This window comes from Sycon ciliatum, chromosome 8 (assembly GCF_964019385.1).
Source record: "Sycon ciliatum chromosome 8, ocSycCili1.1, whole genome shotgun sequence".
In the NCBI taxonomy this organism is placed as follows: domain Eukaryota; kingdom Metazoa; phylum Porifera; class Calcarea; order Leucosolenida; family Sycettidae; genus Sycon; species Sycon ciliatum.
Genome location: NC_088650.1, coordinates 26442166 through 26503265, shown reverse-complemented (window position 1 = coordinate 26503265; position 61100 = coordinate 26442166). Strand labels below are relative to the sequence as shown.

Genomic DNA, 61100 nt, shown 5'->3' with positions numbered 1-61100 from the left:
ATTCCTTAGATCAACATCTGAATGTGGCGAGCACTCGATTTGATAGCACCTTCTGCTCAGGATTATGCCTCTCTCTCTTTCTCTCTCTCTCTCTCTCTCTCTCTCTCTCTCTCTCTCTCTCTCTCTCTCTCTCTCTCTCTCTCTCTCTCTCTCTCTCTCTCTCTCTCTCTCTCTCTCTCTCTCTCTCTCTCTCTCTCTCTCTCTCTCTCTCTCTCTCTCTCTCTCTCTCTCTCTCTCTCTCTCTCTCTCTCTCTCTCTCTCTCTCTCTCTCTCTCTCTCTCTCTCTCTCTCTCTCTCTCTCTCTCTCTCTCTCTCTCTCTCTCTCTCTCTCTCTCTCTCTGAAATCTTGCATAGAACACTGTACATGCATGCTGTACACACCGTATTTCCCCGAATAGAAGTCGCACCTTTTTACACTAAAATTCAAGGGTAAAAAGGGGGGGGGGCGACTTTTAATCGAGCATGAATTTCTACTGAAGTCAATGTATCAAATTAATATTGCTCAAACCTGAAAATGGGGGTGCGACTTATAATCGTGGAAATACGGTACTCCTGCCTGACTGACTTGTGTGTTGTGCTCATGCCATGTATGCATTCAGCGGTCTTCATCACGTCCATCGCGTAGAGCATCCAGCCAGGGCGCTGCCAAGCGACGCAAGACGGTGATCGCGTCGGACTCAGACGACTCTGGTGAGTGGCTCGACGCTTGCTATTACTGAGCCGGACATGAGAATATCATGGCCGCTGTGACAGCTTGTCTGTTTCTTCTTCTCCGGGTTAAATCCGTGGCAGAAAATCTCCGTCTTGTTTGATCATTTTGTGTTGTCCATATGTGCGAGTCTCTTCAGTGATCTAACAGGTGTATCATTCTTGTTTCTGTCTTTCGTTTTGTTGACATTTCGTTGTTCAGATGGGTACGTCCCAGACAAAAAAGAAGACAGCGACGACGACGATGAAGAATTGAGTTGTGCTGAGGAGGATGACACCTTGGATGGTATTGATCCCGATGACCTCTTCGATGAAGATGATGAGGTACATGTGGTGATGCAATTTCTAACTCAGCTGTGCATGCGGACATGATGTGGCACAGCCATAGTACGCGTGTGCAGTGTAATGAAAATTTATCTTTGCAAACCAGTTGGTTTTTGAGAAATCATGGCCGCAATTGGTAGTTGTTTTGCAGGTTCAGAGTTGGCAATATAATCCCAAGAAGTTGCCATGCTCTAGGCATTCAATACGAGTCTCCTATCGACCACCACATGCGAATAAGGATTTTTTACTCTGTTTATTTGTGCAAGTTTTTTGCCGCAAGCTCTTACGAATACTATCTTGCTCCTTGTTTTTTGTTTAATACTCATTCTCGAACCTTGAACCGTTAAAAATACAGGTGGATTTCGTTGTACATGACGTTTCTTCTATCTTGTCCGTGTCCTTTTTACAGCCAACGCCCTCCCGGAAGCGCAAACATCCATCAACAGGTGCCGGGAGTCGTTCCAAGTCAACCAGCAAAGCGGCTACAGCAGGAAAGACACCTGTGACACCGCGCAGAGCCTGTTCTCTTTCTCAGGGTATGCACGATTGCGTTTGCTTTGTGTGTCCTGGGGAGGGGGAGTGGTTGTTTGCGGGTTCCATTTCCCCAGGGTTTGAGACACAACTGCAGCCGCTTTGACAAAGCGAAAACAGTACTTCACAAGAGGTTAGTGCTAAACCTTTTACTGTCCTGTCACCTTGCCACTCACAAGCATTCAACACGATATCATACAGCCATGACCATAACCATAGCAATACCGTGCGCGGCCCTTATGCCCAGGCTTCATATGACAAATGGGTCAAATTAATAACAGGCGCTCCAAAACTAATTTATGTCTGGCCAGTGTCTACAGCGGCGATAGCCGAACAGTCGTGTCCTACCTCTATTGTGGCTTGTGTCTGCTTTTGGGATGTGTTAGGGTTGACAACTCCAAGCTCCTCCACGCAGTTGAAGAGCCCATCATCAAGCTCGTCAATGAATGCATTCTCTGCTATGGCGGCTGCATCCTCACTTTCAAAGTTCCAGAGTCCTGCCGTAAGTACAGTGCTCTCCTGTAACAGTACACTTCAAGCAAGTTGTGGCAGAGAGAGAGACAGACAGACAGACAGACAGGCAGAAGCAGACAGAGGTAGAGGTAGAGGCAGAGGTAGACAGGAGAGGGAGACAGAAAAAGAGAGACAGCTAGACAGATCACTACACTGCGGTGCAGAGGCCTATACACATGGATTGAAAACTTTACAGCTGTGACTTAATTTCATGCATAAGTGATCATCGGACAGCGCAGTTGATCTTGTTTTCCTCCGTATGCTTACTGTCAGGTAGTAAGTCCTGTCTCGTTCTGAACACTCTTTCTGAAAATACAAACCTGATGATGTGTGAGAAAGACGGATGACAGATGTTCGGCACACAGCATGCTATATTATGCATTGGCAACTTGTCATGCGTAGAACTATCCGATTTGAATACACGTCTTGCCCTCACATCGACTTGATTGGGCTTGATGCATGCATGCAGCAGCTACAGCAGCGACACGGCCGGCGTATTGATTGAGCCACTTGCCTCGTTCCACTGCAAATGCTGCAGAGACTATCATACGATATGGTACCGCTTCAAGTGAGCTTGTCACGAGCTTTGCAAAGCTGGTTGTTTTTCTTTTGCATGGCAATTCCGTTTATTTCTTCTGATGATACCCTCCCCTTCAGCACTATCGGCGTGCCTTATGTGTTTGTGTGTAGGTGGTGTCGTCTCCCGCTCCGACCTCTGCTGCTGATTCCACAGAGCTGGGTACTGTGTACATACATGAGACACTGGACTGGATCAAGGACGAGAAAGTCAAGTAAGACCATCCGTTCTGGTTTCAGTGAACACACGGACACACACACACGCGCGCACGCACACACACACACACACACACACACACACACACATACATACACACGCCGTGTTTATAATAAGAAGTTTTTTTATTCTAGTGTGGGCTTGCAGGCCGCTCGCTGCCTGTGAGTGTCTGTTTAGCTCTTACATGCCTCGAGACTATTTGGCCCCCGTCCCTTTGTTCTTCTCCTCTTTGCAGAGATGCCAAAGGACACTTGAAGTCTCATCCGGATTACGACCCTCGCACTCTCTATGTGAGTTGTATTGCTTATCCTGGCCTACTATGACTATGTTTAATTTAATTTATTTTATACAAAAACACTCACCATTTGACGGCACGAAGCAGCAAGGCAGCGATGAGACATGGAGTGGCAGGAGTGGGAGCGAGGCAGGAGCAGCTTTGCCGACCATACGGTCTCGGCTTCATTTCGACCCAAGCGCTCCAGGTGGCATGTACTGCAGCACTGCTACGCGCTGCGTGTTCGCTTCTTGTAGTGCTGATACTGGTTTTCATTGTTGTGCAATGCTGTGTTTGTGGCGTCAGGTCCCACGTGACTTCCTCAGCAAACAATCACCGGCAATGCAACAGTGGTGGAAGATGAAGATTGACAACTACGATGCGATTCTCTTCTTCAAGGTAACATTGGTGTCGTTGTTGTTGTTGTTGTCGTTGTTGTTGTTGTTGTTGTTGTTGTTGTTGTTGTTGTTGTTGTTGTTGTTGTTGTTGTTGTTGTTGGTACTGTGTTGTGTCTTGACGTGGCATTCTTGCCTTTTTGACCTGGCATGAGAAAATTGTCGTTATTCATGATGTTGAAAGTATACAGTCAAATGGTCAGTAGGTCTGAAGATTGTGATTGTGTCGTTATTCGTGAGTTGCTGTGTTCTACCTGAGGTTGCTATTCACGAGACTGACTGTAGTACAGTGTTCCAGGATAGAGATTCCAGTATGTTACGGTGTCACGGTATTGCCAACTAGGTCTGTGATCTCTGGGCCCAATCGTACTGTCTGCGCTGGATGCAGAACAGACTAGTGCATAGCACTCTTGGCGCTGCAGCTTTTCATTCTGTTCTCCAGTTCTGCCTGGCATTCTCCACCGTGTGAACTAGTTTTCTGATTCGCGACATCGCAACGGATCCATAGATCCCAATAGTTTCAGTGTGATCAAGTTCTAGGGTCGTTGCTTTCTCTCTGCCTGGCTGGTGATGACTGTTGATAAGGTTCCTAGTTCTTTGTTTCTTACCTACTTGCACCTCCATGTTCTCCTGGCAGGTTGGTAAGTTCTATGAGCTCTACCACATGGACGCCGCCGTAGGGATCAAGGAGCTCGGCCTCTTAGCCATGAAGGTATGTACGTGCATTTCTACGAGAACTGGTACGGTCAAGATACTGCATTTCTCGCCGTCCTTTTTGCTCATCATACGTGTTTTGACTGCAGGCTCGTCGCACATTATGCATTTGTAACTGTGTTCCAATGACAGGAGGCCAGTAAGAATTTGAGCTTCACCCCCACTACCTTACGCTAGTGACCGGCTCTCATATGTCTTGCATACACCACCACTTTGATGATGACACGCTCGCCAGCGATACTTGCTTATTTGTTACCATCCTTGGGACTACATTTCGCTCGTTTGTAGCTTGTCGGCGGAGGTTAGGATAGGTTACGGCAAGAGTACATAAACCAGAGTGTGCAACTGTGCATATCAGATCTGAAACAGCGCAGTTCGTGCACTACGTCACCCTGGTGAGGTCAGCCAAGCCGCGACAAATTTTCGTGTTTCACAGACCGGAAATCAACCAAGTTTACATGATTTAAGTCGTCTTGTTTTAGGATTTCGGTGTTTTTGTGTGACTGCGTATGCTGCGTACATCCGCTGACAAGTAAATTCACCAGGCCATCCGTTTCAAAAAACCGAAATCAGGACAAACTTAGTGACCTGCACCACCGTGACTGGTTACGCAACCTTTCACCGTACCTGTGGCTTACCATGCCGTCAGAAATGACGTACTGCACGAATTACGCTCCCACAGGAAACATCTCGAGGTGCACACTCTGATTTATGTACTCTTGGTTACGGTCCTTTCGTCCACAACTAAGTTAGCTCCCTAACGTTTTGATGCCTCACACCTAGTGATATACCGTATTTCCCCGTAAGTTAGTTCTCCCCAATGACTTAGTACCCCCCTATAAAAAATACACTTTCCACTGCCGAGGTTATCACCCCGAAAGACAGTTCCCCCCGAAAGATAGTAAGTTCGTACCCGTCCTACATGTACAGACACCGTACAGTACATATACATCATGTGCACGGACACTAGAGTTGCGCAGGCTTCCCACTGCGTGTCATTTACCCCCGAAAGATAGTACCACCCCCGAAAGTTAGTACTCATGTGGCTGCTAAGTTCGAAAGTTAGTACGTACTAACTTACGGGGAAATACGGTAGTAATGTAGTGAAATCAATGGTACTTTGTGTGACCCGTGCAATTCTTTCTGGACACGTTCGAGGCTGAGAAAGTCCCGATATTGGGAGTTCAAAATTCGGTCAGGTTTTACCACATCCGGATGGGTATACCATTGCATAATGTGCGGAGAATCCCAAAACTAGATTTTCGACTTTATAATGGGGTTTGAGCCTTCATTCTGAAAAATCAGGCTTTCTTAACCCAAAGGGGATGAATAGAGTGTGTATGTCACATTGTGGTGCCATAGGCATGCTGGGATATGCACATATGCCCATTTGTCTCTCAATAGGTATTGTAACTACAGTCCATTCACAAAAAGATGGGCTCTGGCGAGCTCCCGTGTTAGGCGATTTTTGAAGATTTTATCGTACACAGTGCAGTGCTGTGAAATTTGAAATTTGAAAAAGGGTCCAAAAAGGGTACCTGAACTGGTGTTCGAACCGTACAATGCACTGTTACAGGCAGGGTCAAACGGCGTGGATTTTGATGGGTTTTCCCAATTCAGTGCTCTTGGGGCAAAACCTGGCCGAAATCCTATTCTTGCTATGGCTTGCTTTTTGGAGAAATAGACTTCAGAAACGTAATTGGAAGAGGATTCCATAGAGGATTGCAGAAATTTAAAAAAAAAAAAACTCAACGTTTGACCCATTTATGGGCGAAAGCTAGAAGTCCATCTTTTTCTGAATGGACTGTAGTATTGTTGTATTCACACATTGTCACATGTCCGACATCATGTCCGTGATTTTTGTGTGGATGCGCGCGTGCTCGTTTTAGGGTGCATACTGTCATTCTGGCTTTCCAGAAATTGGATTCGGTCGCTACTCAGACCAGCTAGTGCAGAAAGGATACAGGTAAGTTGTTGTTGTGTTGTGTTTCAGCACAGCACTATACGCCCCTTGCGCATTGCCAAATATGGACGGTATGAGTAATGCATGTGAGTACACTGGGATCAGGAGTGCACTGCTCAACGCCCCAGACGACCATGCCCAGGTGGCTGTCCGGGGGTGTTTATGGTACAAATTATGTCATTGCGCAATGGGTTTATTGGGGGGCGTTCGGTGACACACAATTCCGTCCGTTCTAGAATTCCCTTATTTACATCACCCAGATTCCAGTGCTTTGCCTTAAAACTGTGTTGTCGGAGTTGCTTGCCTGGTATTGGCTGTTTTAACCCTTTATGTACCAGCCATCTAATGTATGTAAGGGGCTATCGCAGCCAAAGAAGCAACCATGGTATGAAATCTAGACGACTTTTGTATATGCAAGTTGTGTTTTCCTGACTCCATATGTATCACTGCACCCAGGTAAGCATGGATATTGGTACAGCATGCAGTAGTATATGAAGGCCATAGGTGGAATACCAAAGATACGCGCCAATTGTGCATATTTCTGACCAGCCAGGGTATCACAAAAAAATAGACTGAGAATTAGCTTGTGCTCATGTACTAGGAACATAGGGACAAAACAACCTCATAAGCGTTGTCTCAGTGCATGAATAGCAACAACATACCAGGGATATGGTCATATTGTCACACATTTGAGGTAAAACAATTGGTTCAAAATTGCAAATTTTGAATTCTTGTGTCAGATTCGAAATCTATATTTTTCTTCATCTACTCACATCCAGCGTAAGGTAAGTGAAAGAGAAGACAAGAAGCAGTCGCTGGCTGGTGAATTACGCCTGCCTTGACGATTTTAGGCCATCGCTGCCCTCCCTCTCGCTCCTGTTTTGAGAGCGAATACTGCGATGGGATCAGCGATACAAATTTTCAATTTCGAGTCGCATTCCGCGATGATATCGCCACAGCCGATCTCTCCAATCGTCCACCACATCTAGAAGACGTCAACATGACCTGGAACAAGCTACATCTTCGCTACAAGCAGAGAAACTGAGCGAGAACACGATCGAAACAGCGACAATTGTTTGCGCTGAAAAGCATACTTTTGAACGCGTTCGTTCTCCATACTTTCAAATGGCAACCTACCCATATCATACATCAAAATTTTCAGTGGGATCTCAGCTGTCGAGCGCAAAAAACCGCGGCTTGATCGGAGCTACGGCGGCGGGGAACGGCGCGCTTGATTGGAGTGCAGCGAACCGTACCATATGGTACGGTTCGAGATGGGGCTGGTACACAAAGGGTTAACCGCCACATAGAATGCAATCAGAGTGTTGGACCTGCTCTTACACACACACATAGAATGCAATCAGAGTCTTGGACCTGCTCTTCAGCATAATACGTGTCATGTAACTAGTAATCTCTGGTGCGATTGTGGATGTGCACAGGGTTGCGAGAGTGGAGCAAACGGAAACGCCGCAGATGCTGGAGGAGCGGAATAAGAAAAGTGAGTGAACAACAAAGAAAAGGACCAAGGAACTACAAGTACTCTACAATGTCCACTAACACCATCAGTTACCTACACACAAGTACTTCACAGTCAGCTCATGCGATAGCATTGCACGACACTGACCGAGTTCTTTGGTCCTTTTCTTTACTATGAATGAATCTTTGGCTCTCCATCCGAGTCTATCCTTTCCTTGAACAACAGAGGGCCAGGGTTTAGCAAACACTTCCTTTCAGTGTTGACATTGCTCATCTTTTCCAGCCAACGACGGGGCAGTACCGTAGACAATTTTACGGATGTTCCGTTTTGAACTGTGAACTGACAAGTAATCGACGTATTGAAGTACACACGAGTGCAGTAGAGTGCAGCAGCGCCTATATTTGTTTTCAGCATGCTGCTGTGGCAAATGTCGGCATCACCAATGTTACCGGAAATCCTGTGTTATGTATGAAACTTTCACACAATAGTAGTGTTGTATAGGTAGGCCTTGTTTGGTTGTTTAACGTGTTGATTGGTTGACGGCATGTTACAAGGTGGCTCTGCCAACCGATGATGGTGGTAGTCAGGGGCAGTGTTTTCAACACAGCGCGTCCTAACTCCTTGCTGTCAACCAATCACTAGTAGTGTTGTACCGTACAGATAGTGTCTGTAGTCGCGTACTTTCCAGGCATGTAATGCTGGTGCGTATTCAGTATGCCAGGTAGACTCGTACCACTAGCGATCTCTTATCGAACACAATCAGTCTTCAATACGATCCTTTATTCCCCAGTTTCTTATGCTCTCGTCCTTTTCTTGTCTTTCAGCTATTGGCAAGGGCGACAAAACAGTTCGCCGTGAGATTTGTTCTATTGTCACGCGCGGCACCAAGACCTACAACTTCATGGATGCCGACACGTCGTCCGAGTCTGCCAACGCGTACCTGCTGGCCATTACGGAGAAGGTGAGAGCCTGCCATCTGGCTGTTTGTATTCTTTTGTACACAGGACCGAAGGGTGCCCGTTTGAGCTTTCAAATTGTTTGTCAGCCATGTGTCCGTAGCTCGTTCACAATTACACTACATCGTAATTTCCCCCTGTGCATGTCTGGTGTATTCACTGATAGCTCTACTATAATCGGATTCATGAGACATTCTTGGTGTCCTCCGTTCCATCCGAAGGGAATGCTTTGCCCTTTTTCCCTTTTATGGCAATTGTAAACTGTCTCTCGTGTGGCAATCGTAGTGTATGTCCCCCCCCCCCCCCTCGCACACACTCATGCATACACGCGCACGCACACACACGCATACACTGATATTGATTTTTCGGCTGCGTGTGTTCTGTTTTCAGGCATCTAGTGAGTGTGCTGGTGTTCCGCAGTATGGCGTTTGCTTCATCGACACCACTATCGGTGAGTGACATTTCCACACTGAGTCAATATGCCGAGGCACCTTCGGAAGCGCGACACCGGATGCGGCATTGTTATTCTACTGGAGTTCTTTGCTGGTAGGAAAACTCCAGGTAGGGATATCAGCGAACGCACTGCGCAGATGATCACTTGCATATCTAGACGCGGCCAACAAGCCGTGACCATCCAAACCGAAAAAAAACTCGTAAATAAATCGGGATGGAAAAGAAGGACGGAATGGCGAAGAAGTGTCTGAGGAAGAAGACCAGCTAGAGTCGAGTTACTTCATAGCTTGCCTCTACGACGCTGGGTGATGGCTACAGAGGTTACTACGAATACGTTCATCATTACACTGTTCTCGACTTCGCACACAGGTTTTGCGAGGCACTTTCTTCCAGCTCAAAAATGGACTATCGTCAGCTGGACATCGTACTATATCGGCTGGTACCTGGCAAGATCTAACCAGGGAAATCCTCTTTTGAAGACATTGATTTGGCCAGACCATGTGGACTACGCGTGCCAAGATAGGAGGAAATCTACGGAGGCGTTTTCACACGGAAATTGAAACAAAAACTTGGTCACCACACGTGTTGGTTCTCTACGGCAGTGAGCACTTAGTAATTTCGAGGACCTTTGCTAGTTGTTTCAAGGCTGGTCATAGCTGTCTAGACTAGGGGCCCAAGTCTTCGAAAGGACCTGCCTGGCATGGCTAAAGCAAAATCAGCAAGTTTCAGACGCACCCAAAGAAGGTCAACAGGTGGCCTGTTTGCAAGGAAGTGCTGCAATAAGTGGCATGCTATTTGGAAATCCTCAGATACCAGCACACTTAGCAAATGCCCTGATAAATTATCGGCAGTTATCAAGAAAATTAGGGCTGAAACGATCATTCAATAACTCCTGACGATCAACCAATATCATTAACGATCGACATATTGGTTTTATCGATTCTTGTCGGCTCTACTCGTGTACCTCGCACACCAGTGTATGAAGAAATTCCATGATACCTTTGGTACCTTAGAAATTTGTGGCACCGCACTGTTGACATCTGTGGAAATCTGGCTGATTTTATCAACATGAACTAGAGAATTTAATGTTGTTTCTAGAGCAAAGAATCTTGTCATCACCCTCTGGCAACTGCTCTTATCTCCAACCTCTCACACAAATGAACCAAAAAGACAAAGTCTTCTCTCCCGACCTCTTTCAAAGCCACAAATCAATTTTACCGCGCTTGGAAGTACATGATTGTACTCGTATTCACTATTGGATGGAGTGCAAGGGCTAGAATACTGTCACTGATATGCATGCATAATAAATCGTTAGCACTCGTTTCGAATACTAACGATTATCGATTGCACTCTTAACGATCGATATGCGAGTTATCGGTATAATTGTTTCAGCCCTAAAGAAAATTCCAGGTAATATTTTCATAGAACTCATCCCGGGAATTAAAAATATTCTCAAAAGTTGCTAATGGAGTCTTCCTCTTCAATGAACACGCTTACACAGGTTCCGGTCAGGGAACTGAAATATGTGAAGATTGCCTGTACAAGGCGCCAGCGCGACAAGATTTGAAACAACTTGCGCCTGAAGGCTTTACATTTGAACAGGTGAAACTGTGATGAAGGCAGACACTGCACATGCAGAACACATACTAACCCATCCACAACACGTCCTTCTGTCCATGCAGACCTGGTTCAACAGCCGCGCATTGGGAAGACAAGCAGAACCAAGAACAGTTGAGCACCGTTCCAATGAAGATTTGCAAGAGTTACTGAAAAAATCCCATGACAGAAAACGCCATGTGGTGAAGCAGTTGGTACGTCTGAAGAAGAAAAAAATCAAGTAAAAACCAAATAGAGGAGCTGAACAATCGGTTATCAGGCCTGACGAAGCGGCTCGCGAATCCAGGATCAAGATAGTGTAGATGACAAAGCATCGCTCAGTCAGTCTACAAAACCAGGTTTTGCGGGCAAAGATGAGGAAGCTACACGCAGAGCTTGACCACGCAAAGCCGCAGATAACACTCCTCAGCTCCCAGTTGAAGCGACCGCAAGCACAGTCCGCACGTCAACAAATACGCACTTTGGAGGGTAAACCACCACGCTACAATGACAATGTTAGACTCTGCTGTATCCAGCTGCTAGCACACAACCTCGGTATCAACCATGTATCTCCCGTCATCAAAGCTGTGATCAACACATTAGCGCCGTTCAGCATTGACCGACTACCAAGCTTAGCCAAGATGTCAGCATTTCTGGCAGAATCCAAACACATTGTGCTAGCCCAAATCGGCGAAGTGTTAGCCAGTGAGGGAAGTTTGACACTTCACCGAGACGGCACTAGCAAGCAGGGGAAAAAGTCCTACGCCGCCCAAGTTGCATGTGGTAAAGACCAGAACGTCCTGAACATTGGCCTCTCCACCATGAAGTCCGGAACGGCCGAGCAAAGTTTCGAGGTACTGACGGATATGGTCAGTGGCATTCAAACTGCATGCGCCAACGCAGGCACAGCCTCACCAGTTGCCAACCAGATTATAAATAGGGCTGAAACGCTTACACCAATTACTCGGTAAGCGATCGATAATTCCTTATCAATAAAGTAATCGTTACGTTAAAGATTACTCTATAAAAAGTGAAAAAGGACCAAGGAACTACAAGTTACACTATAATGTCCACTAGCACCACCAGTTACTAAACAATCAGTTCCTTGGTTCCTTTTTACTTTTTATAAATTAATCCTTGGCTCTCCATCCGAGTTCATAAAGATTACTCGTTAGAGATTTTGTCCAAAAAGTACTGAAAACCCTCGTTTTTGTGAAGTTTGAATCAGTTTTACTGTGAGTATGCAGTTGCCAGGGGCATGGTGCATGTTCTGAGGTTAAATCGACTTTATAACTGCCATGTTTCTGAGCTACCCTGTCACAAATGCAAATTTTTGGTATTACGAAGGCCTAGCTTTTGGAAACAGAGTAATGTTTGTACAACATTCTGACACTATTTGCTAACGGTTATAATCGATTAATCGATCGGTAAGCTAAAGAGTAATCGATAGGTGAAAATCCACGATCGTTTCAGCACTAATTTATAAAGAACATTAAAAACACAATGACTGACCGCTGTATAGTGGAGAAGAATGTCAACACTCAGTCTCTGCTAGAACAGTACAGGAGCAACATACCGCCGTCGGTCACTGCTGGTTGGTGCGACTTGTGTGACGAGGCAAAGGTGAGCCTGGGCCGAATGAACAATTTCTACTGCGGGCTCCACTATCTCGTCGGCCTTGCCGATCAGGCCTAGAAATGCCTTGCAGCCTAGAGAGAGAGAGAGAGAGAGAGAGAGAGAGAGAGAGAGAGAGAGAGAGAGAGAGAGAGAGAGAGAGAGAGAGAGAGAGAGAGAGAGAGAGAGAGAGAGAGAGAGAGAGAGAGAGAGGGAGAGGGAGAGGGAGAGGGAGAGGGAGAGACATACAGACACAGGAATTATTCTTCATTAATACACTGGTAACAGCTACGGATGGTGATGGTGTGTGTGTGTGTGTGTGTATTTGAGTACCGTCTTTCTGTACCGGATCTAGCTCTTCAAAGCACGGATTTTCGCGGCAGAAGCAGGGAGGGTAGCCAGCTTAGGGTGACCTCATCTTGGCTTGCCCAGAGACCCATCCTCCCTACCTCGTCAGTGAGCTGCTGTTTGAGCTGCAGATCCTGCTTTTCTTTCTCTTGCTTCTTCCGTTTCTTTTCTTGGATCTGCTGCTGGTGGTGTGCAGTGATGGCTTTGCAGCGCTGGTGGTAGAGCTGTCGATGCTGCTCTGCTCCATGATGGTGCTGGCGAAGAGAGCCTTCTGCTTTTCCGGGGACTGCTGCTGGAGCCATTCGCTGGTGTTGTTCGCACTGAACAGTATGATGCCTTCGATGGCCACTAATGATGCGTTTGGCTTTTCCCGCATAAGCCTTTTGAGCTGGGCGAATGCACGCTCACTGCAGACGTTTGTTGTGGCCACACTCGATGATGTTGCTGCTGCTTCAGCGCTCATGGCGTGGTACATGCCACGTGGTAGATTATCTTGCAGCAACCTGTTTGAGTAGGTGCTGAAAGCAGCGCAAATGATCTGGAGAACAGCCAGCGTGGTGGTATCATTGGCTTGGGACTCAAGGAACAGCTCACTATGGACATCATCCACAGCCACTGACGATACACGGAACGGTCGAGCACAGCCACCCAGCAAGCCGCTCGCATCCTGCTGCCAGCTCTCCAGGCACTTGCACAACTGAGTGTACGTGCTGCTGATGTCTGACATCGTTGCTCTCGTCAGCTCTCACCAAAGGGGCCCAGTGATCAGCTTATCGATAATGCCGAGTGCGCGGCAGTCAACTAAATAACAGTTCTGTCCCAGGTCGCTACGCACAGCAGCATGCAGGCGGTTCGGCGTGCCAAATGCCGTGTCATAGAACGCAAGCATGTGGTGCTTCAGATAGTACACTCCGCCCGCATTGTGGAACAAGATATTAAACCGGTTGCCCACAAAGCGAGCCAGAGGTACACCGTCCACGCCAGTGTGCTTGCAGGAAGGCCTTGAACGCGGTATGGTTACCAGACTGCTCATGGCAATGCGCCTCCAGTGCTTTGCAAGCCGTGCGCATGAGGCGCACTGTGCCGGCTTCACTGTTTGCATCGCTGCTGTTGCTGGTCTGAACACGAAGCTTCGTGTGTGTGGGTGTGGGGGTGTGTTTGGCCATGTGTGTGTGTGTGTGTGTGTTTGGCCTTGTGGGTCGGCGTGCATATGCACTAGTTGACATGCTACGTCTGTTGCGCTATTCTGTGTGCTGCCAGGTTGTTTTCACATTGGGCAGTTCACGGACGATCGTCAGTGCTCACGCCTGCGTACTCTGGTTGCTCACTACCCTCCAGTTCAGGTATGCTGTTTGTGTACGGGCATTGTTAGTGTAGTGTGTTTTTGTTTTATATTCAACTATTTGATTTCGCAAGTGCAAACGTGTTACAGGCGCGGATTACACACAGTGACTACGAGAAGTGGTATGTGGTGGTGTGTTAGGTGGTATTTGTGATGCTGTTTCTGTCAACTAATCGTGATTCTTCCTCCAGGCCAAGAGTGAGGAGTAGTTAGAGCACTCTGATGTTGATGCTTTGAAAGCATGTTTTTTTGTTCATTAGACTTCATTGCGATAAGTTTGGCCAGTACCTCTCAGCTGCGCTGACTAGAGCTTAGCAAGATCGAATCAGCTAGCTGTCCAGAGATTAAGTAATGTAATTCTCTGCATTCCGATTTATACCATTCCATCGCGAGTTGCTACCACTGTACCCCCAGCAATTGCCATCGTCCTCACCGTCACCACCACTGCTGTTATCTGTTGTGTGTGTGTGTTGCCACTCAGGTGTTGTATCCCCGGCACGCTCTCAGCCAGGCTACTCTGCACATCCTGAGCAGCTGCCTGGCCAACGCCATGACCGATTGCATTGCACCAGGTACGCGGGTACTCCGCATTGTCAGCCATGCGGCCACACAGCCAGTCAGCCAGCCGTGTGTTGCGGTGTGCACGCCCTTCGGCTCTGAAAACAATCATCGCCTGCACATTTTCTTAGTTGAAAGAAAATCTGGGGCTAAATTTGATGTTTGCCTGCACACTTTCTTAAAAGAAAATCTTGGGACTGATGTAAATTTTGCAGCAAAGGATACTGCTACCTACCACGTGAAAAAATAGATATCCCTGTCACCGAGCCATGCTTTTTCTGGATGGAAAATGTACCAACTGCGTGTCTTCTCTCTGTCTCCCCTGTGCACTCACACACGTATGAGTATGCATGCACAATGGGAAGGTACTGTAAAACATATCATTTTCAGTGTAACTTTAATTTCGGTGATTTCGGTGGAGAAAACATGCACCTAAATTTAAATTACACCTGAAAGGCACTAGGGTATGCACTGTATGTGACGGTAACGCTGGTCACCTAATTCTAGATTACACCTGAAACCTGGCCGGTCCGTAACACCGAAATTTAAATGCACCTAAATTTACACGTTTTACAGTATTATGCTGTAGAGTACACTGTCGTCCACTTAAGTCTTAAGTCTATGCCGCTAGCTTGACCGCAGTGCCGTCACATTCATTTCCAAATCATTCCTGGATACTGATTGATGACTGAGTGGGTATTCTTTGGCTGATCTGTTCTCTGCTTTCAGGAACGGAGTTTTGGTCGGCAACAAAGACTCTAAAAACCCTGTCAGAGAAGTCGTATTTCCGCTCGTCGGCGGATCAGTCGGCACCAGCCGAGGACGAAGAGGCTGGCGGAGAAGAGAGCAGTGGTCAGCAGAAGTCTTCATCCAAGGTACATTTATGATGCAAAAACAAGTCTTGCATGTCTATACCAGAATATGCATTGCTATCGAATCCGCCTTATATGGGAGCTTGGTGAATGTGACGGGTATTGCACAAGAACAGGGTGATCTTGCAACCGTTTTCCATTCCAGACAGAGGTGACCGCGTGGCCTAACGGATAAGGCGTCTGACTTCGAATCAGAAGATTGTGGGTTCGAGTCCCATCGTGGTCGGCGTACCAATTTTTTTCTTTTGGTGCTGAAAGTATTTCTGAATCTGCACAAAAAAAGAACAAGAGTTAGCAACTCTGCTGCAAGAGCGCGTCCACGGCAGAATTTTTGTTGACGTCACCTTTTTCAGGACGCATGTCGTACACCGTATGAGCAAAGCATGCGCTGGGCGCCGACTTTTTTTATCTCATGAAAAACACGAAATCGGAAAATGAGTAGGGGCACTTTTTCACAGGGGGCCGCAAATAGAGGGGGGGGGGGGGGCTGCCCCCTTTTGGCTAGAACCCTGCATTACGTAATGAAGGCAACTTGCCGCGCAGGGCACCCATAGCTTGGAGATCAGTAGAGTTGCACACTCCTGGGGGTTATAGGGGCTACTAACATGTAGTAGCCCCTGCTATTCACGATCTCCTTGTCCTTAGCAAAGAGCTCTCACACATGTACAATGACTTTTGCCAGCATTGTCTTTCTGTCTCTGTTCCTGTTACAGTGGCCATCAGCATTGCAGAAGCTTGTGTCATCAAGTAAGTGCACTCTGACATCTGCTGTGGGTACTTCCAACTTGCACCATTGTACTTTGTCAAGGTTGTCTGACAGCTGCAGTGTGTGATCGTGCGCCTGAATTGGTCGTGTGCGGGCAAAGTCCTTCCGGGGAATCTTGGCCGTGTGGCATAAGGGTGACTCAGGTCTGAGGAGAGAGAGAGAGAGAGAGAGAGAGAGAGAGAGAGAGAGAGAGAGAGAGAGAGAGAGAGAGAGAGAGAGAGAGCATAATCCTGAGCAGATCAAACTCTACGAGGTGCTATCAAATTGAGTGCTCGCCACTTTCAGCAATTTCTTCTACAGGCACACCAGGCTCTGGGCTTGCACAATCAAGTTCTACTGTCTTATGAGGCTTCTTTCACTGAGCAATAACGTCTGTTATTTCTTGTCCTCTTCCTCTCCTTTTCTCTATGTGCTAGCCGATGCTCTGGGCTTGTCTGCCGACAGCAGCTCTGAGTTGGCTGTCAGCTCGCTTGGCGCACTCGTTTGGTAAGCTATCGTGATACGTTTTGGATGTCGCCCCAAATCTCTATTCGCCTTCTGCTTCTGCTGTTCTGTTTTTCAGTGCTGCACGTCTTTTTCTTCTTCTCTAACTCGCCACTTTTTGTGCCGGGTTGGAGTTCGGAGTGCAGTGAACATTTAGCTTCATGTGACACATACATCATGTACATGTGTACATGTGTATGTTGTAAAGCAACCTGCAACTGCTTATGTTTGCATAGCTGCACTGCACTGGCTAGGTATAACTGTTAGGAGTCCGGTGGGAGAATGTTTGTTTAGGTGACTGGTTTTGGCCACTTTACCAACTTGCCTTGCCAATGTTGGTGACTTTGAACCCAGTTATCTTTGGGCATGATCGATTGGGCGAATCCCGAGCAAGCGCACTCTGAGTGAGCGTGATCGTTTGGCCAAATCCGGAGTAGGTGTACTTGGAGTGGGGATCCGACCACACTGCCCCCACACTGCCCCCACACTGCCCCCACATCGGGAGTGGCTGGAGTGGAAATGGACTTTGACGTTTTTTTCACAGCGGTCACAGAATTTTTGTGCGATATGCCTACCATTGGCGTACTGCACCCTTGCTTTGTTCTATTGGGCCAGCATTGCTCGGACCACACCACCTGCTCACACTCAATCCAGATTCTTTAATCAATTACACCCTTTGTGTGAGTATGAATGTGTTGGCTGTTTGTGAGTCTGGTGTTGCTGCTTTCTGCTTTCTGCTTGCTCTGTGTGTGTAGGTACCTCACCAAGTGCGGTATTGCAGGTGACATGCTGTCCATGCAGCAGATGCAGGTAATTGACTGCCACCTGAAATGTGTGTGTACAGTACAGTGTGTGTGTGCCCACAACAATACGTTTTGTTTCCTTCTCTATACATGTGTAAAGCTCTGCGCCTGGGTGCATTGCGCTCGCTCTCTCTCTCTCTCTCTCTCTCTCTCTCTCTCTCTCTCTCTCTCTCTCTCTCTCTCTCTCTCTCTCTCTCCCTCTCTCGAGCTGCCGCAACTCTCCTTGAGCGAGGCTGCGTATTATCATGTATTGTAGTCCGGTATTGGTTCCCCATGTGCACACTATGGATTAGTCTCTTGTCAACACTGTTCCACTGGCTTTGTGGTGTTGCTCGTTGTGCTACAGGAGTATATACCCGAGGACTGCATAGCGAAGGAGCGTCTGAATGAGACCATTGGCAGCACTAGCAGTAGTCAGTCCGGCAGCAGCCCGCCGTCATTCCTGACCACCCAACGGCACATGGTCCTCGACGGTGTCACGCTGCTCAATCTGGAGGTGCTGCAGAACGCTACGGACGGTTCCGTGCAGGGCTCGCTGTACCAGCGATTGGACCATTGCGCAACACCATTTGGTAAGAGCACTGCAGTAGACTGTGCTCTCTGTTGATAGTATCTCTGCAGGGTATTGTCTGCGTTCACTTACGCCGTGGTTTCTCACAGGGTTCACTCTCCGAACTGTGCTGTTCCTTTTGGGAAAGGTGACTTTTGACTCTCGCGGAATCTCTGGTGTTGGAAGCTAGCAGTAAGGATGGCGTAGGGATTGTTGTCAAGAACAGACGTCTGTTTGATTGTTTCCCTCGATTCGCACTTTTAATAGTATTTGCGTGTTTGTGTTGCTGGAATGGCAGGTCGCCGGTTGCTGAAGCAATGGCTATGCTCCCCTCTCTGCCACCCAGATGCCATCAATTCCAGGTATGCTCTCTCTCTGTGTCTCTATCTCCTTCTCTATCTATGTACATGTATCCATCTGTCTCTCTCTCTCTCTCTCCCTATCTTGCTCTCTCTCTATCTATCTCTCTCTATCTCTCTCTTGCTCTCTCTTGCTCTCTCTTGCTCTCTCTTGCTCTCTCTTGCTCTCTCTCTCTCGCTCCTACCACTACCTCTCTCCATCGATCTATCTTCCTTACACCCACTCACTCATTCACACCACTTTCCAATGTATGACGGTGCAACTGTTGTAAGATATCATGGCTCAGCCCAGATTGGCGGATAGGTCAAACCCTCATATTACGTGTCCACAAAGATAATAAAGGAAAGGACATCGTGCAGTACCATATGCATAAATAGGCCTTGTTCTCGGTGGGTAATCTCTCCTCCTGTCTGGGATGTGTGAAGGGGGAGCGGTGATGCTGATGACATTTCACGTGTATGTATATTATACTACATGTATGTGTGGATTTGCTATTGCGTGGCAGGTTGGATGCCGTGGAAGCCTTGATGGACCTCCCAGCGGCTGTCACAGATGCAAGGGACATCTTGAGGCAGCTGCCCGACTTGCAGCGACTTCTCGGAAAGTAAGGTGTTTCGGACGGGTCTATCTCTCTGTCTGTCTGTCTGTTAGAGTACAGGCTAAATTTGACTGATTCGTGTCTATGTCTTCTCTTGTGTGAATAGAATTCACCTCCTTGGATCAGTGCATAGGACGAGTGATGACCATCCCGACAGTCGAGCTATCTTCTACGAGGAGACAACATACGGGTGTGTGTACAGGGTGTAGGAGTGTGCGTGCGGGTTCATGTTGGTTTTATAGCACTTTCAAAAATTGTTTTTTTATTCGTGTTTCGTTTGTTGACTTGTTGCTTATGAATCCTTATGAAAAATACTGATCATCCATCAAAGTGTTCTTTTGGGGTGGTTGGTTCTGGTGCTGCAGCAAGCGCAAGATCCAGGACTTCCTGACTACGCTATCTGGCTTTGTACAGGCGGACCAAGCGGTGTGTAGTTTGGCCAAGCACCTTGATGCTGACTGCAAGTAAGTAGTGTGCGGTATTTCTTCTAACGTCTGCTTTCTCTCTCTCTCTCTCTCTCTCTCTCTCTCTCTCTCTCTCTCTCTCTCTCTCTCTCTCTCTCTCCAACCAACCAACCAACCAACCTTCACCAAAAAATCAATGTCCTACCTCCTAAGTCAGTTCCTTTATCTTTGCTACAGCCTCTAGATTCTGACTTGCAGATTTTTTTGATTTGTTGATATCATTCAATGTAATTGATTCCTAAGCTGTGGCTGCATTTGCTCCATCGAAGCACGCAGTGCAACTGTCGTGAAAATCAGTTCTAATCCAGAGCTGCTGTGATTGGGTGCTTTGTGCCCATGCCTCCAGATCTGCTCTTCTCCGAAACACGGTCTGCCAAGGTGACATTGGCAAGTATCCTGCTTTGGACGAACTCATCAACTTCTTTCAGGTGTGTTTCTTCTCTGCAATTTACGTTTGGTTACTCGTACATTCATCAATGCAGGCTCAGCTCTGGATAGTCGCTGGTGCAGGATTCAGGTTACCCCCAAATAGGATATGTATCGACTCTACTATCGAGTGTTGTGCGAGTGTAATTTTTTTCTGATCCATTTGAAAACGTTTTATCTTTGTATACTTCTTCTTCTTTCAGAACGCATTTGACCATGAGAAAGCAAAGCGCGACGGAGTCATTCTTCCCAGGCCTGGTATGTGGAGTGGATCTATATTTTCTAGAACAAATTGGAAGCGTCTCGAATTCTTCACTGTAGTACATGTATCTGCGCAATCCACACCAGACCGAAAGAACACTAGGAAATTTTAGTACCGGACGTTCTCGTTCCCTTCTCTTCATGGTCTCTTACAGGGAATACATGTAAAACAAAAATGACTAAGACAGCAATTATATAGGGCAAAGAATTGAGAGAGATAATTATAGCGCTACAAGTGTGAAAAGTCAGCAAGTCAAAAACAGCATGAACATCAAATAATAATAATAATACTAACACATTGAACGTTTGGACTGGTGTGGATTGTGCAGATGCATAAGCTACATTGAAGGATCTATTTTTGCCTGGCATATTTTCTTCCCTTTGATTTGGTGGTCCTTCTCTCAAACACAGATGCACACACATCTGCTAGACACACGGGCATTGACACAACTCGGTTATCTACATGTGCCTATCGTGAATCCTTGGCTTCGGCTGCTTTGCAGTCTCTCAGTCTCTTTATCAGTTCTTTTCTGCTGTCGAATACATGAACCTTTATGTTTTTCAGGTGTAAACAAGGCCTACGATGCTGCTTTGCGTGATGTGAAGGCTGTTGAGGATGCGCTGCAGACTTACCTTGAGCAGCAGCGCAAACGTCTCGGCTCCAGGGTATGTCCTATCTACTCCAGACCCGTACTGTGGAACATTGTATAGCACACTGTATGCCAATCGGACCAGGGCTCCAGGCAAGGGGGGTGGGTGGGTAGGAGGGTGCACCACACTTCAGCCATGCACCCTCCTCGGAATGGGGGGGTACTCTCATACTGTGGAGTGTGCTGCAGTGACACTTCATTATTAACTTTACCCTGGATATGGTACACACTCATACCTTGTTTATCCAGGCAGTCCGGGACCAGGCACTGCCCGTAGGTTCGCAGTATGTAGCTCCGAATGACATACATTGGTAGGGTCAGAAGTGTGGGATATCGTTTCGTCATCATCATTTTGACAATGATGTGATACCAAGCTGTTTTATAGTACATGTGTCTACTGAAACTCATCTGAAGCAGTGAGGGGTAGACTGAAGTGGTCGTAACTTTGGCGTGCGGAGATGATCTCTACGGCCCGCTTTCACTGTTCACAGAGGTGATCTCTATAGCCCGCTTTCACTGTACACAGAGGTGATCTCTATAGCCAGCTTTCACTGTACATCCTGTTCTCTTTATTTTGACTCTGTGATACATAGCACGTTGGAGTACACGTAGATCATGTTTGATTTGTCAAATTCCGTTAAAGACTTGTGAGATTGCTTGGATTTGTGCGTGTCAAATCAGAGCAATCCACCTCCTGATCCAGGATATGTCAGATAGCTCGGATTGTTTTTCGCTGTCGATCACTTCATTATGGACAGGAGCAGATATGTTCGTGACACGTGGAATGTTTTGCAGTGTTGTGTTCCTCCACGCTTTGAGCGATTATCCACTAAGAGCCATGAACACAGTGTCTGTTGTAGCTACCTCCGTCATGCCAAGCAAGGAATACCCGCCAGCCGTATCTGGCGATGTGTATACTTTATGTGCTGCTCACCAAAACCTTACTTCAACACTGTAGCCTTGTGAGGAGGTAGTGCCATAAAGTGCCATGAAAGCGCCCCACCACCTCGAACCCATTCGTGGTAGTGTTTTAGAGGTTGGGCGGATGAGGTTGTGATTACCGTTGCTGTTGTGATGTTTGCTATTCCTTTGTTTGCGTGGCAGAATGTCAATTACTGGGGCACGGGTAAGAATCGCTTCCAGCTGGAAGTACCTGATGCAGTGCTGTCTCGCTATACACCCGACGATTACAACCTAGCATCTCAGAAGAAGGTGAGCAATGGTGTGCCCTACAGCAGCCACAATGTATACCGGTCACACAGAGGAGCAATGTAGTGACTGTTGGTTACTGATGGCATTGCGGCACTATTGTATCGATGTGACTATGTGCGTGAGAGGATGTGCACTTGTGCTCAGCAATGTACGTTTTCGTGTGTGCGTGTGTGTGCATGCATGTCTGCTGCTGACAGGGATTCCACCGCTATCGCACTGAAAAAATCGAAGCATGGCTGGAGGATCTCGTGAGAGCAGAGGAGCTGCGAGATGAAGCACTGCGAGACACAATGCGCAGTGTGTTTGCCAGCTTTGATGAGCAGTAAGGCTGTTGTTTTCTCTCATCGCGGTTTCTTCTGAGGACATTTGTCGAATATTGTCTCATCGTTGGTCTTCTCTCATCTTTTTTGCACATTTCTCTCTCTCTCTCTCTCTCTCTCTCTCTCTCTCTCTCTCTCTCTCTCTCTCTCTCTCTCTCTCTCTCTCTCTCTCTCTCTCTCTCTCTCTCTCTCTCTCTCTCTCTCTCTTGTACCTCACCTGTGCTGCCATCAGAAATACTATGGAGAAGTGTTCAGTGTCTAATTCTCTCTGTGTTCTGTACTTTTGTTCCTTTGCGTGTGTGTGTGTGTGTATATGTGTGTGTATATGTGTGTGTCTGTGTGTGTGTGTGTGTGTGTGTGTGTGTGTCAGTTTCTCAGTGTGGGACCGGGCTGTACAGTGCGTGGCTGTGTTGGACGTGCTGATGAGTCTAGCACACTTCAGGTAAGCAACACACATCTAGCAGTGTGCTTTAGTGATCATCGTCAATGTTTTATTGGGACCCGTAAGAGGCCACAATGATGTCGCGGAGCTCTGATCTTCTACCCTGAGTGCACTATGCAGTTGGACAGTGTGAGCTGTGCAAAACTGCACTTGAGGTGACAACTGTAGAGTTACTGGTGTAATGTTTGTGTTGAGTGTTAACCTGAAGTGAAGTCCACACACTGACACCATGGCCTGCTGATATGTACATGACCGTGCTCGTCGTGTCCATGTACATGTACCCTTTATGGGCCGGGGTCATGACATTCTGGCATTGAATTTGACCATGGGTTAAGAGTTTGGCTTACACCTGGGAAGCCAATGTGCAATGTTTACACTGACTGTGTCAGCTGTCAAGCTATAACTGGTGACTGGCAAATGTTGTTCGGACAGACTCTCCTGTTTGGTGTTGATTGTTTCTCATCTGCTTGTGTGCAAGCATGGAGCTATTTCACACTGAACTTCACACTGATGGCAAGCGCCATCCTTTCACACACCATGTGTGTACTGTTCTCCCTTCTGTTTGCACAGCGTGTTAAAATATGCTGTTCTTCTTCTCATAGTGTCATTTGTCCCCATTGCCATTCATTCCAAGCTCTCTGATGGGAATGCTTTGAAAGCCAAGCTGATCACTCCTTTAGAGCTCCCAGAGTGGCTCAGTTGTAGCTTTTTTTCACTGTGCTCTTCTGTTGATGTGTTCCTTTACTGGAGAGAGTCACGGTGATACATTTGAATAAAACTTATGTATCATCGAAATGTAGCCGTCGCTGTATTCTTGCGCTGTGTATGGACTCTCTTGCCTGGCTTGACCACTGCTCTCCAAACTGGGCGAATGGATGTGACTATCAATGATGATCACGTACGCGTATACTGTACTTTGCCCGTGTGTTATTTGCTGCTTGTAGTCTTCACGGTGATGGGCCTATGTGCCGGCCTCGCGTGCAATTCTCGTCGGATGGCCACCCGTTCCTGAACGTCCGCGACGCCCGTCATCCATGCATCGCGCAGACTTTCAGCGGCGACGAGTTCATCTCGAACGACACCGTGATTGGTGTTGTCGACGGCGAGGACGATAGCAGTAACGGCGCATGTGCAGTCTCTGCTAGCAAGCAGCACAGCTCGTGTCTGCTCGTTACCGGCCCGAATATGGGCGGCAAATCGACGCTGATGCGACAGACGGGAATCATCGTCATCCTTGCACAGTTGGTGAGTCTTCCTCCTTTCTTGTGTGGAATTTTATGTCTGGCTGTGAAGGACAATCCAGCACTGCACCACCTTCCGTTGTATCTGTGCATGTATGTTCAGATCTTGTTGTTTGTGTGTTGTGTATTGTGTTCATACCCAGGGTTGCTATGTGCCTGCTGAGACTTGCCATCTGTCCCCCGTCGATCGCTTATTCACACGTCTAGGTGCCAGCGATCACATCATGGCCGGTATGTATGCTGTTCAGGTCTTTGGTGTTCTGTCTGCTGCTGCTGCTGCTGCTGCTGCCTCCACCGCTGCTGCTGCCTCTGCCTCTGCCTCTGCCGGTGACTGGTCGTGCTTGTCACATTTCTAACTTTTCACTGGTTCTGATTTTCTAAACAAATACAAATCTTGCTGAATGAATGAGTTTCAGCTTTCAAGGCAGTCTCTCTTTATTGCAATCGCTGTACCTGTATAGTCTACATCTCTCTCTCTCTCTCTCTCTCTCTCTCTCTCTCTCTCTCACTCTCTCACTCTCTTTCTCTCTCTCTCTCTCTCTCTCTTTCTCTCTCTCTTTCTCTCTCTCTCTCTCTCTCTCTCTCTCTCTCTCTCTCTCTCTCTCTCCCTCTCTCTCTCTCTCTCTCTCTCTCTCTCTCTCTCTCTCTCTCTCTCTCTCTCTCTCCCTCTCTCCCTCTCTCCCTCTCTCTCTCTCTCTCTCTCTCTCTCTCTCTCTCTCTCTCTCTCTCTCTCTCTCTCTCCTCTCCCTCCCTCTCTTTCCTTCCTTCCTTGCTGTGCTGAAGGTGAGAGTACGTTCTTTGTGGAGCTGAGCGAGACATCCACTATACTCCAACACTCCACCAAGCATTCTCTAGTGCTGCTGGATGAATTAGGTAAGTGGCAAGAAAGCGGAACACCAAGCTGAAATGGAGACTGAGAAGAGAAAGAGGGCTTGTTCCTTGAATGACATGATTGGAGTGGACATTTCTAACGTGCCCTTTCCCCTCTGGTCAGAGCCAACTTTGCGTCACCTTGACCTTTACACAACCCAGGCTGTCCATCTTTCAAGTTTGGCATGCACACCATCATACTCGTGCAAGTTGTATTGATGTGGACAGTAGGGAGGTTTAGTCCCACGTAATCCGTGGGTACTTTACGTGTGTGTACCACGTGATACTCAGTGACCCACGTACAGACGTTTTCAGGTTCACAACATACCGTGTATGGAGGCTCACCCACGTTCCGCCAGAACGTGGGTGAAAATCAGAATGGAGCGCATTGTGCGAGCTGTGAGGGTGCTCAGCTGAAGAAGTTTCCGAAGCACGAAATCAAAATATTGGAGGAGCTTCTTAGGCCCGGGTAGCTTCGTCTTTGACCAGGTTTGGGCCTTTCGGTTCATGCTTTTGTTTGTTCCGTGTGACTAAACACAACATTGCAACGTGGGTGTCCTTCATCAACTTTACGTGGATCACCCACGTACGCATTTCCGTTATGTGGGAACTAAACCTCACTAGTATATGGGTCAAAGGCTTGCACCTGTAAGCACAATGTCAGAAGCACAGGCGATATTTCTATTTGTTCTAGCATATCTGTCTAATGCGTATGTGTTTATCTGCGCATTGCGTTTAGGCCGCGGCACAGCCACATTTGATGGAACTGCGATAGCCTCGGCTGTGGTTCATGAGCTGACCAAGAATATTGGCTGTCGCACGCTGTTCTCCACACATTATCACTCACTTGTGGACGAACTGGCTTCCAACCCTGCTGTCCGACTTGGTCACATGGTAAGTCTAACAGTTTTGGAATTTCGGAACCCCGGCACAACACACTTTCTAATTCTTCAAAAACAGTTCTAAGTTTTGAAATTCATTTTATCTAACCGGTTTCTGCTCTGTAGAGCTTCATCAGAGATATGAATGTGAATAAAATTAGAACTGTGGTTTTGTACCAGTAACAAAGCAAAAATGAAACTATGCAATGCAGTTGATACAATGTAAACTTTGTACAAGTGCAGCTGAGTACGGCGTAATATTGCAAAAAAAGGGGGGGGGGGTCGATTTTTGCAAGGGGGTACTGTGGTGCAGCGATATTGCATGCGGGTACGTACAGCAGTGCAGCACTATTGCAGGTGTGTACAGAAGTGCAATAATGTTGCAAGTGGAAACAGCAGTACGTTGGTACTATATTCTATAGGTCAGTAATATAGTGTGTTGCACTATGAAGGTCATTATTGCAAGCGGGAAACAAGAGATTTTTGGTGGGAAATGAAATTTCATTTCCCACCAAAATGCAGAGCATATTGAGCTCTGCCAAGAGAACAAACAAGTTAGTAGAAAAGCTGTTTTGTCTTTCTAAAGACAATCTTTCCGTCTTTGAAAAAACATTGTTTGATTAAATTTCTATATTGCTTGCTATTATGTACAAAGTGAGGGTGAAATGCTGTAGAGAAAACAATGCTATCATCACAACTAGGAGAAGTTTTTGGTTTGATAGTTTTGCACACAGCAGGCTGAACGTCACAGAAAACACTCATCAGGAAGTTGGGTGGGTATCCTCTTCGGCAGAGGCGTGTCCAGAACAGACTTCTTATGGCTAGTACATCAGCCATGTTGGTGTTTGTGCGATTATAGCGTAGAAGTTCAGCTTTGATAAATGCTCTGAGGTTTGCTTTCGGGTGGTCCGAAGCAAACGGTATGTAAAGATAAGCGTTCCGTGGTTTCTGGAAAGTTCGAAACTTAAACATACAGAGCTTATCATCAGTAGTAAGTTCCTTGAAAATGTCAAGGTCTAGAAAAATACAAAAGGAGGCAGGAGGTGTCCAATTTAGCTTAATCGTAGGGAGCTCGCTATAAAAGGACTGTTGAGGCTGCTTAAAGCCTACTGATGCATCAATTACAAGTATTAAAATTAATCATCAATGAATCGACTGAAGAAATGAATGGATGTACTGAACATAGCAATGGTTTTTCTTTCATGAACAAAAAGGAAAACGTTCAAGTCTCCGAAGTTGGTGTCGTTTAGCTATGACATGTGTATTTTGGTGTTGTGAACAGTGATACAGTCCCTGTTTACTGATTCACTGGTTGGTCATCCCTGCTCTGCACCTGTATTCCGTGCTTTGTGACTTTCATCTTTCCTGGAGATTCACTTGTACCGGTATCACGTGTTGTTATGCAAGTTCTACATTCACACCGTGATGCACTCTCCACTATGGTGTTTTGGTGCTGGTGCTACTGCTGCTAATTTTCAGGCATGTATGGTGGAGAATGAAGATGAAGAAGACACCAGTAAGGAAACAATCACATTCCTCTACAAGTTCATCGCCGGCGCCTGCCCGAAAAGCTACGGTTTCAACGCAGCTCGCCTGGCTGGACTGTCTGACGAGGTAAGAAAATGCTGCTGTGTGCTGTGTTGTGTGGAAAGGAATGTTATTCATGTAGTTATGCTGAATCTAACAACTGTCGTGGTACTGTAGCAGGGTACGTGTTTGTGTAATATGTACATACGGAATTTCTCCGAAGAACCTGGGGTGCGAATTTCAAAAACGGAAAGAACAGACTAATTAAAAGTGGGGAGGCTTCCTGCAGTTTCATAAACAGTTAACCCTTTAAGGACCATATGACGGATATATCCGTCATGACTTTGCAGTGCACTCAAATTTTCGTAACTCGGCTTTCCCTTGACGGAACCGGGCAATCGAAAGGTCTATTTGCATTACAAAGTTCTCAGCTATCTGCTCGAACAAGTCCGAAGTCGATCCGAGGTCAACTGGTGGAGTTATGTCACTCGCAAGGTATTTTACGTCCTGCAGCAAATTTTCACTGCCGCGCGCTGTGCCGGTCAGGGGATTTCCCCTTTTTGCGTGACACGCCAGGCAGGCCCAGAGCAGTGTGACGTCAGGCACGGATCTGGACCTGTCAGCGCCAAAAAAAATCAGCGCTCTACTGTGAATATTACGAAAATACCAGGAATTCTAACAAATCGGCTCAAAGTGCCGTTTCGTATGTCTGCCGAGCACTATAGCGCCATTGTAGTGGCACTGTAGCGAGTGATGTTTACACCAGTGTGCTCCTCTGGCCAAGAGCTTTCCAGGAAGCCCAAGATTATCAAAATTGATAAAGGGAAACGCAAGTTATGATCCAAACTCCTTCTACACATAGTGTATGTGGCAATTTGGCTGAATAAAGTCGGTCCTGAAAGGGTTAAGAGTAGAGCCCACACGCTCTCTTCCATTAACACTGCAATAATTCAGCTCATTTCACGATATTACTTCCTCCGCGTCATCGAAATTGTCGCAGTTTGACTTTTGATGTAAAACGCGGTATTTACTCACCAGCACTCGTACCAGAGGCAAGGAATCGGACATAGGCGATAGTCATCAGTATAGGGTGACGGCAAAGTTCTATTTTCTGTTATTGGAAGCTGGAATTTTTGAACTAAACGCAATTTCTTCGCTGATGTCGCTGCGCTGGTAATTTCGACTCGCTGAGATCAGTCAGGCGTTGCAGCCTGCACATTTCTCGTGCGCATGGCCATTCACTCAAGCCCCATCACTGTTTTACCTTAGCTGGGGTGAGAATGACTTCGTGGAACAAGTGGCAGCGCTTGGAGAAACATCAAGGGGTCGGCAAACTAAATGCCTGCAACAGCGATAAAATTTGTCGCTCTGGCTGAGACACTCAGTACTAGTACATGATTGTACCTGCAAGAGCCGTGTAGACTCTACACGTAGTGCTAGTGATGCACGCGCAGCTGCCGTACCATGGTATACCAGTGATGCTGAAAAAGAGGGCGTGCTGGACGTGATACTACACTTACCTGCATGAGCTGTGGGCATGCCGCGGCTAAAAAAAGTTCATTTCAAGATCGAGGTGATTCCGCCGACGGTAATCAACCGACCTCGCAACAATCGTGTATTCTTACTAGGCTTCGTTGGTGGTGAAGTAGAAATCATCCAGAGCTAGCAGACGACAAGCATAGCAGCTCTTGTCCTGTGGAGAAATTCAAAGCGTTTGAAATGAGGCGCGACCAACTTTCAACCTTCCTTGAAATATTTCGGAACGATATTTTTGCGTCCATTGACATCAGCGACGATGAGGACTTCATCTCTGCATGACAACTCTCAGTCCACTTGTCCTGGAACGTTACTCTAGTCTTCAGACTATCATACTGTGTAACAAGTTTTGAATGGCTTAGTTTATGGAGTTGTCAGTAACAAGTGACAAGTCACTAGTCAAACTGCGACAATTCCGATGACGCGGAGGAAGTACAACGTTTCGGCAAATTGCCTTCATCAGGTTCACAATGATGTGCAAGAAAGAACAGGATACAAGAAACCCACTGAAAACCAGCAATGAACACATTCATGAAAAGCTGCTCTCTATTGCTATGTGTCCACTATAGATAATAGATATTGGACACCAGAAGGCGAAGGACTTTGCACGCGCTGCTGAGCGTGGTCGCTTATTCCGGTAAGACTGTGTTGTCTGCACTGTGCTGAACACGCATGGGAGGTTATACAGAGTACATGTACTGCAGTGTGCCAGGTGTTTTGCCGTCATGACTGCTGAATATGCATGTGAGATTAGAGTGCTGCAGTGTGCCAGGTGTTTTGCCGTCTTGACTGTTCTGTACGTGCATGGGAGATTAGACAGTGCTGCAGTGTGCCATGGTTTTGCCGACACCATTGGGACATGACTTGACCGCTTTCTAACTCGTGATCGCCTGTGCTTGCACCGGTCATTTGGGACATGCTTTTTCCACTCTCCTATGCACTACTGAACGGCTTGTCCTGTTTGACTCTCACACGTGTCACCTCACGTCTTGCCACGGTGGCATGATATCTTTGTTTATGTGTGTACTTTGGTGTTCAGGTCCCTAATGCAATCGCCAATGGATAACGTCCACTCGAGCATCTCCGGCTATTGCAAAGACCTGCAGCACTTCAACCAGCAGGCAAGTGTGAGTGTCAACTCGTAGGACACACTGTAGTATCGTCTGCAACATTAGCTCATCCCAACCGGATCACTTCCATCCGTCAGGATAGTTTCTCGAAATCCATCTCCGTGTGCTCTTTTTTACTCTTTTGAACTCTTTTTCAAAAACTGAATTGTGTGTGCATGGTGTAGGTAATGTAATTAGACCTTTCCCACACATTTAGTACTCATTCCAGTTTTACTTTCTTGCTAATGTTCTGCACATAGTATGCGTCACTGGTGGTGACAAGCAACCGACAGACACTTCCATCAATGCTCCACATAACTACTTAGTACTTACTGCTCTAAACAAATTGTATATAGCCAGACTATTGTTCTGTGCTGTTCGGATAGGTGCCAAGTAGGAGGATAGGATGAAATGAGAATGTAGGGCTAAATTTTAAAAATTTCTAATCTTTGGATATGACGGCCTAACTTAGTGCTAAAAATAATAGTGATAATGATGGAAATATAATTGATGTGGCCAAATGCTGGCCATATTGCTACAGGATAAAAATTAAAAATGTTTTGAAAAAATATTAGCAAAGGAAGAAAGAAAAGAATTCCAGATAAAATATTTCCTAAATTTGAATGGAGAGACTTTTAAATATCCGCCTCGCCCTTTCGCTAACAGTAATAGTACATTGACTGCATCTGGAGGCTCTCTGCAAAGAGAGGAGAGACTACAGCTTTGCTCGGCCAGCAAAGGTACTGTTCTTCAGCGTCTGTTCGTACGACCAGAACTCGTCGTTGCTGTCACCTACGCAAGCAACACAGCAGACGAGGAATGACAGTGAAGAGACGCACAGACATATTTCATTTCATGCCAACTTGCTACATATTCATAGGGGAGTCAGCTTGTGGCATGCTAGTACAGGTGAATACTGACTGGCTTGATGCTCCTGTCCGGAATCCTTTTGTAATGGCAGCTTGGACACAGCAATGTCTTTGCTCTTTTTAAGTGTAATAGAAGGCGTTTGAGCTAGCAAAGTCATTGCCCTCAAATATTAAATGAAACGGCAAGAAGTGCCTCACTCGCCATTTCTTTAGCACTGGAAACCCCTCACCCGGTAACAAAGCATTAATTAACACCTGTAGACGAGTCACACTTCTATTTCAATTACATCATGCACGTCATCTGAGGGCCGCAGGGGCCGTCGTATGAAACCTTTCACCTCAAGGTATACGGTAGGGTAGAGTGCGCGCGTATGTCCATGTTTCATGCTACACAGGCATGCCTCTCTACCAACACGCAAACTCACACGTCACACATGCTGAATTTTAGATCCTCATGCAGAAACAACAACCATCAGCAAGCCAAGAGGATAAACACTTGCTGAACTCTGATTGGCCGAGGCCGGTTGACCAATCATTTCAGGTGTGAAGTTCACAGCCAGCATAGGCTATAAAAGTAATCATTGCAGGAGGGGACGGTGGTCGGGGTTTGGGATGGCCAGAATTTTAGATTTTCTTCTCCGTACCCTACACAGGCAGGGCCGACCTAATAACTTGCTATGAAAGAGGAGGCAGAAATTGTTCCTGATATACCTACAGTTGCGCTCACTGAAATCCGACCCAACGTGCAAAACTGGCGCACCCTAGACCAGTTAGGATTACATCACTGTGGATGTTTTCGATTTCGACAGCATGTTACAAGGCGAGGACGCATAGTGCTCCTGACTACAACTATAACCCGGTTGGCAGAGTCCTGGTCTTGCAACATGCTGTCGAAATCGAACAACTTTCAAGCAAGGCTTCTATATACCATCACCGTACACGTACTTGTGCATGTGTACGTCCGTCCGCATTCGTACCACTTCCAGGGTGTCCTGGATCGTGCAAATTGAGGGTGCACACTTTGGGCCGGATTTCACCAAGCACAACTAACTGTACAATCATGTATGCAGTGACTAGTGACTGCTGGGTCACACGGCACAGGAATTGCTATGTGCCTGGCTGATGTGCCTGGCTGATGTATTGTGGAAATGGTCTAGATATTTAGCGTATGCAATAGTGACATGCATGCCGCGCACTTACGGACTAGCGCAATGGGTCCTAGGAAGCTGTCCGGCACGCACAGGCCATCCACTAAGCATCGGCAGTGTACACGCACCTATAAGCACAGGCATGGAGAATATAAGACTTACTTAGTAGTGATGACATCCATTCTACCTACACCAGCATCATACAGATAACCATGCTGTTCGGCCAAAATATGCAGCCAGGAATGAAGATGGTGGTGGTGGGTGGTGGTGGGTGGTTATGGTGTGTTTGAGGGATGATTACTACGGTAGTACATAAGCCAGGCGCTGTATTATACCGGACAAGAGGGTACATGTACATTGTTTGCTATAGTCAATTCATCCAAAGTATTCCCGCTGGCTTATAGAAGTCCGGTTTTGACTGAATTGAGACTAAAAATCCTCTTTAAATTCAAAAGATCTGGGTTTGGGATGTGCAACTCCACACCTGTCCTTATTTTGTAAAACCGGGCTGATTTTTAATTCCCTATCTTTGGACTTTTTCCGGCCTCGAATGTGGCTTGTCTTAACGATATCTACATTTAAACGTGGAGGACACCAACAAGTCAGAGTGCTAGTTTAGGATGAATGGAGTGTACAATTGTAGTGAGCTCTCCCCAGACTCAACTGTCACTGCAGTACTGTTCGCCAGGCATGTGTCAGACAGCATGTTGATGTGTCCTGAACTGTGTCAACATACCTCGGCCAGCAGGGCATCGAACTCCTGCCGCATCTCGTCCTGTATGCCAACACTGAGCGAAGACGTTCCACAAAACCTGTGGAGGACCACACCGATCACCAGAATTTTGTTAATGCAAAACCTCTGCATCCTTGCCTTCTAGAACAAACAGTAGATGCACAATTCGTGAAAGGGTGTGACCGAAGGTACCAAACTACATTGCATTTCAAAAATATAGACGCATGATTTCCAAAAGCCACATAAAATCTGTGATTGTTTTGTGCATAAAATTTTTCGAAATTGGGCGTTTGTTATCTGGTCGCTTATGAGAGTAATTGGGAGAAGGACCTGAGCAATATTCGGGGAAAAATTCTCAGAAAGCTCCAGCCAAAATATTTCAAAACTGCCAGGCGTCTATATTTTTGAAATGCACTGTAATTAGTAAGTACCGCATCCTGGTGGGCATGGTTCTGTGACTGGAGATTCCGGGATGTTGGGCGAGTACGCTGTATGTCCTCTGTCACACTCGTGACGCATTCGTTTCACCCTTGCGGAACAAATGGATCGGATCGATATCATTCGGTTTTGTTCAAATGTTGGGCCTGTATTGCGGACATACTAACTTAGTACGACCCGTTACAGTAATGCCGCTGTTTGGGCAAGCTGACTCACCTGGCATCGGCAAGCACCAACCACAATCCGTACAGACTGGCAAGTTTGCTGAGCAGAGTATGGGCTGTCTTGCTCTTCACCGTGCCAATGTCTTCGATAAACCATTGCAGAATTTGTCTGTATTGGCAGTAACGGAATGCAAAAACAGTGACAACAAGAACAGCAGCAGCAGCAACAACAATGAAATACCCACTAGTCAGTCTCGGCAGTCACACCACATGGTCTCCTTGCCGCAAACATCTCTCTATCGTCACCAATCTGTTGGGTATGCATGGCCCATCCTCAGGGTGAAACAATAAAACTATGGACAAACAAGCAAGAAAATATGTTTTCATCAACCACCACACCATAACTGCCCGTTAACGAAGAAAATAGAGTAGACAAACCGTGCTGTGCAGCAGCACAGTGAGAAGAAAATTATGAACAATGATGCATTATGTGAGAAGTAAGAACTCACAGTGCTTCAGCTAATGCTGACACACAATTCTCTTTTTAACTTACCTCTCAAAGAAAGCTTTGCCGCAGTCCACCGCGAGAGAGCCACACGCGTTCCATATCCTGTCATCGACTGAAATAGATGACCAATACAGCGTGCAAGACATACAACGTATGTTAGTCTGTCGTGAACGAACACATCTGGTTGTATGAGCAGTGAGCACAAAACGCCGGCCATGGTGACTGATCAATGTGCTTCCCGCAAACTGGGGCTGAAATTACAAATTAATTTCCAATCAATTTTAAAATCGCTATGGATTGCCAATATCTAGACAAACTTTGCCCAGGTTAGCTAGGGAAACGAGGTCAAAGGTTGCGGACTGACTGTGATAGTAGTCTGTACACAGGACAACGGTTAGAAGAAATACGAAACTAAAAGGCACGCCAATTAAAAAATAATAAATACTACTACTACTACTACCAATTGCAAAACAACCAGAGGCTACGCGCTTGGATAGCCTACCCAGGACGGTGCTAGACCATCAGCTAACAATCACAAGGTAAGTTACATTCACTAACCTTCACTGGCAGGCACATGCTTCACCTTGTCTTGCTCCACTTGTAACTGTTTGGACAGCAGGTCCATGTAGAGTTTCTCCCGCACTTCCAGACAGTTGAGTAGAAACACTGAGAGTGTGCCACAGACAGAACAGAGGTAGTAGCTAAGAACGACAAAGAAAACACCAACACCTACAGGTGCCCGAAAAGTGTAGAGTGATGCCGAAACCTGTCAAAGCCGACCGATCACGGAACCCCCGAATACGGCCCTTGTAGCAGTACAGGTGGTTCCCTTGTCTAGGGTCATGTGAGTGGAAATCACACTTCAGTCCTGCTTGTACTGGTCTGCTGGGACAGGTGGTCGCCGCTTGGCAGGTTCTATTTAAATGTAGATCTCAACCATAATATTATTGTATTGCCAGAGTACCTTTCTTGTTTTCCACCATGTCACACTACATTAGTGAAGAGCCATACCGAGTACATGTGGGTGCAATGGAAGTACTTGATAATTGGCAGCAGCAACAGCAACAACAGCAGCATCAGCTTACCAGGATGCCGTCGAAGAGGTACATCAAAGAGATTGCCCGCATTCACCACCCTGCCAGCGTCGGTGTCACCATCGCTTGCTTGCCACATGACCGGATATCTGAGAGACTGCAAGTCGAGCTGGTCCTGCAGCATGCTATTCTGGTGTGACATCATGCTGTCGGCGGGGAATCCCCTCTTTGCCACGCCCTATGCAGCAAGATAGGGAGAACAAACGCAAGAGAATGTGTGCTTGTTAAACACCTACATTAGGCATAGTACGTTGCTACCTTGCTATACGACCTCTCGGCGGACAAAAGTAGCGGCATCTCGCGTTACTTTAGTGATTGAAGATACAATAGATTCATTCCCATGGACGTGACCCGGTACGCTAGACACATCCATGCTTCTACATCACCGCCACATACCATGCAGCCGTAGCATCAAGGCAGACAACACACTGCAACAGGCAACTAGCCACAGCGGATCATCCCATACCTAGAGCTAGTACAATCCGCGCACCAGCATACAGCCCTTCAACATGAGAACGGCCTGGCCTGTGCCTGATGTAATTTGGTCACCATCCAAGAGTTGTACAGCAGCGAAGAGACCATTGAGTATGATTGTTTGGCTCGTAACTGGCGGCGGCGGAGTTTGAAGAAGCTCTTGGAATTAAGGCGTGTTGTATGGATAATGGTGCACAGCTGGTGTGTGCGTGTGGGGGCCGGGGGGTTAGGTGTGTGTTTGGGGGGTATGATGTTCGGTGGCTCATGTACGAGTACCAAGTAATACTGATACAAGTGTTAACATTCCTGTACATTGTGATAAAGTGAGATGAACGGCATGTATGCATACCTTGCGGTACATCTTCATTAGCTGGCGAGTCGTCAGTGCTAGGAGAACGCAATTATCACCTGCGGGAGCGGAAACAAGATGGAACAGAGCGTAGTGTTGAAGAGCTGGACACATGTACTGTAGGACATTTGAATGTAACATGGCTTGGCATTTACAATAGGAACTGATCATCACAGGAGAATCTTAGTAATCACGGAGACCACACTAGATCATAATGCCCGAAAGTAGGTCAATCTTGACCCCAGGTTAGGAAGTTGTACATGATCCATGGTCTCTACAACAAGCGATCGGGGTGGCGACCTACTGCTGTAAAACACATTCCAATCCAGCAATAGCATACAGCATGTGCACGCATCAACCCCGACTCCCCGCACGTCAAAGCTCGGGCTGCAATCTCTTATAGAATGAAGCGAAGCCCAACGATGTACGGAAACCTTCACAAGTCTGCCCGGCACTGGCTGCCAATATCTCTCTTCATCTCTCCACTTCCTAATTCGTGTACACCCGATGACAGTACATTGTACACAGTGCACTATACATAGTATCGCAAGAGTGCACAAATGAACACGGTACACTTGTACAAGAATGGCTCACCTTCATACGTCAAAGAAGCATCAAAGTCGGCTTTGAGTCGACCTATGTGATTCCAGGATGCATAACCTACGAGCAGCCAGACACGCATACATACACTATAGTCAAGAATCAAAATATTACAACTCCGGTACACTCACAGGGTTGCACGGCAACAGCACGCAGAGCATGTGATGTAAATATTGCCACGGCAACCATTCAAAACGATCTCGAGTAGTGCATCAGTCTCCATGGAAGTATCGATGCAGCACCAGCTACCCAGTACACTGGAGGGACTGATTGCAACCGGGCAAACAGTCTGATGCACAGCATAGGGCTAACACATCAACTGACCAGAGACAGTGCACAATCATACAGGTGCTTCGATGTACAATGAGTTAACATTCAAGCGGGGCTGGGTAAAGGCAGAAATTCCTGCATACGCTGGAGACGTCACCATGTACCAGTACGCTGTTTAAACCACCATACCTAGGCCGCCACAGGCCTCTCTGGACGATTGAATGGCGTCACGAGCAAACCAGCCACCCACCGCCTACAGAAGAGACAGAAAACACAAGCACCCATGCAAACACGCACCTCTGTATCATCTGGTGCTGGAGGCGGAGATATTAGAAATACATATACAATTACTTGTCAGCACACGAAGCACAGACGCTATATCATTTCGACCAGGCCTTTTGTACCATTACTTTTCAAGTTGAATACAAAGGTAGCAAGCAAGTCCTTCTAAGTTATAACCGGCGCTTTGGCGGTCAGAGCACTGACAAAATAGCACTTTAAAAGATAGCGCTAGTGGCGCCAACTACATATTTGGCGGTCAGAGCATTGACCAAATAGCATTTTGAAAGGTAGCGCTAGTGGCGCCAACTACATATTTGGCGGTCAGAGCATTGACCAAATAGCACTTTGAAAGGTAGCGCTAGTGGCGCCAACTACATATTTGGCGGTCAGAGCATTGGCCAAATAGCACTTTGAAAGGTAGCGCTAGTGGCGCCAACTACATAGTGAAACAATGAATATCAAACAACAGTGGGGACCATGGTACTACAATGTCAAAACAGTGACAACTTTCGCACATACATGTACTTCTTTTGCACACAAAAGTTCAGTTAATCACCATTGTATTCGACTTGAAAAGTAATGGTACGAAAGGCCTAGTCGAAACGATAATTATGACTTCTGTGCTTCGTGTGCTGATTTGCTTTCCTCCAACCAAGAATCTATACAATTACTTGTCCAAGCAGTACCCCAAGCAGTACCGTAAGCAGAAATTCGGGATACAAGGCACAGTACCTTGTATCCCGACGTCAGTATGTGAATGGTCTTCATCTGCTGCATGCGCTCCGTGATGTCCTCGCTGCGCTCATTCCACTGCACCTGCACACGATGTGAGGCACACTGCAGTGCGTACCTACACAGTGAACCCAACACCAGCCAGGCAGAAGACATAGACACAGACACAATCATAAGGACACGCAAACAAACAAACACACAAGCGCATGCACGCACACACACGCACACATGCACACACACACATGTCCCTATGTCACTGTAAGAGTCACCGTAAAACAAACACACGCACAGATATCCAAGAGAGCACTGGAAAACTGATAACAGCACCGACACATACACAATCGCTTGAACTTGGCGTGCAGTGATAACACACACACAGCATAGTCATGCACGTATGAACCATGCAACTGCAGTGCAAGATGGTGCGCTTAGCTCAATAGCCCGGGATGCGCTTGGCTTGCTTTGCATTCGCTAGTGGAGAAAACAACCAGTGTTTTAATAGGATTTTCACGGGCTATTCCGGTTAGTGTTGTTACTCACGCCATGGCCAGGTAGGGGAGGAGACGTCGCTGGTGCATGGGGTAGTCCATCAGCAGTATCTCCTCACCATTACCGACTCTGCACAGAGGGTGACATGTACAGAGCATTCAGCACACAAAGACAACATCAAGTTCCCAATGCAAAGCCATGTTGTGATCTGCCGGTCTTCTCGCAAAAGGGGAAAACCATACAGCAAATCGACAGAGAGGGAGGGAAGCAAGGGACGGGAGAAGAGACTTGAATTTCTCTGTTTGTAGACCCAAGCGTTCTGTACACGAGAAAGACGAACATTCGGACAAGAAAGTAGGATAGACACGTTCAAGACCAAGCAATTGACTACAGCACGCATCTTGAATACACATCCACACATGGGACGGTGCTCACCTTCACCCATCAACTTATGCATGTATTTCCACCCCTCTTTCTTGCAAACAGTATTCACACGGGCGAATCTACTAATGCAATATATTACACACTATACATATCTCTTCCCAGGCAACAGTTTCCGCATACACTGCGTACCTGAACTGCCGTCGTGACAAGCCGTATCGAATAGCAGTGCCGACAGTCACTTTGCTAATACTCACGGCCGCACAGATCTGCGTGGAAAGCAAGAAGAAGACTGCTTTGCTTTGCAGTACAGCGACATTTCAACCTGCTGGCTAGCAGTGTTTCTGATGATATTTCCTGATATTTTCATGTCACACACATGATTGTAAGCGTGCATGCCCCACCCCGCATCTAGATAAAACCAGAAAGGGATAGTTCCATGAATGCGCCCAGACCCAAAGTTTCCAACAGCCGCGACGGCCTGTACGTTACACATGGCCTGTACGTTACACATGGCCTGTGCGTTACACATCACGCAACACAAACCGCTGGCCTACTGTAGACGCCGCACAAATCACTGACCTAATCCCTATCCACACCATCACATGCACAAATCACTGACCTAATCCCTATCCACACCATCACATGCACAAATCACTGACCTAATCCCTATCCACACCATCACATGCACAAATCACTGACCTAATCCCCATCCACACCATGACATGCACGGCCAAAACGCTATCGTGGCAAACCCAGACCAGTTCGTCCAGGCACGGGACTAAAACACTCCGTCCAGCAAGCAACAAACAGCACCACGCTACCCTACCAATCACAAAGTACAATAACGGTGGCGAGCGCTATCCGGATCGGCGTACACATGCAGTGCCAAGTACTCATTTCAATTACGGTGTGTATGGGTGCAGGACCACGTTCACTTCAGCTCCGTATGCGCACGTCCGACATTCGCAGTGCCGACTCTCGACTGCAGAGTACCCATTTCAACTACAGTGTGTACGGGCGCTTGGCCTCCAGCACCGTAAGCGAACGTCTGCCCGGACTTCACTTGCCCCAGCTGCGTACCAGTATGCGTATGTACTACTTACAATTGCAATGCGCCCTCGCAGTAACTCAGCCAGACACATGGCAAAACGCAGGTTTCTGTCCTCTGTAATGGCACAGAGGAAATACAACGCACGCAGGACACACATCCATGACTACAGTAGAGAAAACACGCTCTGAGGTGATATGGCTTGGCTCTTCGTAGGGACAGAAAGAAAGCATGGGGCTATTCTAAAAAAGTAGGTCACTAGCCTTCAACTTGCTCCCACAATTTTCAAAATCCTGTTGTCAAAGTTACCCTGCAAAACCAGATTGGTTCTCTTTGCCTTCGATTGCCTTAGTTAAATAAGTCGATGTTCAACCGCATGGAAGTAGTTCTGTTGTCAAGAATTGCTGATGAATGACTGAGCGATCTAAAAGTCATGCACACCCAAGCCACATCCAGGCCATATCCAGTAGCAAGAAACTTTTCGTGTGACATGTGTTCGAAGAGGATAACCTGGCACATTACCATCGCGCAATAGGCCCATTGCGCATTGCCAAATACGGAAGGTATGAGTAAATCATGTGAGTACGCTGGGATAAGTAGATCACTGTTCAACACCCCAGACGACCATGCCCAGGTGGCTGTGTGGGGTGTTTATGGTACAAATTAAGTCATTGCACAATGGACTGATTGGCCTGGTGATGATAGCGGACACGGTCTTACCTATGAAGGATGAGTATGCACCGTCAGCATCAACACCGCCATAGCGACTCAGTAGAGAACCAAGCGGCACACGCACCTTGTCGAACCAAAAGCGGGCGTTGGAAACACCTAACACACACACACAAACACGCATACGCATGGACGCATGCACACACGCGTGCGCACACACACACACACACACACACACACACACACACACACACACACATACAATAGAACAGAATGCAAGCAGACAACAGTGGTGCAATACTCTCTGCTCAGGCCTCAGCCAGATTAGGGTCGACAAATAGAATGAACATATCAAAGTCAAAATTGGTATTACCAGTATGTTGCTAGTAGTTAACACAGTAAACCATGATGCTCACAAACTGTAAGCTGTTCATTCGAAGTTGCTTCGGCTTTTGCAACATTCATAGCACATCATTTTTAACACAGGTATTAAAATGAAACAGCTCCCATCGTACCATTCAAGCCGATCTTGTGGCCTACGTCGGCCACCCTGACACCCGGTCTCAGCTGGCCGGTGTCGTCGCGCAGCCGTACTGTAAAGCCGTGCACTCCGCAAGACTGTCCCTGCGTGTAGAGCTGTGCCATCACCACTGCTATGTGTGCATCAACTGGAGTTGTTAAAAACCAGAACAAAAACGGCATGCGCGGTGAGATCTCGCCTCGCTTCGCCGCACAAGTTCCCATGGATACCTAGAGTACTCGGTAAGAAAATAAATTGCCTGCGAGACTAGCTGCTAGCGAAACATGAACAAATCGCAATGCCCATGTCCTAGACAAGGGGAGCTGGATATACTGGGAAACAGTGGAAATGGAGACATGTATTGTATTGTATGTGACGTGCTCACTGAACGACGGGCCCGCGTGCCAAGCAGTTTCTGAATTGCACGTATTCACAGTTGGCGCCAGAGTCAGCCAGACTGACATTTGGCGCCTTGCAACCTTACCTCCACCGCCGATCCAGAATTTCTGTGCCGAGTTGCTAGGGGTGTGGATGACAAACTCCTTCGTGCTTGGATCAAACGTTGCCATGGTCTCCAGATCTGGACGTGGTGGCGTGCGGGGATAAAAAGATAGTTAAAAAAAGAACGGTAATGAGATGGTGCTTACAAAAGATGTGAGATGGGCTTGCAGTCCGAATCAGCAGCCCAGGTTACTGATCTGCCTAAAAGTGTCACTGCTCATTCGCAATCTCCGGTACATAATTGAGCTCCTTGTGTCGGCCAAGGTGTTCTTCTTCACTTGATAAGACGAAAGCACATGTGCTGCACAAAGTGGCTGATCTTGCAAAGGTAAATGATGCCTAACGTCATCGAGGGAAGTTTGTAAATAGAAAAGGACCTATAAGTTACTAGTTACTGTATGGCTAACAGTCCACCAAGGTCCACTTATAGGTCCTTTTCTATTTACAATCATATTACTATTGGCTCAACATCCGAGGGAAGTTTGATCAAGAATATACCAAGAGAAAAGAAAAGAGCGGTGGCATGTGGAAGAGTTACAATGTACAGTTGTGCTTGGTGAAATCTGACCCAAGGGAAAGGTGGTGCCCTGGACCAGTTCACATGACATCACTGCATTTATACATGTGTATGCTCCCGCAGCAACACCCATCCCACGTCTAGGCCGTCACAGGCTGTGCAAGCTAACGTTAGGGGCGTCAAATACGCAATCTGGGTCGGATTTCAGCGAGCACAACTGAACATGTCTGACTGTACATGTATTGTAACGGCCATGAGCCTCTCTACACGCACCCTCCAATACACAGCACTCGTTACACTGACCTCGTACATTCGAGCCATGGCCAAGCTCCGTCATAGCAAAGCATCCGCGATGCTTGCAGGAAACGAGACCAGGTATCAGCTCCTCTGCAAATACAACAGCATGCATGCACAGTGCATGTATAGTACACGTGGAACACATAAGAAGACAAAAATCCCCTGGCATAGGAAAATCCCCTCGGCTAGGGAGATCACGTGGGATAGGGAAATCCCCTGGAATAGGGAAATCTCCTCGGCTTAGGATATAATATCACCCAGGATAGGGAAATCCCCAGGGATAAGCTTGCTATTCTGAACGGTGAGCTTCAGCTCCTCAGAGTTGCATTCATGAACCTAGCTAAGCAGTGCACAGTAGCAGGCATGGAGATGCACAAAGCAAACATGACCCCGGCAACGCACAGCCCACCAATAGAACTTCAAGCAGTAAGGCGGGTGAGGATCACACACATGACTCGGACTCTTCAATACGGCCACACACACAGCATATGCACGTGCCCATGAAACAAATCTATGCAAGCATCACACCATGAAAACTGAACACGCATCCTATGCTAATGCATAGAAAGAGCAGAAAGAAAGCCGCAACGCTCACCCCGCTGCTCGTCCGTTCCCATGGTAATGATGGCTCCAACACACAGGCCCTGTGCAAAGACAAAGGCAAAGAGCAGGAAACACACACATGGGTTCGGGCCGGGCTGGGCTGTTGGTTCCAGCTGAGTTGGTTGTGAGTGGGCTGTTGGGTCCAGTTGGGTTGGTTGTGGGTGGGTTGTCGGTTCTGCTTGCTCAGTGAGGCGTAGGTCATTTCTAGGTGGCTCGGGTTACTCGATTTTTTTCTGACAATTGGCTATGTGGCCAGGTGTGGCTCTGCGGCTCGTGGTTGCAGCTTTACTGGAAACTTGTGGAAAACCCACGTCTTCATCCACAAACTGCTGCCACACTCTGGCATTTTCCGTCTCTGCAGATGTGGTGAAGGTGGGGCCTTCAGTCGAAGAACTACGTGTACATGTATGCCAACCAGCTGTGTTTGTGTGTTTGAAGGTAGACCAGCTGAAAGCCTGAAACGTATCCCATCAGGCTAGCATACCTACTGTACGCGTGGCAGCCATACCAATTAAATGCAGTAGCGAAGAGATGAGCTCATTGGGATCTCCTGGAGATATGGCTGCCAGGTGGCCTGAGGCAGTGAGGCAGGAGTTAGCAAGTCTGGACGAAGCCACTACAAATGTGGTTTGGGTTGTGGCGTGAGCTCCGCTTCTATAAAAAGAGTACTGGTAAGGGGCCATCCAGCATTTATGGATAATTTTCACGGAACGAAAATTTTAGTTATGCCACTAATAGTACAAGCTGCATGACACAATGTATGCAGCAACTCTTACCAGCTGTGCACCAAGCATAGTGGCTAGTGACATGTCGTGCATGCTCAGCGACTCTAGCCAGGCCCACAGGTTCATGTTCTGCTCCTTGCTGGGCCTGCACAAGAGACAAGAGGCCATAGCACAGACACTGTTAAATACAGTCAACTTCGCTAATAACGACTACTGCGGATATAACGACAATTCGCGAAAAACGACAGAATCTCCATGCCCAGAGCAAAGTCCCATCCAACTGTAATACATATAATGAGACTTCGGGTATAACGACACTTCGCGAATAAGGACACTTTTCTGATGCCCCGCTGAGTGTCGTTATAAGCAAAGTTGACTGTATATTCATAAACAACCAATTAACTACAGTAGTGCCGGGTGCCGAAGAACTGGGCGATCAGCCTCCTAGCCCAGGCTGCTCTTATTTGCGCGCACAGCAGTCTATGCGCAGTGGAGAACCTGTGTATATAACGGTATACTGTGCTTGGTGAAATGCTAGCTAGTTCGTTCTTTGGCAGCTGGCAGTCCCTGTAGAGCACTGGAGTGTAGTGAGGATGCATGGTTACCATGAACTAGAGCCCATGTCAAATGATCAAAACGCTTCCATTGCTGGCACACGTTTACAAAACATTTCCGTGCACTTTCATCATCAGTGGTAGACAGCTACCTGTACTACTTATGAAGACAAGGCAGGCTATGACCATGGCAGTTTGTGTATTGATCCAACGCAAATGAATGTCAAAGGGCGATGCATCTGAAAGCACATACATACATACATACATACATACATACATACATACATACATACATGCGGGTAGACACACACACACACACACCACACACACATACACACACATACACACACACACACAGTCACACACATACACGCACACACGCGTGCACACACACACCTACACACATACACACACTACGTACCACGGAACGCGCATTAGATCCATCATGCCCAGCTCAGCCACACGCTCCATGCGTCGCCACGCATTGTCACGCTGGACATGCATGTGAAGATCAGGCTGTAGGGGACTGAACGGTGGCTGCAGCAGAAGCTTGAACACACGCTGGCGCTCATCCTGATTATGACGTTCTGCAGCCAGCCAGCCAGCCAGCCACAGCCAAGAACACAACGAGAAAAAGGGAAATACGACGCGCGCACAACGCACATGATAGTGGTATGAAGAAGCACAGCATGCCAAGAAGAAAGTTCCGCAATAATTCGTTACACAGCATCCTGTTCCGATGCAAACAAGTCCTTCAGTATACTTTGAGATGATGTCCTAATTGGGACATGATGGTAAATGCATAACCATGTGCACTGAAGACAGCAAAAGCACGGGAGGTCGACGAAGGCATTGTACTTTTAGAATAGGGTGCTCTCCAACTGGTGTGTGTGTACGCATGTACGCACGTGCACGCACACACATGCACATATGCACGCACGCACATAGAGAATCTGATGATTGTTTCGTACACGAAACTTGAAATCATAGCCAAACAGGTGCCCGTCTTGTGCGCGCAAGTGTGTGTGTGTGTGTGTGTGTGTGTGTGTGTGCGTATGTGTGTGCGCGTACGTGCGTGTGTGCGCGCGAGCGTGTGTGTGTGTGAATGTGTCTATGGCATATACATTACTCTGCACTCTAGTGAAATTAGCACTCCATTCGAGCTGCCTCGACCGTGTGAATACCGAGAGAGTAGGCATATTGGACTTTGGGTTCCGATCCGCAGCTTATATCGACCATTGTTAGCAAACACAGAAAGCATCAAGCATACCCACTGACAAACCGCTATCTTCAGATAATCCTACTCCTCTGTTTGTTCCCCCAGGTTCCACTACTGTAAAGTGAGAAACTTTCGCTAGAGATTAAATTTCGCTATTTTCGCGACCATCACACATTCGCGAATATAAATCTTCGTAAACCTCTCCGTACACTGATTGTAGACAGCACAAGATCCGATTGAAAAGATACCGTAGAATCGCAAACGTTTCTCATCGTGAACCAGCCCGATTTATGAAAACGCTAAATTTGCACGCCGCGAAAGTTTGTCGCTTTACAGTATTCAGGGGAGAGCACAACCGTGGACCAACTGGTCAGTCAAGTCACTTACCAATAAACTGCTGCAGCTCGGCGACTACTCCTGGCATACCACCACCCACTTGAGATGTAAACAAAACGGAAAGAAAACAAACCACAGCATAAGGTATTCGGCTACCAGTAGTACATCTACCATCACAATCGCATTGAATCTACAGCATGTATACCCAAAGAGCACGACAAGAAGCACACGGAAGGAAGGATGGCAGTCAGTTAGTGTTGTAGAGCAAGGTTGCAAATTTTGCGTGTGTCTCCCCGTGTAGTGTCCAGGCTATCCCCACCCAGACAAGCCTCTGTCGCTGCGAGATGGCAAATACGACAAGCATCTCTCCATTGGCTGACGCCCAGATGATCAAACTGCTTTGTACGCTTCCGGGCATTGAACGGAATGTCTTGGACATTGTCAAATGTGCTCGCGAACCTGTCAAGTGCAGCCCAATTTTTCTTTCTTTTCTGTAGTCTTTCGTTCCTGCGGAGCACTGAAGCCGAGAACCTATTGTCGGCAAAGCTGCCCCTGCCTCTACCCCACTCCTGCCATTCCATTTGCCCCATCTCTGCCTTGCTGCTTTCGCCGTCCAAAGGTGTGCGAGGTTATCTGTAAAAAAAGTCCCGCCGTGTAAAGTCCAGTCCTGGAATCCAAGCAGACATTCATGCATGCCAAAACTCGGCCAGGGAAAGAGGCGGAGAGTTTTCGCCCTCAAAAACCTCTGTTTTAATTAAGCTTCCGTTATAAGCCAGCGGCAGCATCGTCACCAGCACCAACATCTGCCACCTACACTATGGAGGGTCTACCTCTTCCTAATATTGACATCCTCAAACATCTGGGAGTTCGCTTCAATGCAGACCTAAACTTCCATCAACACTACCTAGACATCAGCCGCAAATTCAAGCAAAGAGTAAGCCTACTTTGTCACATGGCACATCGTCTTACACCGCAGGCCATGATGCTCCTCTACAAGTGCTATGTTAGACCTGTGATTGAGTATGGTGTCGTAGTGTGGTCCTTTCGTCTTCGTTCAAGCGACTTGACTGAGCTGGATAGAGTCCAGGCCAGGTTTGCAAGATCCTACCTTAGGAAACGCAAAATCCGAATCGACACACCCAAGCAGGATCTTAATAAAAAAGCTAACATTGAATCTCTTCTTTACCGCAGGCAGTTTATAAGCTTAGTTACCATGCACAAATTTATTTTCAGGTATAGACGTTTGTGAGAGCATGCATGGTATTCGTTGCTCTAACTTCTGTCTTACATTCCTTGTTGCACCCGCCGGCTACCATGGCTCATTGATGGTCTCCCGACATGTAATACATTCCCTTTGACTGTGTGTCACCGCCAGATCCTTTTACTTCTGGTGTCCGTTTCATGTTCATCTATTGCTTCGATCCCAGTGCCATTTCTTGGGCATGGGACAGCGCTGCCAAGCGTTTGTGTCCGGATGCAGCAGCTGTCAAGCCACCAACCCACGCCGCGGAGAGGCGACCGAGCCCACTCGTCCGGTATCAGCCAACGGTCCCTGGACTCGTCCGGTATCAGCCAACGGCCCCTGGGATGTGGGGCACATCGATACCCTCGAGCTCGGCGTTAACCGGTCCGGGCGTTACCACTGCGTGTTGGTATGCGTGGATGCATTCACCAAGTGGGTCGAGGTGGTTCCCCTCAAGCGTCATGACGGCATCTGTGTGGCTAGAGCTTTCGTCGACGTGTGCTCTCGGTGGGGTCCTCCTCGCGTGGTTCGATCCGACAACGGCACAGAGTTCAAGAACGCTGTCATGTCTTCCGTCTACGAGGCGTTCGGCGTTCATGTCTGCTACGGCGCAGCACGTCATCCCCAGTCGCAAGGCGTGGCCGAGAGGTTCAACCAAACCCTGTTGACCCTCGTGCGGAAGGTTCTGGATGAGGCGCACGACTGGGAACAGGAGCTGGCGATGCTCCTGTACTACTATCGGATCCGGCCGCACAGCGCCACCAACGTCTCCCCGATAGAGGCCATGGTTGGTTGGCATCCCCGTGGCTTGGTCGTGGATCGGCCTCAGCACTCGTATTCGGCTGGCTCATGGGTAGACGACCTCCAGCAGCGGCGATGCGAGACTACATCGAGTCTGCGCTCGGCCGCTTCGACTTCATCGACGAGCCGACACCGAGCCGCTTGACTGTTGGCGATGCGGTCATGCTTCGCCGGCCTCAGCGCTGCCAGAAGCGCCTAACCCCGTACGAGCCTGGTTGGCAAGTTATGTCGATCGTGGGCCCCTCGACGGTGGTGGTTCATCGGGTCGACGGCACCGGCCGTGACAAGATCGTGAATGTCGACTTGTTAAGGCGTGCCGCCGAGGACGATCTGCCGCCGCCGCCGCCCGTCGCTCCGGGTGCCAGCGATGAAGCCGAGTCGGGCCCTGTTCCGTCTCTGGTATTGAGCGTTGACCCGGTCACGCCACCGCCGCCTGCTGCAGGCCCATCATTGCGCGCCCGGTCTACGCTCGTGCGACCTGCTCGATATTCATGATTATGTTGTAGCTATTCGGTAGTGACATGAGTCACTAAGGGGTGATGTGAGAGCATGCATGGTATTCGTTGCTCTAACTTCTGTCTTACATTCCTTGTTGCACCCGCCGGCTACCATAGATCATTGATGGTCTCCCGACATGTAATACATTCCCTTTGACTGTGTGTCACCGCCAGATCCTTTTACTTCTGGTGTCCGTTTCATGTTCATCTATTGCTCGCTTGCGCGCTGGCATGCAACTGGCGTGCTCTCATGCGTACAGTGCGTACAACAAAGAACTACGTCAGTTCCAGTTAGTTTTTTAGAGTTGGCCGTGGAACAAACTTGTGTTTTTCGCTCTCCCACATTCTCTGCTTCTTCTCCAATAATTATATGAACACTGTTCGCCAAAGAACTCGTTGTGGACGTTGTTGCGAGTGCGTGTCCGGGAGTGAGTTGGGGCGGTCGTGATTATCTAACACGTTGCCTAGCTTCATTCCATTTCAATATCACGCAGAGTGCGAGACGCCCAAACAAAATTATTCTCCCTAAAGCAAAGACCACATCAAAATCGTTGTTTCTCTTCCAAACCTCCCTCTTATGGAACTGCCTCCCACCAAGACTAACCGCAGAACCATCCATTATTGTTTTCAAGAATAAGCTTCGCAAACTCACTTGCATACATAGTACTTCGCTCTCCGGTATGCCCACACCATGTACATACCCCCCCCCCCCCCTTTGGTCGGTGTACGAGATGCACGAACAGTTTTCGTAGGGTGAGTACTTTTTCATGTAGTACTGAATGCGGCAAGTAGGACTCGCCCATCCGCCCCTCCCCACCTGAAGCGTCGAGGAGGTAGGGGTGCTCTGGCGGGATTTTACGGTATTATTAAAGCGGCCCTATGCCAAAGCGGCTGTCCGTAACAATTTTACTTTTTAAAACAAAATATTGTAATGGCGGTGTGGTGGTGGTGGGGGGGGGGGGGGGGTTGAAGTGTTGTTCGCTTCATCACCGCTGATGTGGGATTCACACAAGGGTTTGCGATGCGACAGCCGAAAAACCGGGAAAACCCCAGATCTCCCCTCTCTTATACACAACCACCGCAATTGCAGAAGTTAATCTTGGACGTCTACTTTCATGATGCAACTCAATGCGATGTAAGCTTTGGACTGTCTTTCAAGCGATCCCGGTACACTAGATTCAAGAGCTGCTGGTACTTTAATTGAAGTAGCTAGGTGAATGCCAGCGAGTCAGCCGAGCGCACACGCCTGTAATGCCATACAGGTCAACCCTCCCCCTCCCGGTGCTTCCGGAGAAATCCCTGGAAAACAACAATACTCCCGGGATTCCGGGGATTTCAAGCAAACTCCCAGAAAGTCACATTTTTTGTCTGATCCAGGTTTTTCCTGAAAACTCCAGTGACTCGCGCCTCCAATGTGCGGGTTTTTTTTCAAAAAATATGTACGCTGTGCACTCGCACTTCGAACTCTGCATGGCACTTTCAAGACCTGATCAGCCTAGCTTACATGATCTGCACCGACAGGCACGCTAGGCGCCCGCCGAGGCGCCGACTGATCGAACAGCAATGCAAGGTCGAGCCGTGCTGTTTAGAGTCCAGAATCCTGTGCCGTCGAATGTTTTTTTGGTGGGTAAAGCTCTTTTTCATGTGCGTTGTGCCATCCAGGGATTTTGAGAGAATTCCAGTGATTCCGCATGTCTTGTCAAGGGATTTATATTGTTTTGTGGCTGGTCAGTATGCAATGCGCTTTCAGAAAAAAATCAACACGGCAACGGTCACTCTGCTGAGTCTTTTTGTGAATGGTGACTTCACAACCTCAACATGATCATTTGCGGGCATTATTATTATTATTATTATAAGCACGTCCGCGTTGCTGGGGCCCCCATTGGATGGAGGTTGCCCAGGTTCGCATGTGCCAAACTGATTATGCCAACGCCTCATGACGAAAACATACATACTTCAAGGGCGTCGGAACCGCACCGGCCGGGGCGGCCATGGCCGCCCCACTTTTTCGGCCGTTTTTTTTTTTTTTTTTTTTTTTTAGCACACTGCAACAAAGCGCGATGATCTCAGCGCAAACGTGGCAAATCCTTGTCCCCGATCGTGGTTTGTTGCAGAATCAAAAGTCCATGTACACTGAAATGGCACCAAATGCCTGGGAATGCTTGCAATTGGCTTCAATTTTTGAATTTTTTTCCCGGGGGAGGGTAATGTTTGTCCCCGATCGTAGCATCTTCTTGGTTTTTTGCAGAATCAAAAAGTCTTTCATTGTAGTTACCGTACACTGAAATGGCACCAAATGCCCGGAAATGCTTGCAATTGGCTTTAATTTTTGAAATTTTTTCCCGGGGGAGGACCCCCGGACCCCCCCCTTCCATGGCCGTCCCACTTCCAAAGTCGTTCCGACGCGCCTGTACTTGCAGGCATTACACACCGTAAACACAACCTTCTGTGAAACACACATTTTAGCTTTGGTTGGGGGGGGGGAGGTGTACTGAGCTGTATGCACAAAATTTCATTTTGAAAAAATAATCGGTATTTTTACGAACAATCCCTGTTTTTCAAACTAACTAAAAATAATAATTAGGCAATAGTACGCATGCATTGGCGGACCTCAACTACCAAGTAAAGTGTAATGCATTAATGGTACAGTACTCGTACTGGAGTTCAGCTTTTACATCGTGGGAGATCAGATATTGCAAGTGGATAACAGCTACAGCACGCTTACGATCCATGGATGCCACAGGTTTTTCGTCCATGGTGATCGTCTCCACAGCCAGGACCGCTCCGCGATACACACGCCCAACAACAAAAACCCTTTGACGTGTTTTGACTTCACCCTCGCCTCGCACAGGAAACTAATAGCTTCAACAAAAGGCGAATGCGTACTAATAACAAACAGTGAAACTGATCACAGTGTTTGTTGAAGTAACTGTTGCTACATTAGCCACTACATCACTCATCAGTACAGTCATACTTTGTGACAGGACTGGCATGCAGGAGATAATAGCAATAAAAACTGCTTTATGGCAGTTTTCTAAAAAAGTTATTGTGTTCTAGTCCATGGACCCCGTCTAAAAAGTAAGAAATTAAGGTGGCACTATGCCTTCAGAAGGTCAAAAATGAAAATCTCTCAGAAAGCGTCGAAAACTATCTCAAACGATAGCTCTTGTGCTGAAGCACGACTCCTGAAGATTTGAGGGGATTCGCTCAAAGGACTTCAGAGATAGAGCATTTCAAAGATCGAGATAGACCTGCAAATTTCACAATTTTGATTTTGCAATTGGTTCTTTTCGTTTTTGAACGCAATCAATCGTGTTATGATAAAAACCTTCCTTGATGTAGTTCAAATTTTGTGGAAATCTCAGGAGCAGTGCGCGGAGTGATTTGGCGACCTCTGCGCATGGGTTTGGTTACCATGACAGCCGTCAGAGTGATTGCGCATGCGCAAATTCAAATTTGATTCAAATAAATTATTTGATGGAAACGTCTTTGTTGTTTCGTTCTGTACTAGCTGTGACAATTGTACAAGCTTGCAGGCGTTGTTTTTCTATTGCGATGGGGAAGAAGCGAGCTCAAGGCCGACCAGGCAGACCCAGAAAGAGAAAATTTCATGGAAATCAACCGGCGCTGAGAGCCGAATCGGAAGATGAAGCTGCAGCATGTGCGCCAGAAAATCTTGACGATTCTCTGCCAAATTTCAACGATTATTTGCCTTCTAGTTCTGATGATGCTGAGATTTCTTCCGAGGATGACCTGAGCACAAGCGATTCGAATTCGGGATCCAGTTCAGACTCGGACGATGACAATGATGCAGAACTACCTCATGGATTCAGGCTCGTCGACTTGGTGTGCCTTCAAACTCTTTTGTTGGCTTCTGTGTGTTGCAAAATTTTTCATGCACCAGTCACTCTGAGTGAGCCGAAGAGGCAAGGGCTTGCATCCTGCCTGGAGCTGACCTGTCAAACCTGTGAAGCTCACACATCGCAGTATATGTCAGACAAACATAAGCGTGTTTGGGATGTAAACCGACGAGCTGTGTTTGGCATGCGCTGGATCGGTCGCGGGCACGGAGCAATGCTGAAGTTGGGAGCTGCTTTGAATATGCCTGTGCCCATGACCTTCTCCGCATACCAAGGACATGCCAAGGCTCTACACAAATCGGCCAAGGTTGTTGCTGAGCATAGCATGAGTGCGGCAGCGACACAAGTCTTGGACAATGCACCTGGAGATGTCGTTATTGCCGACACTGCCGTTACGTATGACGGAACCTGGATGCGCAGAGGCTATGCATCGCTGTATGGTGTTTTTGTGGCCATGGCATGGGGCACAGGCAAAGTCCTTGACGTTGAAGTTCTATCCCGATTCTGCCACCAGTGCGCCCACTTCAAGAACCAGCATGCAAAGAAAGAGTTGACAAATGCTGAACTGCAGGACAAGCTGGACAACCATGAATGCCGTGCCAACACCCAGAGCTCAGCACCCGCAATGGAATGTGAAGCTGCCCTGAAGATATGGAGGAGATCCAGAGAAACGAGGAAGCTTCGGTACAGTGTCTTTATAAGGGACGGAGATACAAAGAGTTTCAAGGCAGTGCATGACTCATATCCATACGGCGAAGACGTGGAGATCACAAAAGAAGAATGCGTGGGCCATGTTCAAAACGCGTTGGACATCGGTTGCGGAAGCTGAAGAAGGACCTCTCTGGGAAGAAGTTGGCTGATGGTGGCAGGATCAGTGGTCGTGGTCGTCTCACAGACCAACTTATAGACAAACTACAATCCTACTATGGTATGGCTGTGCGCAGCAACAAGGGCGACCTACAGTCCATGGCCAAAGCCATATGGGCTTCCGTGATGCACCGAGTGTCAACTGATGAGAAGCCCCAACATCTGCACTGCCCGCCGGGACTGGAGAGCTGGTGCAAGTGGCAGCAACAGCAAGCTGGTGGACCGTCTTACGAGCACCACAACGTCATACCTGAAGCAATCTTCTCTGTAATCAAGCCGATCTTCATGGACCTGTCCGCACGCCCACTACTCGAGCGCTGTATGCGTGGCGCCACACAAAACCAGAACGAATGCTTCAACGGAATTGTGTGGCAGCTCTGCCCCAAGACAAGCTTCTGCTCCGCTCTGACTGTAGAAACTGCAGTCTACATTGCAACAAGCTGGTTCAACGATGGTGCTGCAAGCATTGAGATGCTATTCTGCAAGATGGGTCTACCCGTAGGCAAATACACCGCCTCCACCAGTGTGCTGTTGGATGCCAAGAGAAGGTCAGGTGCAGCCAGAAAGCAGTTGGGGCACATCAAGCTGTCCAGGAAAAAGCGCAGGAGGTTGAGGAAGGGTGGACAGGATGCAGCAGAAGAGATAGAAGGCACTCCCTATGTGGCAGGTGGTCACTAATACATCATCATGCTGTGAAATGCTGAGATTTGGAGTGCCTTTTTTCTCCTATTTTAGGGGTGTTCCGCAGCTTCTAACCACGATTGCAGGATGCCAGTGCATGCCACACCCCACAATGTATATATTCTGAACTCTGTGACATGTTTGGCTAGGTGCTAAACCAATTGTTCCATGCATTACTGCAAGTTTTATGATGTTTTTACCTCATTGAAGGAGGCGTTGTCAATGTGCGCGAATTTGTATATCTCTTGCTCTGGGTACTGTGTTTCTCCTTGTCAACAGATCAATCCTTTCTTTGGTTTAGCACCTCAAGTTATATAGTAGCAATTGTGTTTTGCAACTTGTTCCTCTCTTCTCTACATGGTTTTCTTCATTTTGCGGTTAGAGCTCAGTATGCGTGATTTTTCGAAGAATTTCTAATTTGTACATAGAGTGACCAGTTTGGTTCATTGGCATGTGCTCAGAGTGCGGTGTGATATGTTAGAAGAAAGCACAGAAAATTTTGTGCAATTCCAATGAGGGAGACTGAAGTTACGTCCCGTTTGCCGATGCCGGTCCGCGAAGGCATAGTCCCACCTTAACGAAATGTGATAGCCGAAAATTAAAATTTCACACAAAACCTCACAATAATCACAACACTTGAAATGCTGCTTTCAACACTAAACTCGTACTGCACATTCATTATTGGCAACATGCATGCATAGGAAAGAGGATCACGAGGGGAAAAGGTCTTCTACGTACATGTAGCTTTTCATTCTGTGTGTGATTATTGTGAGGTTTTGTGTGAAATTTTAATTTTCGGCTATCACATTTCGTTAATTTCTTACTTTTTAGACGGGGTCCATGGACTAGAACACAATAACCTTTTTTAGAAAACTGCCATAAAGCAGTTTTTATTGCTATAATTTCTTTTGTTTTTTCTGTCACCAATCAATGGAATGCCCTATATCAATATGTAAATGATGGCCTTCACATCATATCAATATCGTATTATACGCATTGATGTGCAAGCCTTTTCTTGCAGAAAATGGCACTAGCATAATGCATGTTCTTCTGCGGGGAAACATGTGAGTAGTGGTCTGGTGGTGGTGATACTTTTTTTATACGGAGGTCATTCTGTGCATGTTGCAGCTTGCTGTTGCAGAATTTCATGACTCTGTCATAAAAATTGTCTTGCCTTTCAGATATTTCAGATTTCCCCACCCTCGATCAGATTTATTTGAGAAATGTAGCCAGGTGCGTGTCGCAGATGATTTTGTTGATTCTGTGTTTATAATGGTTTACATGTATAATCATGAGTTATTGTGATAAGGTCATCCTGCATCATATTTCACTGAAATGGTAATCCTGTTGATGTCGATACAACTTTTGGAAGTAGTTCAATGACAGGATCGCTTTTCTAAATACAAGCGTCGTACTTCAAGTAAAAATAATAACGTTTCTCTATAATTGCTCTGACTTGAGACTCAAATTCAAAACTACTAGTACTACAGTACTAGTATTTAGTACTAGTAATACTATGCAGTGATGCCGCTGACGCGCTGTTGTACATGTAGGTTCAACAGGCCACAGGTAAAGACTTTTGCTGTAGTTTTGGTAGTCACTGCCACCATGGCCACTGCAGTGGTCAACAAAACGAGGATGCACGACGATCCGGAGGACATGATGTAGTTGACCATCACATTCGGTAACCATGGTTAGGCCACCCTTTCTTTTTTCGTTGTTTAACGTCCGCGCCCGCGTACCTTTTTGCCTCCGACCGGAAAAAAAAACAAGAAAGTAGTAGTACCAATAATATGCGAAGTTGTAAATACATGATTGTGTAGTTTCACAGTGTGCCGATCATGACCTTAAACTTATAATCTTGCCTTCCGGGCATGCCTTTGTCTTGTGTTCTTTTTCTTTTTTTTGTTGGCTTTTAACTATGTTACTAGTACATACACAAATAGGAGATCCCCCAGATAGGCGTTAGCCTTTGGGTAATCCTGAAATAAAGATTACTATTATATTATACTAGCAGCACCACCGGCCAGCGTTGCCTGGCCGAATGTGGCATGCGGGTGAAGCAAGTACGTGAACAGCACACGTGCTCAGCACGTGGTGGTGGCCAGACCGCTGAAGTCCTGGTGAGGGAGGTTCTTCATCGTTGGAAGAAGAAGGAGGGACGTCTGTTACGCCTTCAGGAGGCTGGTCAGGGTTGTCCATCACCTGGTGGCCGATGAAGCGGCTCAAAAAATTCATAAACTTACGAACAAATGTGCGATGCGCTCTTCACTGCAGATCAGATGCAGAGTGCAGTCAGTGCAGATCTTTTGTATCCTTTTTATTTGTTGCAGATGTTTCTATTTGCAGAGAACGGTTCACGTGGTCCGCAGCGCTTGTGCGGCTGCTAGTGCTACCTGAATAGTATGGCCTAGGCTAGGTGGCTACATGATTCGCACGCTTCGCGTGCTCGGTGCTTCTGCGCGCGGCTGCTACTGCATGCTACTCGTACTGATCGTGTCTGCTACCGGTACCACCTACACTGTTCGCACACTTCGCGTGCTCAGCACGTGGTGGTGGCTACACGATTCGCACGCTTCGCGTGCTCAGTGCTTCTGTGGCTGCTTCCGCTAGCTACACGATTCGCACGCTTCGTTCGCACGCTTCGCGTGCTCAGTGCTTCTAATTCTGCGGCCGCTAGCTACACTGTGCTACATACACTGTTCGCACGCTTCGCGTGCTCAGGGCAGCGTGACACAAAAACACACGTCACAGGTGCCTCTTCTTTATAAGGAGCGTGACACACACACACACAGACACACGTCACAGGTGCCTCTCTTTTATAAGTAAAGATTATACTAAAGACAACATTGCGCACGTGGGTCCATTGCATGAACTTTACGAGTATCACCCACTTTCCCGTATCCGTTACATGGGACTAAAGTCACTAAACCTCCCTATTTTCGGAGCATTCGACCGTGTGTCCCATGCTGGCCTCCTCCACAAAGTCCGCCATCTTGCCATTGGCGGCCCCCTGCATACCTGGCTCTCTTCCTACCTAGGTGGACGGTCCATTCAATGCTTGGTGGACGGCCAAACCACATCGCTGTACACAATATCAGCAGGAGTTCCGGCCAATGTAGCATACTCGGCCCTGATTCCTGATTCCTGATTTACGTGAACCGCACGTCAGAGGCCCTCTCACCCGGAGCCCACCTGGAGGCGTACGCTGACGATACAACCTTGTATAGCCTGATATCTCTCGACACATCCCCAGCCGACGCAGCATTGAACCTCCAGACTTCTGTTGATCGCTTGCGTCAATGGGGCCGCACACGGCGCATCTCCTTCGAGCCGTCGAAGACCCAAACCATGACCGCCACTCTCCGCAGAATCCCCATCAATTTTCCTCGCATTGTCTTCGGCGGAACTCCTGTCCTTGAGAAAAAGGCTCTCTCTTTGCTTGGAGTGATCTTTGACTCGAAGCTGTCATTCAGCACTCATCTCCGGAAGGTTGCCACTCGAACCAAACAACGCCTGGGCTTCCTGCGCCGAGCAGCGCACATTCTCTCTCCAGCCGGCCGCACCACAGTATACAAGGCATTTGTTCGACCGGTTATGGAGTACTCTAATTTCAGAAATTTTCTGTGCTCAATATTTGCGGTATGAGGGCAAAAAGGCCAGGTTAGGTGAACAGAAATTTTCCGTACAGGGAAGCTGTTCCCTTTTGGATTATGTGTGTTAGTGTTTGTTCGGTGTATTGAAATTTTAGGTATGAAGCAGATGCACCGAAAGTACCGAAAATAAAAGTACACCGAAATTTTGTGAAATTAGAGTATGCCCCCCTCATCTGGATAGGTGCTCCGCCCAGCTACCTGCAACGCCTGGATCATATCCAATGCTGTGCTCTGCGAATCATCGGTCCAGGTACACTATTACCTAGCCTGGCCATCCGCCGTACTGTTGCCTCGCTTGCCTGCCTCTACAAGCTGCATTACCTGCCTGGCCCTCCGCAGCTGCTCTCTGTTTTGCCACCGCGCCATTTCCCCTCATCCAGCCCTAGAACTCGCAGCATGGTAGTGTCATTGGCCATGACCACCAGCTCCAGCACCAGCTGCTTGCATCTGTCCCGCTGGCATTGAAGCGCTCGTTTCCACACTGCAGTATTAGTGACTTGAACTCCCTCCCCGCCGCTCTTCTGTCCCAGCCTCCCCACAGCAAGCATTCAAAACGAACGTTTATCGCCATCCGTGAAGCACAAACTGGCTCTGGGCAGTCGATTCGCTATGATGCTGCTCTCGTCTATCCCTATCTATGCACCACAACTGGCTCGGACAATCGACTCGCCATGATCAGCCATGCTGATGCTCCTCTCAGTCACAACCCTTGGTCTCATCTCACAGTTTCTCCCCCACACTCGCTGGTGTTAATTAACCCTTCCTTTCTTTTCACTTTGCTGACTCATACAGCTCTAATATGAACAATTATCACTCTCTTAGTATTGTCTCCCATTGATTTTCGCTATACCTAAGCAGTCAAATATTCCTGCATATTTCACTCCTTAGGGCTATATTGACTGCTTATATTTGACTGCTTAGGGGTTGCGCAGTTGAACGGTGCCTAGTGCAGCATTGTCACTGCATGAGTAGGTGGTGGTGCAACGGTTGTGCAATCATTAAACCGGGATTCATGAGGTTATCGTTCTGGAATTTGAAATACGGACTGTCTGTCGTGATAAATCTAATATTGACTTCGTACTTGGTCAGTATAGGAAATAAAACCTCGTAAAAGACCTCGGCTTCGCCTCAGTCTTTTACTCGGCTTTTATTTCCTATTGTATATTGACCTTGTACTCAGTCAATGTTAGATACATAATATTAATCTTTTGTTTTTTTGGTGCGTGTTTTTGGCCGTGATGCCGAGGCCTCGGGTCGGCAGAGCCATCAATGCCCCACCAGCATTGCATCGCTGTGCTGCGTCTTAGTGCAGCCCTGCCCTGCTCAATAGTTGTCACGTTCGTCCTAGTCTCAGTACCATTGTCTTTCTTTATTATTTTCGAGCTGGGAATGTGAACATAGTAAAATAAATAATCATAAAAAATAGACTCGATCGGGTGGAGAGCCAAGTATACAGTCACGTACTACATGTACGTGAAAGAAAAGGGAACAAGGAACTACGTTCTGCTCTGCACGATGTATGTTCGCGTATCCTCCCCTCCAGTCCAGTTGATCTTCGTATCTTAGAGCCACATGAGTTGCGTGGTATGTGTTATGCATCATTGTTTGACGGTATTGTCCAATAGTCTTGCCAGTATCGTCATCGACATACATGTACTTTGTACATCAACCAGTAGGGTCCAGCGGATATTCCCTCCGAAAATGTTCGTATAATGCTTATCATATTGCTCCAAAAACTACCTCATAGTGCTGATTATAATGCTTCAACAAGGGTTATACTGCTCTTGGTTTGATTCAGAAAGGAAGAAAGGCTGCACATATTCAATCTGCCGCTGAATCCTGCGCAATATATTCCACAGGCTCCACCACCTTGTAGCACTATAACTTAAGACATAATCGATTCGCCAGTGGTTGCTCTCCATTGCAGCTTTGACGCAGGGCTATGGCTGAATAGTGTACATGTATATCATATACTATCCCGACAATGGCGACATTATCAAGGGAGTGACAGGTATAAACTAGGGATCATTGGGATGAGGTTTATCATGGCAACTGGTTGTCCTGCCTGCAGACAATCTGTCACTGCATTGGTTCTGTGAATAATCTTTCCACCTGAAACAGCAGATATTATGCTAGATCACTTCCATTTGCTGTGAGCGTGAAAAGAATGTGGCCAGATTATGTTGCTGCTCTACTTCCTTTACTTTCATAGTCTTCTTCTCCTCCTGGTGTTGCATACACAACTGGGTGGCAACATTGACAAGAGTACTGTACTCTTCTTTGTTGATAGCACTTGACTCACGGTCAGTCACTGCTGTCTAGTCTTGGGAGCACAGCTAGCTGCCAGTCCACATCTACATGACATGTACATGTGCGTGTTTCATCAGGAAACTCAGACACGCGCTGCTGCAGAGTGCTCATAACGACCTGGTGCTGAATCCATGAGTAATTCTAGTTCTTTTCGAGCCAGTTCGGCTGGACTCAGCAAAGGCAGTTCGTCGGAACAACGCGTATCTCTTTCTGCTTGTAGCTGCTCTTTCAGCCTGGTCCAAATTTAATAAATGATGTATCAAAGGATCGGCGTCTACTTCACTATCGCTACTAGCCTAGTAACGCTATCTTCAGAGCCTGAGGCACAATGAGAAACTTCTCTTCAGCTTTTCGACATTCACTTCCCCTCCATGGCTCTCTATGTTTTCGACAAAACAGTTTCCGCCTTGCAAATCCTTAAGGCCTTGTTGCGAATTTTTGTAACAGCTTTGGTTGGGCGCACGTAGTCGTAGATACATGATTGCAGTCATTGACCTGACTACATACTACATAGTCATTGCTAGATCAAGTGCTAAAATGTGTCACGTGTCTACACAAAAGCGCTCCACGATCCAGTAACACGAGGAGGGTTGCACCAAATATCTCAATTCTCATGAGTGTATCCGATTGTTGCCAAAGTGCTGTGATTTCCCGATATTATCCACTATGAAAGCCCAAACGCCGCTGAAATCTCACAAAATGCTAGTGTCTTTCTTTCTAATGCTCTGATGTTCGGATAGTCCCACAATCTTAATGCCGAATATAATGCCGACATTATCCGCTGGACCCTATCCGCCAGCGTCAGTCACAGTGAGACCTTCTGCTTGCGCTTGTCTCGGTTACGCCCAGCTTCCTCTCCTATGTTATTAGTACAGTGTACTTTATTACTATAGCCCAGAACCTTCCAAGTAGAGCCTCTGTGTATAGCCCAGAACCTTCCAAGTAGAGCCTCTGTGTATAGCCCAGAACCTTCCAAGTAGAGCCTCTGTGTATAGCCCAGAACCTTCCAAGTAGAGCCTCTGTGTATAGCCCAGAACCTTCCAAGTAGAGCCTCTGTGTATAGCCCAGAACCTTCCAAGTAGAGCCTCTGTGTATAGCCCAGAACCTTCCAAGTAGAGCCTCTGTGTATAGCCCAGAACCTTCCAAGTAGTAGTTGGAAGGCTGTTGGAGTGCGCATCTAAACCGTGCTAGAGCTGAATGGCAGTTTAGTTGTAGAATGTCAGTACCATTGGGCAGTTTCGTGCAAATTTATTGCATACCTACATTAATATCATAATATTATTATTTTAATATCATATTATTGCAGAATCTAAAGACGCAGTGGAAACACAGGCCAATGTGAAGACAGTGGGTGATAGCCAATCACGGTGTGCATGAACTGATTGACAAGTTACTGGCGGTGTCAGTGGACATTGAAGCGTAACTTGTAGTTCCTTGGTCCTTTTTCTGTCATATAAATAATCCTTGGTTCTTCATCCGAGTCTATTCTTTGTTGTACTTTCACGTTTCATTGGGTTTACACTTCATGAGTTTTATTTGGCCGTGAAAGAGGCTTTTGTGGTGAAAAGAGGTTCATGTCCTGCTTGGATGCCGAAGGAAGTAAGTTCTGACACCCGAGCCACGCGCAATTAGGTAGTGGTTACGAAACGCGTGGCCAGGCAGTCAGGCTCGAAGAGGGTGTGATTTTTATATTTATATTTATTACAACATCTCAAGATCCGGTGGAAACACC

At 47.3% G+C, this 61100-nt stretch overlaps 2 protein-coding genes and 1 non-coding gene across 3 annotated transcripts; 2 read left to right on the top strand and 1 right to left on the bottom strand.

The window, feature by feature from the left end:
- The first annotated feature begins 600 nt into the window (after positions 1-600).
- On the top strand, positions 601-30220 carry LOC135822515 (DNA mismatch repair protein Msh6-like). The gene is made up of 36 exons (XM_065335299.1): positions 601-690; positions 911-1032; positions 1442-1568; positions 1950-2065; positions 2767-2867; positions 3105-3159; positions 3450-3542; positions 4176-4250; positions 6142-6218; positions 7655-7713; positions 8517-8653; positions 9039-9099; positions 13920-14002; positions 14483-14573; positions 15289-15434; positions 16145-16178; positions 16614-16683; positions 17436-17490; positions 17830-18055; positions 18332-18395; positions 18899-18997; positions 19098-19181; positions 19357-19455; positions 19802-19883; positions 20085-20139; positions 20708-20808; positions 21897-22004; positions 22202-22326; positions 22695-22766; positions 23711-24011; positions 24151-24238; positions 24791-24880; positions 25617-25771; positions 27238-27372; positions 29391-29458; positions 29861-30220. Exons 4-36 carry the CDS (start codon positions 2006-2008, stop codon positions 29964-29966), a joined length of 3255 nt encoding a protein of 1084 aa, XP_065191371.1. The 5' UTR covers positions 601-690; positions 911-1032; positions 1442-1568; positions 1950-2005; the 3' UTR covers positions 29967-30220.
- On the top strand, positions 15585-15657 carry Trnar-ucg (transfer RNA arginine (anticodon UCG)). The gene has a single exon. It is a non-coding gene; the product is annotated as a tRNA-Arg (tRNA).
- Positions 30221-30256: 36 nt separating the features above from the next.
- Positions 30257-50958, bottom strand: LOC135822516 (uncharacterized). Its single transcript, XM_065335300.1, has 23 exons — positions 50720-50958; positions 45505-45552; positions 44320-44485; positions 43396-43489; positions 42612-42660; positions 42023-42106; positions 41186-41281; positions 40697-40849; positions 40233-40340; positions 39568-39629; positions 38654-38730; positions 38132-38209; positions 37592-37709; positions 36767-36830; positions 36302-36367; positions 35708-35766; positions 34876-35062; positions 34349-34456; positions 33836-33902; positions 33335-33451; positions 32684-32759; positions 32000-32075; positions 30257-30722 (listed from the first exon to the last, which is right to left on the bottom strand). Exons 1-23 carry the CDS (start codon positions 50748-50750, stop codon positions 30646-30648), a joined length of 2061 nt encoding a protein of 686 aa, XP_065191372.1. The 5' UTR covers positions 50751-50958; the 3' UTR covers positions 30257-30645.
- Between the last annotated feature and the right edge of the window lie 10142 nt (positions 50959-61100).

Coding starts and splice junctions, on each gene's coding strand:
- LOC135822515 (XM_065335299.1), top strand. CDS start 2,006: ATGAATGCATTCTCTGCTATGGCGGCTGCATCCTCACTTTCAAAGTTC. Junction 3,160..3,449: donor ACGACCCTCGCACTCTCTAT/GTGAGTTGTATT, acceptor TTGTGGCGTCAG/GTCCCACGTGACTTCCTCAG. Junction 7,714..8,516: donor GGAGGAGCGGAATAAGAAAA/GTGAGTGAACAA, acceptor CTTGTCTTTCAG/CTATTGGCAAGGGCGACAAA.
- LOC135822516 (XM_065335300.1), bottom strand. CDS start 50,750: ATGGACGAAAAACCTGTGGCATCCATGGATC. Junction 38,731..39,567: donor TGCGAGGGCGCATTGCAATT/GTAAGTAGTACA, acceptor CTTTCCACGCAG/ATCTGTGCGGCCGTGAGTAT. Junction 32,760..33,334: donor TTGGTGCTTGCCGATGCCAG/GTGAGTCAGCTT, acceptor GGTCCTCCACAG/GTTTTGTGGAACGTCTTCGC.